Genomic DNA, 72,089 nt, shown 5'->3' with positions numbered 1-72,089 from the left:
CCATAAACACCACAGGATGCTCGGTCGTGCATGTGGCCCACACGTCATGGCCCTCAAGGAAATTAGGGCGGGTGCGGGGTGTCCACACAGGCCAGACGACGTGGAGCGTGCTAGGGAGCCACCCGTGGGAGGCCCACGCGAAGGGCGTTCTCGACTCGACTGCGTAGGAGCGTCTTTTATAGGAGTAATGACCATGGTTTTAGAGAAATTTATGACTAGATATGTAGCTATGGCGAAGTCGTCAAAGAGTGCCTTTAGTTTTTTTTGCGCCAACGGAAGTGGCTTTTATTATGATTAGTGTGTCACAGGTGTATTGTAGGATGGGGCAAGGCATGTCTTTTTTTATTAGGTGTGAGATAATTCCATCAATATGATAAATCGTTGAAGAATATCTGGAACAATGATGAAAACATAAGGTGAAAGAGGATCACCCTACTTGAGCCGGTTCTTACATTTGACCCATGCAACTGGGCTACCATCGAGTAGCACATCAGTGATGCTTCCTTTTTCAAAAAACGGTGGTGCGTGATTGTAAAAGATTCAGGAAGGGAAACTCCTAAACAAAAGATTTATTTATTTATCAAAGAAAGCCAACAAACCGAATCAAAGGCTTTTCAGAAGTCAAGTTAACAATAATAATTGGTGACTCGGTCCTAGCACATCGGTGTAAAATGTTACTGGTGCATAAGAAGTTTCACAAGCTGGTTTTGCCGGAAAGAAAGCTTGTTTGATCAACGTGCAATGGGGGGTGGCGGTTTTAACCTATTTGTGTACAACTTTGTGTTGTGAAACGTAGCATGAAATTTCAAAAAAAATCCTACGCTCATGCAAGATCAATCTAGGAGATGCATAGCAATGAGAGGGGGAGAGTGTGTCCACGTACCCTCGTAGACCGAAAGCGGAAGCGTTTGTTAACGTGGTTGATGTAGTCGAACTTCTTATCATTTCGACCGATCAAGCACCGAACGTACGGCACCTCTGAGTTCTGCACACGTTCATCTCGATGAAGTCCCTCGAACACTTGATCCAGCAAAGTGTCGAGGGAGAGTTCTGTTAGCACGACGTGTGGTGACAGTGATGGTGAAGTGATCCGTGCAGGGCTTCACCTAAGCACTACATGAATATGACCGGAGGCGTAAACTGTGGAGGGGGCACCGCACAAGGCTAACAATGTTTGATGTGTGTTCTAGGCGCCCCCTCCCCACGTATATAAAGGAGGGAGGGGGAGAGAGGCAGCACTAGGCGCGCCCAAGTAGGAGGAATCCTACTTGGGCTCCTAGTCCAATTCGGCCTCCCCCTTTCCTTTTACCGAAAGGGGAGAAGGGAAGAGAGGGGGGCGCCTCCTCCTCCTAATCCAATTCGGCCTCCTTCCTTGGGGGCGCGCCACCCCTATGTGGGCTGCTACGTCTTGAGCTTGCGTTGGTTTTCCTTGAAGAGGAAAGGGTGACGCAGCAGAGTAGCATAAGTATTTCCCTCAGTTTTTGAGAACCAAGGTATCAATCCAGTAGGAGACTCCTCAAAAGTCCCACGCACCTACACAAACAAACAAAGAACTCGCAACCAACGCAATAAAGGGGTTGTCAATCCCTTCACGGCCACTTGCGAAAGTGAGATCTGATAAAGATAATAAGATAACATAAATATATTTTTGGTATTTTATAATATAGATGCAAAAAGTAAAGATGCAAATAAAAGTAGATTGGAAGCAAATATGATAAAAGATAGACCCGGGGGCCATAGGTTTCACTAGTGGCTTCTCTCAAGATAGCATAAGTATTACGGTGGGTGAACAAATTACTGTTGAGCAATTGACAGAAAAGCGAATAATTATGAGATTATCTAGGGATGATCATGTATATAGGCATCACGTCCGCAACAAGTAGACCGACTCCTGCCTGCATCTACTACTATTACTCCACATATCGACCGACTCCTGCCTGCATCTAGAGTATTAAGTTCATAAGAACAGAGTAACGCATTAAGCAAGATGCCATGATGTAGAGGGATAAACTCAAGCAATATGCTATAAACCCCATCTTTTTATCCTCGATGGCAACAATGCAATACGTGCCTTGCAACCCTTTCTGTCACTCGGTAAGGCCACCGCAAGATTGAAGCCAAAGCTAAACACTTCTCTCATGGCAAGAAAGATCAATCTAGTAGGCCAAACCAAACTGATAATTCGAAGAGACTTGCAAAGATAACTCAATCATACATAAAAGAATTCAGACAAGATTCAAATATTATTCATAGATAAACTTGATCATAAACCCACAATTCATCGGATCTCGACAAACACACCACAAAAAGAGTTTACATCGAATAGATCTCCACAAGAGAGGGGGAGAACATTTTATTGAGATCCAAAAAGAGAGAAGAAGCCATCTAGCTAATAACTATGGACCCGTAGGTCTGTGGTAAACTACTCACAACTCATCGGAAGGGCAAGGGTGTTGATGTAGAAGCCCTCCATGGTCGATTCTTCCTCCGGCAGAACGCCGGTGAAGGCTCCAAGATGGGATCTCGTGGATACATAAGGTTACGGTAGTGGAAATTGTGTTTCGTCTGCTCCCTGGATGTTTTTGGGGTACGTAGGCTTATATAGGAGGAAGAAGTACGTCGGTGGACGCCCGAGGGGCCCACGAGACAGGGGGCGCGCCCTATAAGGGGGCGCGCCCTCCTATCTCGTGGAGTCCTCGGCTGCTTCTTGACTTGCACTCCAAGTCCTCTGGATCACGTTCGTTCCAAAAATCACGCTCCCGAAGGTTTCATTCCGTTTGGACTCCATTTGATATTCCTTTTCTTCGAAATACTGAAATAGGCAAAAAAACAACAATACAGGCTGGGCCTCCGGTTAGTAGGTTAGTCCCAAAAATGATATAAATGTGTAAGATAAAGCCCATAAACATCCAAAAGGGGTAATGTAATAGCATGGAACAATAAAAAATTATAGATACATTGGAGACGTATCAAGCATCCCCAAGCTTAATTCCTGCTCGTCCTCGAGTAGGTAAATGATAAAAAAGAATTTTTTTGATGTGGAATGCTACCTAGCATAATTCTCAATGTAATTTTCTTTATTGTGGCATGAATGTTCAGATCCAAATGATACAAAATAAATTTTCATATTAACATGAAAATGCTGATACTTCAAGCATACTAATCAAAGTAATCATGTCTTCTCAAAATAACAAGGCCAAAGAAAGTTATCCCTACAAAATCATATAGTCTGGCTGTTGCTCTATCTTCATCACACAAAGTATTTAATCATGCACAACCCTGATGACAAGCCAAGCAATTGTTTCATACTTTAATAATCTCAAACTCTTTCAACTTTCACGCAATACATGAGCGTGAGCCATGGACATAGCACTATATGTGGAATAGAATGGTGGTTGTGGAGAAGACAAAAAAAGGAGAAGATAGTCTCACATCAACTAGGCGTATCAACGGGCTATGGAGATGCCCATTAATAGATATCAATGTGAGTGAGTAGGGATTGCCATGCAACGGATGCACTAGAGCTATAAATATATGAAAGCTCAACAAAAGAAACTAAGTGGGTGTGCATCCAACTTGCTTGCTCACGAAGACCTAGGGCACTTTTGAGGAAGCCCGTCATTGGAATATACAAGCCAAGTTCTATAATGAAAAATTCCCACTTAGTATATGAAAGTGACAACATATGAGACTCTCTATCATGAAGATCATGGTGCTACTTTGAAGCACAAGTGTGGAAAAGAGATAATAGCATTGTCCCTTCTCTCTTTTTCTCTCATTTTATTTTTTTTCTTTTTCTTTTTCTTTTTTCCTTTATTTTCTTTGGCCTCTTTTTTTGCCTTTCTCTTTTTTTTCTCATTTTTTTTGTAAAGTCCGAAGTCTCATCCCGACTTGTGGGGGAATCATAGCCTTCATCATCCTTTACTCACTAGGACAATGCTCTAATAATGAAGATCATCACACTTATATGGATTTACTACTCAAGAATTACAACACAAAGCTAGAACAAGATATGACTCTATATGAATGCCTCCGGCGGTGTACCGGGATATGCAATGAATCAAGAGCGACATGTATGAAAAATTATGAAAGTGGCCTTGCCACAAATACGATGTCAACTACATGATCATGCAAAGAGCAATATGACAAAAGTAATGCGTGTCATATGAACGGAACGGTGGAAAGTAGCATGGCAATATATCTCGGAATGGCTATGGAAATGCCATAATAGGTAGGTATGGTGGCTGTTTTGAGGAAGGTATATGGTGGGTGTATGGTACCGGCGAAAGTTGCGCGACACAAGAGAGGCTAGCAATAATGGAAGGGTGAGGTGCGTATAATCCATGGACTCAACATTAGTCTAAAGAAATCATGTACTTGTTGCAAAAATATAGTAGTCATCAAAAACCAAAGCACTGCGTGCATGCTCCTAGGGGGATAGATTGGTAGGAAAAGACCATCGCTCGTCCCCGACCGCCACTCATAAGGAAGACAATCAATAAATAAAATTGTGCTCCAACTTCATCACAAAGCGGTTCACCATACGTGCATGCTACGAGAATCACAACCCTTAACACAAGTATTTTTAATAATCACCTCAACTAGAATGACTCTAATATCACTACCTCCATATATCAAAACAATTATCAAGCATCATATTGATCATAGCATCCAATTCTTTTTCTATGATAGTTTTTATTATACCCAACTTGGATGCTCATCATTCTAGGACCAACTTGTAATCGTAGCAAATACCATGCTGTTCTAAAAGACTATCAAAAATATATAAGTGAAGCATGAGAGACTAGCAATTTCTTCAAAATTAAGACACCACCGTGCTCTAAAAGATATAAGTGAAGCACTAGAGCAAAAACTATCAAGCTCAAAAGATATAAGTGAAGCACATAGAGTATTCTAGCAAATTCTAATCAAGTAGGCTTCTCCCAAAAGGTGTGTACAGCAAGGATGATTGTGGTAAACTAAAAAGCAAAGACTAATATAATACATGACGCTCCAAGCAAAACACATATCATGTGGCGAATAAAAATATAGCTCCAAGTAAAGTTACCAATGAACGAAGACGAAAGAGGGGATGCCTTCGTGGGGCATCCCCAAGCTTAGGCTTTTGGCTATCCTTTAATATCTTGGGGTGCCTTGGTCATCCCCAAGCTTAGGCTCTTGCCACTCCTAATTCCATAGTCCATAAAAGCTTTACCCAAAACTTGAAAACTTCACAACACAAAACTCAACAGGAAATCTTATAAGCTCCGTTAGTGAAAGAAAACAAAACCACCATATAATGTACTGTAATGAACTCATTATTTATTTATTTTGGTGTTAAACCTATTGTATTCCAACTTCTCTATGGTTTATAAACTATTTTACTAGCCAAGATGCATCAAAATAAGCAAACAACACACGAAAAAAAGAATCTGTCAAAAATAGAACAGTCTATAGCAATCTGTAACTAACGCAAACTTCTAGAACTCTAAAAATCCTACCAAAATAGGAAGTCCTGAAAAATTTGTTTATTGATCAGCAAAAAAAATAATCAACGCAAAATCACGTTTCTGTGATTTAACAAAACTAAATTGGTGCGTGCAAAGTTTCTGTTTTTCAGCAGAATCAAATCAACTATCATCTTAGGTTTAATCCTATAGGTTCTACTTGGCACAAACACTAATTAAAAGATAAAAACACATCTAAACAGAAGGTAGATGCAAAATTTATTACTAAACAGGAGCAAAAACAAAAAACATAAAGAAAATTGGGTTGCCTCCCAACTAGCGCTATCGTTTAACGCACCTAGCTAGGCATAAAAGCGAAGATAGATCTAAGTAGTGACATCTTTGGCACTCAATTCATAAGTAGCACGCACGATAGATTCATAAGGTAATTTTACTTTCTTTCTTGGAAAGTGCTCCATGTCTTTCTTTAATGGAAATTGGAATCTAATATTCCCTTCCTTCATATCAATTATCGCGCCAATCGTTCTAAGGAAAGGTCTACCAAGAATAATAGGGCAAGAAATTGCAATCTATATCAAGAACGATAAAATCTACGGGCGCCAAATTTCTATTTGCAACAATAAGAACATCATTGATTCTTCCCATTGGCTTTTTAATGGTGGAATCCGCAAGGTGCACATTTAAAGAGTAATCATCAAGATCATGGAAACCTAGAATATCACATAAAGTTTTCGGAATCGTGGAAACACTAGCACCCAAATCAAACAAAGCAAAACACTCATGATCTTTAATTCTAATCTTTATAGTAGGTTCCCACTCATCATTAAGTTTTCTAGGTATAGAAACTTCCAAATTAAGGTTTTCATTATAAGATTGCTACAAGGCATCAACGATATGTTTGGTAAAAGCTTTATTTTGACTATAAGCATGAGGAGAATTAACAACATATTGCAACAAGGAAATACAACCTTCTAAAGAACAATTATCATAATAAAATTCCTTGAAATCCGAAAAAGTGGGTTCAATACTATTTAAAGTTGTGACCTCTCCAATCCCACTTTTACCAAATTTAGCATCAAGATCTAAAAACTCCGAATTCTTGGGACGCCTTCTAGGCAAAGTTGACTCATCATCAGTCCCATAATTATCAAAATTCATATTGCAAAACATAGATCTAATAGGAGACGCATCAATAACTTTAAGATCCTCATCATTATTTTCATGGAAACTAGGAGAACGCGCTTTTATAAAGCTATCTTTTTTAGCACGCAATCTAGCGGTTCTTTCCTTACACTCATCAATGGAAATTCCCATTGCTTTGAGAGACTCATTGATATCATGCTTAGGAGAAGAAGATCTAATTTTAAGAGAATCAGCATCAAGCGAAAGTCTATCAATGTTCCTAGCCAAATCATCAACTTTGAGCAATTTTTCTTCAAGCAAAGCATTAAAATTCTTTTGAGAGATCATAAATTCTTTCACACTATTCTCAAAATCAGAGGGAATCTTATTAAAATTACCATAAGAATTATTGTAGGAATTTCCATAATTATTAGAGGAATTGCTAGGGAACGGTCTAGCATTAAAGTTTCCTCTATAAGCATTGTTTCCAAAACTATTCCTACCAACAAAATTCACATCCATAGATTCATTATTATTCTCAATAAAAGAAGACAAAGGCATATCATTGGGATCGAGAGGAGTATTTTTAGTAGCAAACAACTTCATAAGTTCATCCATCTTTCCACTCAAAACATTGATTTCTTCTATAGCATGCACTTTTTTACTAGAAGATCTTTCGGTGTGCCATTGAGAATAATTAGCCATAATATTATCAAGAAGTTTTGTGGCATCTCCTAATGTGATTTCCATAAACGTGCCTCCCGCGGCCGAATCTAAGAGATTTCTAGAAGCAAAGTTCAAACCGGCATATTTTTTTTGTATGATCATCCATAAATTCAAACCATGAGTAGGGCAATTGCGAAGCATCAATTTCATTCTTTCCCAAGATTGGGCAACATGCTCATGATCAAGTTGTTTAAAATTCATAATATCATTCCTGAGAGTGATAATCTTAGCAGGAGGAAAATATTAGAGATAAAAGCATCTTTGCACTTGTTCCAAGAAACAATACTATTTTTAGGCAAAGACGAAAACCAAACTTTAGCACGATCTCTAAGTGAAAATGGAAATAACTTCAATTTGACAATATTGTTATCCGTATCTTTATTCTTTTGCATATCACACAAATCAACAAAGTTGTTTAGATGAGTAGCGGCATCTTCACTAGGAAGGCCGGCAAATTGATCTTTCATAACAAGATTCACCAAAAAGCATTGATTTCACAAGACTCAACATCATTAAGAGGAGCAATCGGAGTACTAAGGAAATCATTATTATTGGTATTCGAGAAATCACACAATTTGGGTATTATCTTGCGCCATGGCAACAAGTAATCCAACACACAAGCAAACATAAAAAGGCAAGCGAAAGAGAGAGAGAAGATTGGGAAAGAGAGGGCAAATAAAACGGCAAGGGTGAAGTGGGGGAGAGGAAAATGAGAGGCAAATGGCAAATAATGTAAATGCGAGGGAGATGAGTTTGTGATGGGTACTTGGTATGTCTTGACTTGAGTGAAGACCTCCCCGGCAATGGCGCCAGAAATCCTTCTTGCTACGTCTTGAGCTTGCATTGGTTTTCCTTGAAGAGGAAAGGGTGATGCAGCAATAGTAGCGTAAGTATTTCCCTCAGTTTTTGAGAACCAAGGTATCAATCCAGTAGGAGGCTCCTCAAAAGTCCCACGCACCTACACAAACAAACAAAGAACTCGCAACCAACGCAATAAAGGGGTTGTCGATCCCTTCACGGCCACTTGCGAAAGTGGGATCTGATAAAGATACTAAGATAAGATAAATATATTTTTGGTATTTTATAATATAGATGCAAAAAGTAAAGATGCAAATAAAAGTAGATTGGAAGCAAATATGATAAAAGATAGACCCGGGGGCCATAGGTTTCACTAGTGGCTTCTCTCAAGATAGCATAAGTATTACGGTGGGTGAACAAGTTATTGTCGAGCAATTGATAGAAAAGCGAATAATTATGAGATTATCTAGGCATGATCATGTATATAGGCATCACGTCCGCAACAAGTAGACCGACTCCTGCCTGCATCTACTACTATTACTCCACACATCGACCGACTCCTGCTTGCATCTAGAGTATTAAGTTCATAAGAACAGAGTAACGCATTAAGCAAGATGACATGATGTAGAGGGATAAACTCAAGCAATATGATATAAACCCCATCTTGTTATCCTCGATGGTAACAATACAATACGTGCCTTGCAACCCTTTCTGTCACTGGGTAAGGACACCGCAAGATTGAACCTAAAGCTAAACACTTCTCTCATGGCAAGAAAGATCAATCTAGTAGGCCATACCAAACTGATAATTCGAAGAGACTTGCAAAGATAACTCAATCATACATAAAAGAATTCAGACAAGATTCAAATATTATTCATAGATAAACTTGATCATAAACCCACAATTCATCGGATCTCGACAAACACACCGCAAAAAGAGTTTACATCGAATAGATCTCCACAAGAGAGGGGGAGAACATTGTATTGAGATCCAAAAAGAGAGAAGAAGCCATCTAGCTAATAACTATGGACCCGTAGGTCTGTGGTAAACTACTCACAACTCATCGGAAGGGCAAGGGTGTTGATGTAGAAGCCCTCCATGGTCGATTCCTCCTCCGGCAGAACGCCGGCGAAGGCTCCAAGATGGGATCTCGCGGATACAGAAGGTTACGGTGGTGGAAATTGTGTTTCGTCTGCTCCCTGGATGTTTTCGGGGTATGTAGGCTTATATAGGAGGAAGAAGTACGTCGGTGGACGCCCGAGAGGCCCACAAGACAGGGAACGCGTGTTGGGGAACGTAGTAATTTAAAAAAAAATCCTACGTACACGCAAGATCATGGTGATGGCATAGCAACGAGAGGGGAGAGTGTCCATCCACGTACCCTCGTAGACCGTAAGCGGAAGCGTTATGACAACGCGGTTGATGTAGTCGTACGTCTTCATGATCCGACCGATCCAAGTACCGAACGTACGGCACCTCCGAGTTCAGCACACGTTCAGCTCGATGACGATCCCCGGACTCCGATCCAGCAAAGTGTCGGGGATGAGTTCCGTCAGCACGACGGCGTGGTGATGATGATGATGCTCTACCGGCGCAGGGCTTCGCCTAAACACCGCGACGATATGACCGAGGTGGAATATGGTGGAGGGGGGCACCGCACACGGCTAAGGAACGATCCGTAGATCAACTTGTGTGTTCTGGGGTGCCCCCCTGCCCCGTATATAAAGGAGCAAGGGGGAGGGGGCGGCCGGCCAAGGGAGGGCGCGCTAGGGAGGAGTCCTACTCCACCGGGAGTAGGACTCCCTCCTTTCCTAGTCCAACTAGGAGACCTTCCATGTAGTAGGAGTAGGAGAGAAGGAAAGGGAAGAGGGAAGGAAGGAGGGGGTGCGGCCCCTCCCCCTAGTCCAATTCGGACTAGGCCTTGGGGGGCGCGCGGCCTGCCCTAGGCAGCCCCTCTCTCTTTCCCGTATGGCCCAATAAGGCCCAATACTTCTCCCGGCGAATTCCCGTAACTCTCCGGTACTCCGAAAAATACCCGAATCACTCGGAACCTTTCCGAACTCCGAATATAGTCGTCCAATATATCGATCTTTACGTCTCGACCATTTCGAGACTCCTCGTCATGTCCCCGATCTCATCCGGGACTCCGAACTCCTTCGGTACATCAAAACTCATAAACTCATAATATAACTGTCATCGTAACGTTAAGCGTGCGGACCCTACGGGTTCGAGAACTATGTAGACATGACCTAGAACTATTCTCGGTCAATAACCAATAGCGGAACCTGGATGCCCATATTGGTTCCTACATATTCTACGAAGATCTTTATCGGTCAAACCGCATAACAAGATACTTTGTTCCCTTTGTCATCGGTATGTTACTTGCCCGAGATTTGATCGTCGGTATCCAATACCTAGTTCAATCTCGTTACCGGCAAGTCTCTTTACTCGTTACGTAATGCATCATTCCGTAACTAACTCATTGGTCACATTGCTTGCAAGGCTTATAGTGATGTGCATTACCGAGAGGGCCCAGAGATACCTCTCCGACAATCGGAGTGACAAAACCTAATCTCGAAATACGCCAACTCAACATGTACCTTCGGAGACACCTGTAGTACTCCTTTATAATCACCCAGTTACGTTGTGACGTTTGGTAGCACCCAAAGTGTTCCTCCGGTAAACGGGAGTTGCATAATTCTCATAGTTACAGGAACATGTATAAGTCATGAAGAAAGCAATAGCAACATACTAAACGATCAAGTGCTAGGCTAACGGAATGGGTCATGTCAATCACATCATTCTCCTAATGATGTGATCCCATTAATCAAATGACAACACATGTCTATGGTTAGGAAACATAACCATCTTTGATTAATGAGCTAGTCAAGTAGAGGCATACTAGTGACTATATGTTTGTCTATGTATTCACACATGTATCATGTTTCCGGTTAATACAATTCTAGCATGAATAATAAACATTTATCATGAAATAAGGAAATAAATAATAACTTTATTATTGCCTCTAGGGCATATTTCCTTCAGTCTCCCACTTGCACTAGAGTCAATAATCTAGTTCACATCGCTATGTGATTTAACACCAATATTCACATCTGCATGTGATTAATACCCATAGTTCACATCATCATGTGATCAACACCCAAAGGGTTTACTAGAGTCAATAATCTAGTTCACATCGCTATGTGATTAACACCCAAAAGAGTACTAAGGTATGATCATGTTTTGCTCGTGAGAGAAGCTTAGTCAACGGGTCTGTCATATTCAGAGCCGTATGTATTTCGCAAATATTCTATGTCCACAATGCTCTGCACGGAGCTACTCTAGCTAATTGCTCCCACTTTCAATATGTATCCAGATTGAGACTTAGAGTCATCTGGATTGGTGTAAAAGCTTGCATCGTTGTAACTTTTACGACGGGCTCTTTTATCACCTCCATAATCGAGAAACATCTCCTTAGTCCTCACTAAGGATATTCTTGACCCATGTCCAGTGATCTACTTATTAGATCAAAATTGTATTCCTTTGCCAAACACAGAGCAAGGTATACAATAGGTCTGGTTCACAGCATAGCATACTTTATAGAACCTATGACTGAGGCATAGGGAATGACTTTTCATTCTCTTTCTATTTTCTGCAATGGTCGGGTCTTGAGTCTTACTCAACTTCACACCTTGTAACACAGGCAAGAACTCCTTCTTTGACTGTTCCATTTTGAACTATTTCAAAATTTATCAAGGTATGTACTCATTGAAAAATCTTATCAAGCGTCTTGATCTATCTATATAGATCTTGATGCTCAATGTGTAAGCAGCTTCACCGAGGTCTTGCTTTGAAAAACTCTTATTCAAGTATCCTTTCATGCTATCCAGAATTTCCATATCATTTCCAATTAACAATATGTCATCCACATATAATATTAGAAATGCTACAGAGCTCCCACTCACTTTCTTGTAAATACAGGCTTCTTCAAAAGTCTGTATAAAACCATATGCTTTGATCAACTCATCAAAGCATATATTCCAACTCCGAGATGCTTGCACCAGTCCATAGATGGATCGCTGGAGCTTGCACAATTTGTTAGCACCTTTAGGATTGACAAAACCTTCTGGTTGCATCATATACAACTCTTCTTTAAGAAAACCATTAAGGAATGCAGTTTTGTTATCCATTTGCCAGATTTCATAAAATGCGGCAATTGCTAACATGATTCAGACAGACTTAAGCATAGATACGAGTGAAAAACTCTCATCGTAGTCAACATCTTGAACTTGTCGAAAACCTTTTGCGACAATTCTAGCTTTGTAGATAGTAACACTATCAGCATCCGTCTTCCTCTTGAAGATCCATTTATTTAACATGGCTTGCTGATCATCGAGCAAGTCAATCAAAGTCCATACTTTGTTCTCATACATGGATCATATCTCAGATTTTATGGCCTCAAGCCATTTTGTGGAATCTGGGCTCATCATCGCTTCCTCATAGTTTGTAGTTTCATCATGGTCTAGTAACATGACTTCCAGAACAGGATTACCGTATCACTCTGGTGCGGATCTTACTCTGGAAGACCTACGAGGTTCTGTAGTAACTTAATTTGAAGTTTCATGATCATCATCATTAACTTCCTCACTAATTGGTGTAGTAGTCACAGGAACAGATTTCTGTGATGAACTACTTTCCAATAAGGGAGCAGGTACAGTTACCTCATCAAGTTCTACTTTCCTCCCACTCACTTCTTTCGAGAGAAACTCCTTCTCTAGAAAGGATCCATTCTTAGCAACGAATGTTTTGCCTTTGGATTTGTGATAGAAGGAGTACCCAACAGTTTCCTTTGGGTATTCTATGAAGACGCACTTCTCCGATTTGGGTTCGAGCTTATCAGGTTGAAAACCTTTTTCATATAAGCATCGCAACTCCAAACTTTAAGAAATGACAGCTTAGGTTTACTGCTAAACCATAGTTCATACGGTGTCGTCTCAACGGATTTAGATGGTGCCCTTTTAAACGTGAATGCAGCTGTCTCTAATGCACAACCCCAAAACGATAGTGGTAAAACCGATAAGAGACATCATAGATCGCACCATATCCAATAAAGTGCGGTTACGACGTTCGGACACACCATAACGTTGTGGTGTTCCAGGTGGCGTGAGTTGTGAAACTATTCTACATTGTTTTAACTGAAGACTAAACTCGTAACTCAAATATTCGTCTCCGCGATCAGATCGTAGAAACTTTATTTTCTTGTTACGATGATTTTTCCACTTCACTCTGAAATTCTTTGAACCTTTCAATTATTTCAGACTTATGTTTCATCAAGTAGATATACCCATATCTGCTCAAATCATTTGTGAAGGTCAGAAAATAACGATACTTGCCACGAGCATCAACACTCATTGGATCGCATACATCGGTATGTATTATTTCCAATAAGTCAGTAGCTTGTTCCATTGTTCCGGAGAACGGAGTTTTAGTCATCTTGCCCAAAAGGCACGGTTCGCAAGCATCAAATGATTCATAACCAAGTGATTCCGAAAATCCATCTTTATGGAGTTTCTTCATGCGCTTTACACCGATATGACCCAAACGGCAGTGCCACAAATAAGTTGCACTATCATTATTAACTTTGCATCTTTTGGCATCAATATTATGAATATGTGTATCACTACGATCGAGATCCAACAAACTATTTTCATTGGGTGTATGACCATCGAAGGTCTTATTCATGTAAACAGAACAACAATTATTCTCTGACTTTAAATGAATAACCGTATTGCAATAAACATGATCAAATCATATTCATGCTCAACGCAAACACCAAATAACATTTATTTAGGTTCAACACTAATCCCGAAAGTATAGGGAGTGTGCGATGATGATCATATCAATCTTGGAACCACTTCCAACACACATCATCACATCACCCTCAACTAGTTTCTGTTTATTCTGTAACTCCTGTTTCGAGTTACTAATCTTAGCAACCGAACAAGTATCAAATACTCAGGGGTTACTATAAACACTAGTAAGGTACACATCAATAACATGTATATCAAATATACCCTTGTTCACTTTGCCATCCTTCTTATCCACCAAATATTCAAGGCATTTCCACTTCTAGTGACCATTTCCTTTGCAGTATAATCACTCAGTTTCAGGCTTTGGTCCAGCTTTGGGCTTCTTCGCGGGACTGACAACTTGCTTGTCATTCTACTTGAAGTTCCCTTTCTTTCCCTTTGCCCTTTTCTTGAAACTAGTGGTCTTGTCAATCATCAACACTTGATGCTCTTTCTTGATTTCTACCTTCGTTGATTTCAACATCACGAAGAGCTCGGGAATCGTTTTCGTCATCCCTTGCATACTATAGTTCATCACAAAGTTCTACTAACTTGGTGATGGTGACTAGAGAATTCTGTCAATCACTATCTTATCTGGAAGATTAACTCCCACTTGATTCAAGCGATTGAAGTACCCAGACAATCTGAGCACATGCTCACTAGTTGAGCGATTCTCCTCCATCTTTTAGCTATAGAACTTGTTGGAGACTTCATATCTCTCAACTCGGGTATTTGCTTGAAATATTAACTTCAATTCCTGGAACATCTCATATGGTCCATGACGTTCAAAACATCTTTGAAGTCCCGATTCTAAGCCGTTAAGCATGGTGCACTAAACTATCAAGTAGTCATCATATTGAGCTAGCCAAACGTTCATAACGTCTGCATCTGCTCCTGCAATAGGTTTGTCACCTAGCGGTGCATCAAGGACATAATTCTTCTGCGCAGCAACGAGGATAAACCTCAGATCACGGATCCAATCCGCATCATTGCTACTAACATTTTTCAACACAATTTTCTCTAGGAACATATCAAAATAAACATATGAAAGCAACAACGCAAGCTATTGATCTACAACATAATTTGCAAAATACTACCAGGACTAAGTTCATGATAAATTTAAGTTCAATTAATCATATTACTTAAGAACTCCCACTTAGATAGACATCCCTCTAATCCTCTAAGTGATTACGTGATCCATATCAACTAAACCATAACCGATCATCACGTGAGATGGAGTAGTTTTCAATGGTGAACATCACTATGTTGATCATATCTACTATATGATTCACGCTCGACCTTTCGGTCTCCGTGTTCCGAGGCCATATCTGCATATGCTAGGCTCGTCAAGTTTAACCTGAGTATTCTGCGTGTGCAAAACTGGCTTGCACCCGTTGTAGATGGACGTAGAGCTTATCACACCCGATCATCACGTGGTGTCTGGGCACGACGAACTTTGGCAACGGTGCATACTCAGGGAGAACACTTCTTGATAATTTAGTGAGAGATCATCTTAAAATGCTACCGTCAATCAAAGCAAGATAAGATGCATAAAGGATAAACATCACATGCAATCAATATAAGTGATATGATATGGCCATCATCATCTTGTGCTTGTGATCTCCATCTCCGAAGCACCGTCGTGATCACCATCGTCACCGGCGCGACACCTTGATCTCCATCGTAGCATCGTTGTCGTTACGCCATCTATTGCTTCTACGACTATCGCTACCGCTTAGTGATAAAGTAAAGCAATTACAGGGCGTTTGCATTTCATACAATAAAGCGACAACCATATGGCTCCTGCCAGTTGCCGATAACTTCGGTTACAAAACATGATCATCTCATACAATAAAATATAGCATCACGTCTTGACCATATCACATCACAACATGCCCTGCAAAAACAAGTTAGACGTCCTCTACTTTGTTGTTGCAAATTTTACGTGGCTGCTACGGGCTTAGCAAGAACCGTTCTTACCTACGCATCAAAACCACAACGATAGTTCGTCAAGTTAGTGTTGTTTTAACCTTCGCAAGGATCGGGCGTAGCCACACTCGATTCAGCTAAAGTGAGAGAGATAGACACCCGTCAGCCACCTTTAAGCACAAGTGCTCGCAACGGTGAAACCAGTCTCGCGTAAGCGTACGCGTAATGTCGGTCCGGGCCGCTTCATCTCACAATACCGCCGAACCAAAGTATGACATGCTGGTAAGCAGTATGACTTGTATCGCCCACAAATCACTTGTGTTCTACTCGTGCATATGACATCTACGCATAAAACCAGGCTCGGATGCCACTGTTGGGGAACGTAGTAATTTTAAAAAATTCCTACGTACACGCAAAATCATGGTGATGGCATAGCAACGAGAGGGGAGAGTGTCCATCCACGTACCCTCGTAGACCGTAAGCGGAAGCGTTATGACAACACGGTTGATGTAGTCGTACGTCTTCATGATCCGACCGATCCAAGTACTGAACGTACGGCACCTCCGAGTTCAGCACACGTTCAGCTCGATGACGATCCCCGGACTCCGATCCAGCAAAGTGTCGGGGATGAGTTCCGTCAGCACGACGGCGTGGTGACGATGATGATGCTCTACCGGTGCAGGGCTTCGCCTAAACACCGCGACGATATGACCGAGGTGGAATATGGTGGAGGGGGGCACCGCACACGGCTAAGGAACGATCCGTAGATCAACTTGTGTGTTCTGGGGTGCCCCCCTGCCCCCGTATATAAAGGAGAAAGGGGGAGGGGGCGGCCGGCCAAGGGAGAGCGCGCTAGGGAGGAGTCCTACTCCACCGGGAGTAGGACTCCCTCCTTTCCTAGTCCAACTAGGAGACCTTCCATGTAGTAGGAGTAGGAGAGAAGGAAAGGGAAGAGGGAAGGAAGGAGGGGGTGCGGCCCCTCCCCCTAGTCCAATTCGGACTAGGCCTTGGGGGCGCGCGGCCTGCCCTAGGCAGCCCCTCTCTCTTTCCCGTATGGCCCAATAAGGCCCAATACTTCTCCCGGCGAATTCCCGTAACTCTCCGGTACTTCGAAAAATACCCGAATCACTCGGAACCTTTTCGAACTCCGAATATAGTCGTCCAATATATCGATCTTTACGTCTCGACCATTTCGAGACTCCTCGTCATGTCCCCGATCTCATTCGGGACTCCGAACTCCTTCGGTACATCAAAACTCATAAACTCATAATATAACTGTCATCGTAACGTTAAGCGTGCGGACCCTACGGGTTCGAGAACTATGTAGACATGACCTAGAACTATTATCGGTCAATAACCAATAGCGGAACCTGAATGCCCATATTGGTTCCTACATATTCTAGAAGATCTTTATCGGTCAAACCGCATAACAACATACGTTGTTCCCTTTGTCATCGGTATGTTACTTGCCCGAGATTTGATCGTCGGTATCCAATACCTAGTTCAATCTCGTTACCGGCAAGTCTCTTTACTCATTCCGTAATGCATCATTCCGTAACCAACTCATTTGGTCACATTGCTTGCAAGGCTTATAAAGATGTGCATTACCGAGAGGGCCCAGAGATACCTCTCCGACAATCGGAGTGACAAAACCTAATCTCGAAATACGCCAACTCAACATGTACCTTCGGAGACACCTGTAGTACTCCTTTATAATCACCCAGTTACATTGTGACGTTTGGTAGTACCCAAAGTGTTCCTCCGGTAAACGGGAGTTGCATAATTCTCATAGTTACAGGAACATGTATAAGTCGTGAAGAAAGCAATAGCAACATACCAAACGATCAAGTGCTAGGCTAACGGAATGGGTCATGTCAATCACATCATTCTTCTAATGATGTGATCCCATTAATCAAATGACAACACATGTCTATGGTTAGGAAACATAACCATCTTTGATTAATGAGCTAGTCAAGTAGAGGCATACTAGTGACTATATGTTTGTCTATGTATTCACACATGTATCATGTTTCCGGTTAATACAATTCTAGCATGAATAATAAACATTTATCATGAAATAAGGAAAAAAATAATAACTTTATTGTTGCCTCTAGGGCATATTTCCTTCAACGCGCCCTATAGGGGGGGCACCCTTCTATCTCGTGGTGTCCTCGGCTGCTTCTTGACTTGCACTCCAAGTCCTCTGGATCACGTTCATTCCAAAAATCATGCTCCCGAAGGTTTCATTCCGTTTGGACTTCGTTTGATATTCCTTTTCTTCGAAATACTGAAAGTCAAAAAACAGCAATACGGGTTGGGCCTCCGGTTAGTAGGTTAGTCCCAAAAATGATATAAATGTGTAAAATAAAGCCCATAAACATCCAAAAGGGGACATATAATAGCATGGAACAATCAAAAATTATAGATACATTGGAGACGTATCATGGGCTGGTGTGCTCCCTCCTAAGGCCCATATGGCCCATATCTTTCCCCGGGGGTTTCCGATAACCCCCCCCCCCCCCCGATACTCCGATATGTACCCGATACATTCCGGAACACTTCTGATGTCCGAATACTATCATCAAATATATCAATCTTTACCTCTCGACAATTTTGAGACTCCTCATCATGTCCGTGATCTTATTCGGGACTCCGAACAACATTCGGGCACCAAATCACATAACTCATATAATACAAATCGTCATCGAACGTTAAGCAAGCGGACCCTACAGGTTCGAGAACTGTGTAGACATGACCGAGACTCCTCTCCGGTCAATAACCAATAGAGGGACCTGGATGCTCATATTGGTTCCCACATATTCTACGAAGATCTTTATTGGTCGAACCGTTATGACAACATACATTATTCTCTTTGTCATCGGTATATTACTTGCCCGAGATTTGATCGTCGGTATCTTCATACCTAGTTCAATCTTGTTACCATCAAGTCTCTTTACTCATTTTGTAATGCATCATCCCGCAATTAACTCATTAGTTACATTGCTTGCAAGGCTTATTATGATGTGCATTATCGAGAGGGGCCAGAGATACCTCTCCGATACTCGGAGTGACAAATCCTAATCTCGATCTATGCCAACCCAACAAACACATTCAGAGATGCCTGTAGAGCATCTTTATAATCACCCAGTTACATTGTAACGTTTGATAGCACACAAGGTATTCCTCCGGTATCCGGGAGTTGCATAATCTCATAGTCAAAGGAATATGTATAAGTCGTGAAGAAAGCAATAGCAATAAAACTTAACGATCATCATGCTAAGCTAACGGATGGGTCTTGTCCATCACATCATTCTCCTAATGATTAACACATGTCTATGGTTAGGAAACTTAACCATCTTTGATAACACATCATTCTCCTAATCATTTCGTTCATCAAATGACAACACATGTCTATGGTTAGGAAACTTAACCATCTTTGATTAATGAGCTAGTCTAGTAGAGGCTTACTAGGGACACTGTGTTTTGTCTATGTATTCACACATGTATCAAGTTTCCGGCTAATGCAATTCTAGCATGAATAATAAACATTTATCATGATATAAGGAAATATAAATAACAACTTCATTATTGCCTCTAGGGCATATTTCCTTCACTTCGACACCCCGTTAAGAGGGCAATTCTAAAGTGAGATGACTCGGGAAGTGTCCGGAGTGTGTGCCTCAACATTTTTGTATTTCATAGAAGTCTGGACCAAACCATCGAGGCCATGTCTTGCATCTTTGTCCATGGCACCGAAGGCATAAAAAAGTTCTTGATTAATGAAAGGCTCGTCGCAAATTCTTTGTCCTGGGACTATTGAGGGGTATATATCTAGTAGTGGAAAATTCTTGATGGTGTGAAGTCCCCAAAGTGAGGAGTAATAATTAGTGAGTATTTTGATTTTTTTAATGAGAGAAGTACTCTTGCCCAATATGCACTAGAACTGAGATATTATTTACGCGTGATCCGGAGGACGTAGAGGCATGAAAGTAGCGCTTATTCTCGTCACCATCTAAGGTAGCCCTAAACCTCCCACGTTGAACCTAGAGATTTTTTTTCATGTATTGTTAGTTGGAGCACTTTGATAACAGCTTGCTTGAGAGCCAGTTCAATGTGCAAGAGGAAACAACTCTCTTCAATGGTGCCAAGAATTGTAGCCAACATTTTTTTAGTTGTTTTCTCTCGTGTTAATAGGAACAACGAGTTTTTGCCAATGCTTTAGCACGGCAAGGGGAGAGAGAGTGAGAGAGAGAGAATTGAGGGGTACAATATAGTAGTGAAAAAAAATCTAGGATGCCGTGAAGTCCTAAAAGTGAGGAGTAGTAATTAGTGAGTAGTTTGATTTTTTTAGGACTACTTTGATTTTTGATCCATGAGAGAAGTATTACTGCCCATTATGCACTAGATCCGAGATTTTATTTTTTCATAACCCGGAGGAAGTAGAGACATGAAAGTAGTGTGTGTTCTCGTCGCCATCTAAGGCATCTCTAGTCTTCCCATGTTAAACCTAGTGATTTTTTCATGTAATGTCTGTTAGAGCACTTTTGATAATAACTCGCCGGAGAGCCAATTCCACATGCAAGAGGAAACAACTCTCTCCAATGTTGTCAAAAATGGTAATCAACATTTCTGCAGTTGTTTTCTCCGGTGTAATGGCAAGAGAGAGTTTTCGCCAACGCTTTAGCACGGCAACACGCGCGCGAGAGAGGTTTGAATGTAAATGGGCCGATTCCGAGGCTTGTTGGACCGCCATCCCACCATCTAGCATGTAGGTCCTCATATTTTTAAATCTGGAAAGCGTGGGAGAAGGGATGGATGCGTTTACCGATATCAAAAGCAGGACGTGACCAAAGACAAAGTGAGTTAATGGTAGACTGAGAGTTAGGAAATAAAAGATCCGATGCTAGGTTAACATCACTCGGTAAACCTTTCTAAAGTTGGTATGTCTTTTGTTGGATCACGCAATTTTCATCGACCAACGACAGATAAATCAGAGCTAAATTGTTTACGCATGTGTATTGAAAATGTTTGCTTATGATTGCCTAAAGAATGTATCATTGTTTTGCAAATGTTCTTTCGTTAGTTTGAAGGCTCCCATTAAGATCCAATCTGTTTTTTCTTAGGAGGAGAGGAGAACGGGGAATCAAGCTCACGAGGAAGTTCGTTTTTAAAGCGTGATTCATGGGCGCGTAAATGACGATGATGGTTATGGAATGGTGTGAGGCTAAATATGTGAGAGTCTCGGTTTAGGAATATCATTACATACAAACATATTTTTATATTGTATTTATTTGATATTATTAATGTTGATATTTGTTCCAATAAACTGAGCCAAACTTATCATGTGTCACTTGTGGTAAGCAATCCAAACTATTTCATAGAAAAAAAACTTAGCCAATTTTTTTAACGAGATTTCATTTATAAAATAAATAAATTATACACACTATATCACGGACAGGAGTGAATATATATTGGTACAAATACATACGGGTATACTCTACCTCGGTACGGTTACGTAGACGTACGGTGAGACCATCGTGCTCGAGCCCAACCCCCTTCCCTTCCCCCGCGACGCCCCCCTCTTCTTCTTCCTCCCCTTCCCTCCCTTTCACCTCCTTTCAAACCCTAGAAACCAATTCCCCAACCAAAACCCTAACCCTAGGTCCTTCCACCGTCTCCGCCTCCGCCTCCCGGTCCCCACCGCCCCTCGCGGCTCACGCGGCCTCGCCCTCCCGCGCCCAGTCCCGCCACCACCACTCGGCCCTCGCGGACCTAGGGTTTGCGCGCCCTCGAGCCGGAGCCCGAATCCCGAGCCCTCGCGAGGGCGTGCGTGGTGTGTGCGGCTACGAGGTGGGAGGCGGAGATGAGATGAATCTGCCCGGTGGTGGTGGCGGCCATGAGTAGGCTCTCGTTCCGGCCGCGGCCGCTCGACATCCACAAGAAGCTCCCAATCCTCAAGTCGGCGCGGGACTTCGAGGACGATGACCCCACGGTGGCAGCGTTCGCCGCGGCAAGGGTAGGGGTTCTGCTGCGGCACTCCGGCTCGGAGCTCACTGCCGCTGCTGCTGCGACTGACGGCGAGGTAATTTAATCAACTGGCAACGTTTCAGTTGAGCGTGCAATCCTATGAACTGTCAATGTTTGGTAGCTCCCAGAGTTCTCTTTGTAGGTTAGTTGTTGGGTGTTGTTGATTTCAGTCCAATTAGCATGTTGATGAATTCAGCTTTATTCCATGCCGAAGGACCATGTCGTGTCTGCTTCGGTATGTATCCAAAGGAAAACCATTATTTGGAGTTCTTAATAAGTTGTTTCTTTAGACATTGTCATACGATTTCTGACATCATACTGCTGCTCCCTCGTCAAATTCTTTGTCTTTTGAAGTTTTGACTGTTGAGACTACTTGTCCCAGTTTGAACTTTGTAGCATATATGGTTGTTGTTAAGGTGTCTACTTTACATTGATATATCATCTATCCTACCATATTATTCATTGCTTCAAAAGCAGCTAAAAAGCCAGTGAATGCAGGTTATGTTACGTGATCCGTAATGATATCTTATTTTATTATTTTATCAGTTTATATGTTCTCAGTTATCCTATACCATTTGTATACTGCTAGTGGCATCGAGGTGTGCGTGCTCACACCACACCACACCATACTTCTGCTTTCTGTATATCAGCTACCGTGCAACACTGCACATATCACATGGTGCATAATTGCTTATATTTTGTGATCTGAAAATCTAATTTGTGTCTCCACAAAAGATAAATCTGAGAACATTTATACATACATGACTTTGCAGGGAAATTCAACTCCCAGTAAGAAGAATGCTCAAGAGATACCAACACCACAGTTTGATGATGTGGAGACCTATGATAGGGATTACACTCGCACCTTTGCACAACCATCATGTTATATACGAGGAAGAGGAGGTTTATTTCTTACTGCTATTATGGAATTGTAGTTCTTTTATGTTGACAATATTTTATTTATGGACTCTATTTCTAAGAATGATTACCCTATGCAGCCAGAGCTGAGATCGGTGAATTTGTTGAGTATGACTTGGATAACGAAGATGAAGACTGGCTTGACGACTACAACAATGAGCGGAAAAATCTTAACCCTGAAAAGTAAGAAAATGCTACAGATCTAATAAACCGCTCTACTGGTTATGGTTTGCATTTTGGTTACAGTTAAACATGCACCTTTTGGAATCTAGAATGAAAGATCAAGAGTCCAGAATCCTGTTCACAGTCATATTTTTAGTAACAGACCTTTGATGAAATTTTGGTTGTCTCAGTAATTTTAACAAGCTTTAGATGACACATTTACCATTTTATTATTTTTGCCTTATGGAGTGAGTATGTTATGCTGCATTTTAAGTGAAATCTCGTATTACAGGTTGGAGGTCCTCTTATTCAAGTTGGAAATTTTGGACCACAAAGCTCGAGAAAGAGCAGGAGCCATAACACCAACTTTCATAGGACCTGTTCCAGTTCTCTTGCAGCTCGATGTTGCTATGGAGGTAAAGCAGCATGCCTAGACCTTGCACAATGGCTTTAGGATGTTATGCTAAAATGGGAGCAAGGGAATTGTAAAATTGATGCACTGACATATATGCGAAGCATTTTGCAATGGAGATTGTACTTGTTATTATAACATAATGCTAAGTTTTAACTGTATAGCTTTGTCAACCTACTAAAAACCTTCCCTATCTGTTACCGTCGTTATTAACTCTGAGACATTGCCAGTTTATTTTTACCGTACTTTATATGGCACAAATCCCAACTTACCATGTCAGTTGAATCAAGGAATTTTACCTAAGGACCCCTCATGCTAGCTTTAGCACATGTTACACACTTCTTTTTAATATCAAATATGAATTGTATTAACCACTTTGCTGCTATACATGTCAGACACACCTTCATAGCTCGTAAATTTCATATGCTCTGTATGTAGCAGACCCCTGTAAGACATCTTGCTGGTGGCAGTAGGGTACTTGGTGGGAGTAATCCGCGCGAGCCTTGTTTTTCTTTCTTTGCCATGTTCCATTAAAAAAATGACATTTGTAATTACTCCTTTTTTTATATCTGTTGGTTGTCATAAAAAAAAATGAACTTGACAATTCCAGTATCCTTATGTGTCCATCTCCGTTGTCTTATGTTGGTACTGAGGGTAAATGTTGTACTGCGTCTCTCTAGTTGGCATGAACATATATGTGCATGCGCAGAATAGCTAAGGTGTAAGCAATGTCTGCTTGCGTCGTTTATTAGTATCAATTACTTCTTGTACGGGTTAAATTAACACATTACTATCTTTTAAGGGCGAGCATAATTTACTAGTGCAATTAACTTAAGACTCACAGCCCATAGTCCACGGGTCCTGTTGACAAGATAGGCAAAAGGATATATTGCTATGCTATTATGCTCATACATTACATTGCAGGCTCTATGCCTTACTCCATCTCAGTTAATATATTGATCAGAATTTGCTCATGATTGCTGAAACCTGCTTGTGTGGAGATCACATATGATACTAATCTAGATGGATTTCAAGACATTGCAATTAAATGTCAACAAAGTTATTAACGGAAACTTATTGCATTTTTTGTTTGGTTTAGGCTTTTGTCTTATCATAGGTACCTGGAAGGGGACCCGTTTTCCCTTTCATTAGTTTTGCAGTCTTGTTGTACAGTTGTTTCCTACACAGTGTCTTCTTACCAATTGTTTCTCTGTGCAGGCTTTGCAGTATTTATCTGTTCGGTATGCTGTTTTCCAAGCTGTATATAACTATTGGAGAGCTAAGGTAGTCTCCACTGTCAAAATACAGCATATGGTCTTCTTAATACAAGACTACGAGCGATCAACTTATACCTTTTATTTAAATGCTTATAACATGGCTTGCTGTCAATATCTGTCAAACCTTGTTTTCTCACAGTTTATATTTATTTATTTTGCATATCTGAGATTTTCTTGTACTACTTTATTTAGATTTCTCAATCTCATAGAAAATGATACCATGACTTAATTATGTTTGCTGCATTTGTTATGCTTACTGCTTCTTTCTTTTATTAGAGGGAACGGTGGCAAAAGCCTATTCTGCGGCGTTTGCAGGTTAGCTTACTTTATTTGAAGTGATTGACCGTGATGTTTCTGTATTGTTTTAATGCTCCAGGTGTTGGTAGATTTTCTTTTGTATGTGGACACTGTTTCTACCGACTGATATAGTACTCCCTCCGTCCGGAAATACTTGTCGAAGAAATGGATATATCTAGACGTATTTTAGTTCTAGATACAACCATTTTTATGCATTTCTCCGACAAGTATTTCTGGACAGAGGGAGTATATCCTAGATTCAGATGTGAAATGTTCTTTTCTTCTGTGTGTATAATCTATCACAGTATATGCTATATCTTGAATCATCTCACCAGACTTGTAATCATGTTAAAGCTATTTCAATCGATGTATCTATAGGTGATTGCTAGGAGAGTTTACACAAGTTAAATTAGATTCATTAGTGAAAACCAGCTGCAAATCATAAGAATATTAGTTCTTCTTGGTGCAGTAGCATGTACCAGGTACATGTTCAAAGTAAGATAAGTTTGCTATGATGTCCCGACGGCCTTACGTTTCTATCTGAGGAGCTATTTCTACTACATGCAGTCATGCATGCTCTCAGAATGAAGCTCCCCGTCAAATATATGGAATGTTATGGTATGGTTGCTATTTTGCTGCACAGCTGCTGGCTGACTGTAAGGCCCAAAGCGATGGCCATGACACATACGCATTTTGATCAGACAGGGTCTTTTTGATTTCATCCCTCTGACCAGTTTTAGGGATGGTATGACTAGGGTAGCCAACTTTTACTCTTCACTGTTTCATCCTGTTCATCCAATCAAGAAACCAAGCTGGATGGCCCCAATCTATCCACCTTTGTTCCTCCAACCAAACGAAGTCACAACATCTATGCAAGATTTGGCTATTCTTTCACATCTGGAATTTATTTGCCCATAAGCAGATGCTTCAGTTTGCTGTATTTTTGACTTATAGTTATGTAATGGAACCAGGTGAATTTGCCAGTTAATCATTGGGTTCCTTGCACAACAAAGCTAACGCCACTGCTGTTCCTTAGTGTAATTTGTTCTAGGGGTTTAACTGGATTCACCCAAAGCAGTTTTAAGGGCTTATCTATGAAGATTTATAGTTGGACTTGTAAGCTACCAGCCCAACAAGTGTGCTCAATAGAAAAGTTTTTGCCAAGCTAGTTTTGTTGGGGAAAATGTCAGTCTATCATACTATGGTTCTGTTACATTGCTATTGACTAATTTACTTTTGGTTTTCTGAAGCCTCCTCCGCCGGTGAATGATACAAACCCATATAATGTATTCAGACCAAGAGAAAAGGCCCATCGTCTTCATACAAGAAGGGTGAGTGGCTTTAGGCCAGAGTTAGTTTGAACACCTACCTTCGGGGAACAGCAATTACTGGAGAAACTTTTTTTTTTCAATAGCACCTCCCTGCAATCATATTTCTCTTGCGTATACATAATATTTGCTTCCTTCTCCAGATGCAAAGACGAGAAAATAATATCCAGTCGTTTGAAAAACTCCGCCTGGTAAGCTGCATTTAGTTTGTTGTGGTCAGTTTTTCGATTGTGTCTCTCTGTTCCTGTACATCTTTATCTTTAGTTGATAAATGTGTGAAATTTTGGTTATATAACCACGGGGGAAGCTTATAATTACACTGTCCGACTATGATGATTTTATTAAATGACATCATGTGATTCCCTCCATGATCAAATTACTAATGATTTCTTTGTCAGCATTTCTCATGTCAAAGTAGTTCTGCTCTAAGATTTTTCTTTGCTGCTATGTGAATAATCTGCCTTTAATGGTTATGAGAATCTTGCGCGCAACTGTTTAAAGGGGACCAAAAAAGGAAATCCATGATTTTCGTAAATAGTTTTATGTTAATGCAAACAGTACTGTACTTTTGACGCCTGGTTTTGCGAGAAATTGAAATGATGGGATAATTGGTTAACCGTTCTCTTCTGCTTGTATTGTCAGTTTCTTGGGATTTGGATAGCTGCTGCCATCTCATGCTATGTTCTTAAACAATTCTCCCTCCGTCCATTTTTCAAAGTTGTATTTTAATCAAGCAGGGGGGGGGGTTAAGGAAGGCATGGTAGTTCTAAACAAAATAACACTAGAGAAATGACCTGGTACCGATTGGTTAATATGCATGCTTACCCTTAAATTTCTGCATGCATGCTTTATACTTTGAACGAGATTGCAAAAACTATATACCTTATACTCCCTCCGTCCGAAAATACTTGTCATCAAAATGGATAAAAAGAAATGTATCTAGAACTAAAATACGTCTAGATACATCCCCTTTTATCCATTTTGATGACAAGTATTTCTGGACGGAGGGAGTATTTGAAATGGAGGGAGTAGATAGTTCCGAAGTCTACCAACACATAGCATTGTGCAAAACTTTATCTGAAAATTTTGAATTGCATTTCTTGTCACCTTCGTTCGGTGAAATATAATATGCTAGCTGCAGCTTTTTAGCTATTAGATTACAAACTTTTTGCTGTATGTTTTTTCTTTGTGTGTTTTGCTGCTTACAACTCTACCTTAAAATTTATATTAGGTACGGCGCAATTTGGACCAAGCAAAGGCATTAATGGGGGCTCTAATTAAGGTTAGTTCATGCATAAACTGATCTTATAGCGGCAGCGTTACTGAATTTAACCTCTAACTGATAATATACACTCTTCAGAGGGAAGAGACAAAGCGGGAGGTCATGGAATGTGAGGTCAACCTTCAGCGCGTTCAGATGCAATATAAGGTATGGGCCATCATACATTTCGGTTCAGAATTCGCTTTTACATATACTCCCTCCGTTCCTAAATATAAGGCTTTTTAGAGACTCCAATACAGACTACATACGAAGCAAAAATGAGTTAATGTACACTCTAAAATGTGTCTATATACATCCGTATGTAGTCCGTATTGAAATCTCTAAAAGGTCTTATATTTAGAAACGGAGGGAGTAGCTTGTATACTTGTCTTCTATAGGAAACATAACACTCAAATGAAAATAAGAGGCCACCATTTGCATCACATGGTAGTGGTGAATGGGTTTAAATAGTTAAAATGCCACTGTGATGGAACCAAATACTACCCGCACTATATACTTGTGATTTAATTCTGCCCATTATGTAGCAGATAATATTGGGTAAATTAAATATATATTTCTACCTGATATTATGGTGCACTCTCATCCAGTAAAGGATTTATCATTAACTGATGTTACGACACAGTTTGTTTTGATGCTCTGGTCTGTTACCTTCCTTGCTCCAGTTTCATTTGATTCTTGTCACCCTCCTAATTTCTATCGTTCCCCTTTTCTCTCCTTCAGCATGAGGCCCAGCTTGTTGACGATGGGACTACACTGTCAGGGTTCCAGCAAGCTTCTAGCAGGTTTGGGTCAAGTGATGATGATTATGCGGATTCAGATGACACCGCAACTGAAGAGCCATATTTTCGGCAACCTGTTCTCCATCATCGGTATCCTGATAACAAGCAGTTGGCAATCCCTACATTGCGTATAAAGCGTGAGCCGGGGCTACCGGTGCTAAAAAGGAGGCCTCAGCAGAATGGCTGGGTATTTAAAAGGGTATTCCATCTTCCTATCACTGCCTCTTTTTTGTTATCAGCCACGTGAGTTGAGCAAACTGGTACCAAGCAATGGGATAGTTTTAAACCTATGATTTTTAGTTAAGTTTTATTTGAATGGTACTCCCTCCATTCCAAGATATGTGGCGTGAAACCACGACGTTTATTTTGGAACGGAGGGAGTATTTAGGAGGTAGGAGGACAAAATAAATAATGTTCAGTGAGTAACAAGTGTGAAACCCTTTTTTTGGGTACTTTATGATACTTCCAGCTTCAACAAATTTGTTGGATGATGAACTTTAGTGTTCTATTCTTTTTAGTCTCGTTCCTGATTCTATGTTGAATTATTTATAAACTTCAGCCACTTGCATGTATGAATCTGTAGAGTCACTAATTGTTCTGATAATTTATTTGTCAAGTCTGCTTACCAGTTCCACTGCAATAAAAAGGTTGTTTACCAGTTTTCCCGATTACACAGGATCCTGAGGAGCCAGTATTGTTATTCACAAGGCCGCTAGATCCTGACAAGTTGGTGGCAGCGGGTATCAAGTTGCCACCAGACCCCCCTATTGAGATTGATGCCACCGTGCCACCATTTCGGTGCCGAGGGAGAATTGGCCGAGGTGGACGCATCATCTTTGATCGATGGAATCCTCTTCTCCGAACACCAACATCAATTGGCCAGGAAACCGCCCATTTCACACCATATGGCCGTAGGCCGCCCTCACCGGAAGGTTGAAGCAAATATTCGTCTGCACTCACCACTTATTTGACAGATGCAGCTAGTGCGAAGCGCTCAAGCAATTGTTTCTGCCTTGGTGCCAAATTGGCCCTAGGACTACATTCTCATGGCTGAGTTATGAGCTCTGTGGATCTGATGAGCAGGTCAGAAAGCTCGTGGAAAAGCTGCAGGCTCAGTCAAAATCGAGAGGTTTGAAGCTCTGTTGCGGCTTACATTTTATTTTCAGATCTGGCTCGGTCATCATCTGTCACAGCTGTTGTAAAATTACTACAGTGTAGGTGAAGGGGTAGAGAGCATTTTTGTCTAATCTTGGGCATGTAGGGTCGGTATCTAGTTTGGTGCTCTCATTGATTATTCATTTGGAGAAGTGGCGATCCTTCTCATTGCTAAATTAACGTTCTGTATAATCTTTTGACACTCTGGTGCATTGTATTAACCGATGTGCACGCGTGTATATACTGAGAATCTATGCCCATGGGCAATGGCACTAGGTTAGGTAGAAGTAGAAGATGGAAATGGAATAGGTGTAGAACAATGTTGCTTGATCTGTCATTAAAGTGATTGTATCTGCTTTTGTTCCAAAATTTCATACGCATAAAAAGGTTACAAGCCTGAAGCTGTTCTTCATGAAAAGGTTTCCCCCCCTTCTATTTCACCTGGATTGTGTCCGTGGATGTTTAAGATAATAATATTCTTCAGCATAGACACTGATCTGAGAAAACAGAGGAGTCACGTTACATGCGTTCATATGACTGAACTCTGTTTCAAGTTGCAAGGGCAAATTTGCTCTATAAGTTGATGTTTTGTTAAGACTATGAAGTACTGAAGGTGGGTGGAAGTACATGCCTGGTGGGTAGTCTTTGTGCTGACGAACTGTGCAACTCTTGGCCAGTCCTCACCAAACCTGTACGATGTAATTGCCACCAAAAACCCATGGACGTTGTGTTAGCTCTGTTTGGGCACTCGAAGCACAGAAAATGTATCAAGTTACAAAAGGTTCACTGCACAATCTTGTTCCTCCACAAAAGTGAAGGTGCAATCTGCATCTCTATGAACGAGCATTTGAGTATCTGTATCGTATTCGGTATACCTTCCTAGGGCAATCTTGAAGTTCACGCTTTCCCTGATGCTCCAGCGTTCTTGCGGAGGCCTTGCGGTGATACGCAGCAGCTCCATAAGATGCTTCCTCTGAACTTTCTTCCTCATCGATGGCGATGAGCGTTGTTTCCCCATTGTCGCACCTTGATTGTTGCGAGCACAGCGATCTTCGTCTCAAGGGCACATACCCCTACTACTGCATATATAGCGGCTGCAGCTGAGGGCAGAAAAGAACGAGTTAGTGTCACACAAAAGGTTAGGTTACCAGGCAAAAAATCGAAGCAGCATAAGCTGACTGAAAGGTAGACAGCTGAATTCTGCATGCTGGTGTCACATGTAGTTTGTGATCAGTTGATTTCATGCCAAAACGATTGTTGTTCTGCTTTAGCTGGATAGGAAAAACACACCGGCTTCATACAAATACAGTGACCAAACTCGGCAATCCAATCGATTATTATCTTTCCTTTAGATATGAATATCAATGAAATGCAAGTGTTCCGGCCAGAAGTTGAATCTTGAAGCACGAAGATCAATACGAGCGTCTAAATTGTAAGACTATTAAGTAGCTTAACCTAGAGGTTTTTTAGAGATGATCTTCCGAAAAAAATACACCTTATTGATATGAGTAGTCTATATCAATAAAAACTAATCAACCCTATTTAACTAGAAACCCCCTTCAAAGGATCTGACACCCTCGGCGGCCCAAAAGAAGCGTTCTCTCTTAGCACACGTCCATGTATCCAGTGCCGACACATGTGCCATGCGGTGCGCCTCGATGGGCCACACGTGCCATGCGCCACATGTACATACCCTACCTGCACATGTCCATGTAACTGTGAGGGTTGGCTTTGATACCATTTTATGACACACCGGCCTCTCACCCAGGCTAGCGGTCATTACTCATGGCTATCACTTGTGATCTAGACCCGCCTGATTTCTATCACACATTTTTATTCTTGTAGACTTTGTTTGTCTTTCAAGCACATAAGATTGTAGGACATCAACATTTTCCCTCGTACCAATCCGTCGGTTGAAAATATTCTCTCTCAAACAACCTTGCAATCAAGATACATACTTTCTTGTCAACACACCTAATGCAATTATTATATGTATAGCCGTATAGGTGACGCTATCCTACCTTATCGATTTAGGCTTCGAACCAAATGTTGTGATCATGCTGCAAGTTTTTGTGTGGTGCTACAAGCATCGCCTTCCATGTTGCATACATTTGATGATTTTGTTAAGACAAATGACAAAATGTTACATGCTAGAATTTTTTCTCCAAGGATTGACATACTCGGGATTACGATATTAAATCGGATCAGATCACCAGGGAGCAACTGATTTCTGCGCTACAATCAACACACCGCTGATGATTCGGGGCGGATTTGTTTCATGATTTTTTGGTATCTGATTACAACGGTACCTGATCCCGCTACTCGTGTTTGGTTGAGATGTGACAAAATTAAGTACCAAGAATCAAATAATAGGGCTTTACAAAACCAGTTACACCCACCCATGGCCGTTAAATGATTCCGTCCCGAGCTTCTTCTCGCTTTCGTCCCCCCTCATCTCCTTCGTAGCTATGTTGACCGGACACAACATTCATCCGTCGAGCATCAACAGATGCTGACGGCGGGCCATCACCAGATTTCGTGTTGCAACATCTTCCTCGTGGCATCCGACAACGACTGGCTATCAACAGTTCTACTTGCTCCACACGTTGCTCCCGTCAATGACCCCTTCAATCGTTAGACCTTCTCTCGGCTCTTTGGTATCCATGATCGACGAATTCGTATCAGGAGAATCATGCAACGCCACCCCTAGTTGTAGTATGTTTTCTAATATCTTTGGATTGGTTGCCTTGTTTACGTTACCATTACCGGAGATAACCAAACAAAACGGGCAATAGTCTCACTACAGTTGCAATGTTGTGTATTCTCATACCGTTATCATCTACGTTAACGGTGCAATGCGGTGCATTCTCATATTGTTACCATCTACGTTAATGATGCACGAGCCACGAACTAAGTATAACTCAGATAGTTAGGTTCCATGTGGTGGAACCAACGCACCGAGGTTCAAGTCCTAAATTTGAAATTGGCGGTCGCATTATTTTTGAATTTATTTCAGGCCTTTTGATGATGCACATTTAGTGAGAGGAGATGTTCTCGTCGATTATGTCGCCGTCCGTGGCGACATCGTCAATGTCAAGATGATGTGCCAGCTCAGTCTATCAAATGTGTTTATAGAGGTGTGCGCACATTCATATGGATGAATATATATGCGTATGTACGGGTGTTGCGTGTTAAAAAAGGTGGGCGAACCAAACACTTCCTCCCATGCAAACAAAAGAACCAAACACTTCCTCAAAGTAAAGTGCTAATAAACGAAAAGAAAAATAGCTGATATAAATAAAATCAAGAAAAATAGTCAATATAGATTGAAAAGATACGACGTCAGCTGGAACCCTTCTGTTTGTTCTCAAGAATGTCAGCGGCTCAGATAACCCAACCGCTCAAACCCTTAAACCCTTCTTGGACGACAAGTTGATCCCACGAACGTCTCCTCAAAAGACACAAATACCCCTGCCACCCCACCCCTGTCTCGGGATGTATTCACAGGGTATAGCGGTCATTCGCTTCGATCCCTAGGCGCTCTTCCCTTCCCCGCTGGCCGCAATTCCCTTCCAGACGTTTCGATCCCTCTCTGGCTCTCTCCTCCCCCCTGCCCCCTCCTCGGCGCCCGCCTCGCGAATCCGTCGGAAACCCCTCGCCGCTCCCGGTTCTAGCGCAGCGCAGAGATGGTAGCCGCGCGCCTCCTCGCGCGGGCCACGAGGCAATGCGCCGCCGCGGTGGTGGCGTCCGCTACTAGGCGGCCGCTCGGCGGCGTGGCGGCGGTGGCCGCTCGCCCGCTCGCCTCTTCCTTCGGCCCCGCCAGGGTGAGATTTTCTCGGCCGTTTCTACGGCCGGTTTGAGCTTCGATGTTCTTCTAGTGTGTTGGGTCGCATCTCGTAGGGGATTTCTGGAATTTTTAGGATGCGGAGGATAGGCATCCAGGCTCGGTGTTTCCGGCTGCAGATTATTCTTCGTCCGTGGTTTCTGGTCGGGGGGAATTCAGGGATTTATTCCTAGTGATGGTTGGCGGAGGTGTGGGTTTTGCTCCAAAGCGAGGTTGGGTTTTGGATTCGTCATAAGATCATGCTAAGTCTAGGTTTTGGCGGAGTGTTGGGATTTTGGATATGATAGTCTATGAGTTATGTTTCCGAGTGTTGGACCATAAAACCCTTGGATGTTGTCAGAATTGTTATTTGAATATAGAGTTGGGGATTTTCCTGCAAGGGACCTAACTTCTACTATTAGAATGCGCATTTTTTTTGGGAAATATATAGATTCCAGAATCCCAGTTATCATGTACTTGTACTTATGTCTGCAGTAGTATGATGTGCTTCCTTGTCAGAACATGATCTGAATATTGTGTCAATTAACTCTGGTTTGTGCATTGTTAGAAATTAATATGGCCTACAACTAATTTGAGTCCATAATTCACCAAAGGTAATAAACGGATTATCATGTCTAACAGGATGAAATAATGATTGCACGCCAGTAAATTTTGCACATGCTAGATAGTCTGAAACAAAGCCAAAGAATGAATCCATCATATCTTGGGTTATTGGGTTGTATATGTTTATGCTATCGACTACTTGTTGCAAGATGGGAATAAGAAACTAGGCTGATGTAAACATGCAGCAGCCACCACAAACAAATTTAACCTGCTCTGCTCTCAAGCATCTGCCAGAGATCTCTCAGCATGTCGCTATGTATACTGCGGTCTTATATCTTGGTAGAGCATCTTTCAGGCTGCTCACTCTGTGACCTTCACTGCAGCCTGGTTTCTCCTCCCCATCTCATTATGAATGATCAAAATCCTTTTTTCTTACAGCTAGTCGAAATCCTAATCTTTATACTACATATGCTGTGATGGTTTTGTTCTCAGAATTCATGTTGGACTATGTACATATGTACTCCCTCCGTTTCTAAATATAAGTCTTTGGAGAGATTCCACTATGAACCACATACGGATGTATGTAGATGCATTCTAGAGTGTAGATTCACTCATTTTGCTCCGTAGGTAGTCCATAGTGAAATCTCTACAAAGACTTATATTTAGGGACGGAGGGAGTATAATTTATTAATCCACTTTCACTTTCTGATGTCTTATTCCACATAGTACTAACATCTATCATATTGACTCCTAAACTGTCTGTAGGCACATGATCTCTTTGTTACTTTCACTTAATGGGAGACTATTAATTTGGTTTAGATAACGCCTGAATTATCAATAGTAATCTTCTGTCTTTGGGCTGTTTCTGTTTCTACTACTTTTTTTACTTATATGAGCTGTATGCTCTCTGACAAGCAGGTTCCATATATGTTGAATCAGCCCTTGAGATACTCAAGCAACATCTTTCAAAGGTTTGGCTTTTCATCTTCTACTCCTCAACAAAATGATAAGGAGGTACACGAACCCAAAGACCAGGAAAGTACTGCACATGAATCGAATGGTGAAGCTTCAAAGGAAGACAGTGGTTCGCCTGGAAGTAGGTTTGAAAGACTTAAGTCCCCAGTCTATCAGGAGGTGATGAACTAAATGACCTGCATTTTCTGATTCAGGTACAGAAGATCTTGATCTGTCAAAGGAGGATCTAGTGAAGCTAGTTTTTGAGAAGGATGAATTATTAACCTCGAAAGATGAAGAGATCAAAGATATGAAGGACAAGGTTTTGCGCAGCTATGCAGAAATGGAAAATGTCATTGCCCGGACAAAGCGTGAATCTGAAAATTCAAAAAAATATGCAGTACAGGTGTGATGTTGTTACATCTGATTTCTGGTTTGAAATTTTGATGGCATAGTGATATTTATAAGCATTTTGATTAGCTATTTTGAATTTGCTATTTCTTATAGCGTCTAAATCGTGTATGCAGAACTTCTCTAAGAGCTTGTTAGATGTTGCTGACAATTTGGCTAGAGCTTCATCTGTTGTAAAGGAAAGCTTCTCAAAATTAGATACATCCGAAGATTCTAGTGGAGCTGTACCGTTACTAAAAACCCTACTGGAGGGTGTTGACATGACTGATAAGCAACTTGGAGAGGTACTTTTTCTATGTAGTGCATGTTATTCATCAGAATATGATTCTGTTCCTGCGTATTGTAGCTTTTCTGTACCTGAATTTTGTCCTACTTTTCATTTGTGTTCTTTTAACTATTTCTTCTCCTTTTGCACATTGCTTTCTGGGTGATAATATGCCTTTGGGATTTCCCTCAATTTTGAACAGGTTTTTAAGAAGTTCGGAGTCGAAAGGTTTGATCCCTTGAATGAGAAATTCGATCCTGATAAGCATTTTGCACTTTTCCAAATTCCTGATCCTTCAAAACCATCCGGAACTGTTGCTTCTGTTGTGAAGGTATGTATCATCATCAAGATTCTGATATGTATGTTTTTCCCTGTTCCATTAAATCTAAAAATGTTGGTTCTTAGAGTTCTTGAGTTTGATCAATTGCTGTATTCATCTATAATTTGTTGATTGACAGTTTTGTATTCTTTAGGCTTGTTTTACGGACATATGGTCTTATAATTTTGTGTTTATACAGCCACACCGGACCTACTGTCTAGAAGTATGTTCTTTTGTAGTCATTGTAGATGGTCATGCTTATAGGTAACTTTGATGGAAGATGTATATAGAGTAAACAATAATTAGCAAATCAGAGTATTTCGATTGCATAGAATAAGCGTAAAGAATAGTCGATGCTTGGAAACACCTGGCCCAGTTACTGGCTACTGGCTTTGTTTTGTAAAATTTTAAAATCCAGATTTATTATATGTGGCTGTGACACATGTACCGTCCACATATTTTGGCTGTTTTGACATTATATCTCCATGGAAGAGCATACAAGGAGAATCACTTCTGAAGTAATGTCTGATTGCACAAAATTTTAAAACAACCTACATGTGTAGTTAATGTCAAACCTTTCTATTGCCGTATTCCCTGCTTGACCTATATCACTATCTTAGAAACAATGTTGTATGGATATCCTTCCCACTTCCCAGTCTCTCCTTGACTCATATGAGAGTAATGCTCATATGATATACGGATTTGCACTGTGGTAGTTTCATTAGTGAATAGAAGAAAATGTGTCTCAAGTTGCAGCATAAATCGATTAGTTGTATCTTGTATGAATGGAATTGACAATAATTTAGACATGAGAAGTGAACTTTAACTTGGCATTGTTGGGCTAAATCTTTGATTCAACCATCTATTGTGGATAGGGTAGCGATATCATGCCCCTCCTTCCGTGTAGGTTGTCTGCTCAATAAATATTCACAGCCGTTCCCTTTTAGACTTCGAAAACCAGTCCGTTTTGAACTTTGAAGTAGAGAAATCTCTTTTGAACTCTGTGTGCACCTATGGTTTTCTGCACAACACTAGAAATCCATTAAATTGTGCTCAAGCTCAACCCTTTGGCCATTAAGCTCAGATAGTTACGCATGGTGCAGTTTTGCTAAGAAACGAGGCATGAACTTAGCTGTACTCCAGTAGTCACAATAATGGGCTATTTTCATGTGTCATGATTTTTTTTCTCCCCAGAGGCTATATCAGGACAAATGGAGCGTTTTGAATTTGCATATTTATGTGGGCAGCTTGCAGCCTGAAATTATGCAGCGGTCTTAAACTTAAATCTCTTGATGAGTTTTGGATAGCGACTATGATTGAAATGCCCATCACATATTGGTACAATCAATTGTGCATGCCCCAAATGGTTTGAGATTGGCTGGCTGACGACATCTGAAACCTCTATTAGAACGGCAAAATTCTGTTTTCCCCATGACGTATGCATGATTTCCTGCACATTTTTGTGATTTCAGGTGGGGTACATGTTACATGATCGCGTGCTCCGTCCTGCGGAAGTTGGTGTTACAGAGGGAGGTCCGTCCGAAGAGCCTGAGGAGAAATCAGGTGGAGACTAGATTAAAATTGGAATCTAGAAGACGTAGCTGTTCCTGCTTGACGACAACCGGTACCTCATCAGCGAAGGAGCTTGGCGATGGCAGTGTTTCGGATTGTTTTTTAATGGTAAAACACAAGGTTGGCTTGTTGAAATCCCATTTGTATGGGTGCACGTCACACCATTCCTTAGCAGTACAACGTTTCGGAGAATTTTGCGAGGGCTTTGAGACCTTAATAAGAGTATTTCTTTTCACATGATACGATCTCTTGAAAAAAAGTGAATTAGGGCATCTCCAAGGTAAGTAACCAAACAGACTCCCCAAATGACCGTGGACATCTGGCCGGGCCGGGCGTAATGAAAATATTATAAATAGCATAAATGCATCAAGAATTCAAAGGTAGATATTCCTTGAATACAAATAGCAATCCAAACATAATAAAGTTTTGAAATAAAATAGTTCAAAATTTTCACACATGTTCTAATTGTCCATATGAACTGTCCAAGTGCTTCGTTAGATTATGTTGGGTATGAGTTGCTCGATTGTGAATGATGTACTTAAATTGTTCAAACGCTGCTCTAGAAGCTGGATATGACAATCCATATGTTTAAAATGAACAGGATATAAGACAACCGCACTAGAAGCTGGATATGATAATCCATATGTTCAAAATGAACAACTTGGCAAACATAATCCTCATATTTCATAATTATGTCGTGCATGCTAATACAACTACAAAACGGAGTTGAAGCACTTGAAATGCCCTCACTGCATTCCCTGTAGTTCTTTTTATCTAGCAGCAAAGTGGTTTTTTTGACCTATTCGATCGGAGATCAAAGGTTGTTCACGGAGCATTGATACCATCAAGTATCTTATGTTGTACTCAAAGTCCATCGATCTATAGTTGCACGCAGGAGTTTCGGCTGGACATAACCTTGCAAACAATAGAGACTGTTGCATCACGATTGATGTCATTTTGAGACCCTGCATGCCAATGAAAAGAGTACCAAATTCAGAGGTCTTGTGATGCAATCACTTAACGAAAAAGAATGATGGTGGGCTTTTATGACGACGCTCGTATTGCCCTTGTTGATCCAATCTAGATATCCGAGCATACCTGAAAACCCTATTGATTCTCCAAGTGCCATGAGCTTTGCTGCGTCTTTGGCATTTGGTTATCTCAAGTACTCCGGTCCTTTGGGCCCCCTATCGGCCTCCGCGGGTGACTCATCGGCCTTCCCTGTGCTTGCCGGTCTTCTTTGATTTCGGTGATGTGACAACGAGCAGCTTGACGGTGGAAAATTCGTTGCTGTAGAAAATTCCTAGGGGCTTGTTTGTATTGCATAGGATGTTTTCTATAAGGGACCGTGGTCCCATGTTTCCGGTTCTTTTTGATGTAATATGGTGTTTTCCTTACTAATATAATCCAGATATGGTTATAAAAGAAAGTACTCCGGTCCAAACAGCTTGACCAGCAACAACAAATATGACCATGGCTTCGAGGCATGTGCTCTCAGACATTCGAATATACTCACCCCATTGGTATGCAGTGGTGCCATACATAAGCTTCATAGCAGTTGTGCACTTCTAGAGACAAGTGACCCCAATACGACCAGCAACATCCCTCTTCCGCTTGAACAATGGTATGCCTTGACATCTGCCATGATGCGTAAGAACAATGGTATTTACGTCGAAATAGCGGTCGAATTGAGCATCGGCGACAAGGTAGTCCTTGTGGAGATCAACACGCCCTCGTACCCGACGCCAATTCAATTAGTTGAACCATTGAAGTCGAGAATCAATCCATTAACTCGGCATAAAAGTACTCCTTGTCCAAATCCATTGTGTTTGCTTCAAAGTAAACAATGAGAACATCAAAAGTTGCGTTATGACATTTGTCCAAACATTTGTCGGGTGCGGTATCCGCCCGACGTCTGTAGGGCGAAGGATACCCGGGCGACGACTGAATTCGGGGCGCACGACGACGACATCCAACAAGGCATGCATGGCTTCTAGGGGGTCCGACAAGGCCTGCACGACATTGCAGGGTGTACGGCGGCGGCGGTCTCCGGAGCACAAATAGTGAGCCGAGGAGGATAGAAGCATTGTGAAAAAAATGTGGGCCCCAGTACGGTTTTGGATGGGACATGGGTGTGAGAGACCGGCAGGGAGGATGTCCAGATTCCCCTAGAGCTCCCCTCGATTTGGGGTCGGCCTGGTGGAATTCGAACGCTCGTACTGTTCCAACTTGTTTTGGTTAGCCCCGTTGGAGTGCTCAAAGTGTTTGGACCGTTCAGTCGAGACATTTGGGCCGATTTGGTGAGCCACTTTGGATAGGTCCTAACTCATCTCATGTGCTTGTTTAGACTTTCTTTGTTGTGCGTGTTTGGTGGGGCGGGGCTTAGGGGCATCTCCAGGGTGTGGGTCAAACCCGTCCTTCGCCTACCTGTCCAAAATTTTGGTGCGCCTTCACTTGTCTGCAGGCATGCTACTTGTCTAAAATTCTAATGGATCAGCGGTCAATTTGCATCCAAATTGTTGGTGCAATTGAGTGATCCAAGAGTTTTGGAGATTGTTGGATAGAAATAGTGAGGGACTAATGTGTTTGCTGGTGCACACAGAGAGATTAGGTCCCTGGAGTTTAGAGGAGTTTGCTATAAAGTCAAGATTATTATTTATGCACCATATAAGAATGCTAAGGAATTTGAGAAGATTGCTACCGAAGATATTGCATGACGGTAGTCCCTCCAAATATTGCTGACGCAAAGCAATTGCTATGGAGGCATCCAAGATTGTTGACTGTAGCGGAGAGGAGAAGATGAAGATAAGACATAATAGTATTTTTTTTCTGTAGTTCTTTTTCTCTTATTTGAGTCACAGGACCACCTATTACTAAGAGGTGTCAAAGTGTTTTGAAACCTATGTTTCTCTCATGCTTAACTGAAACATATCCTAAGTGAGATGTGAGAGAAATCTCTTTGTGTTTCGAAGCATTTACCTGTCAGCCAGAGACGATAATCTTTTGGGTTGCAAGAGAAATGCTCGAACCGAGGAGTTAGCTTTACTTGTTCCTCAAGTAAATTTGTTGGGTGCGTTTGAAATCTGACCGTTAGATACGTGTCAGTTGGCCATTGGCTGGACGTTGTGTCCTGAATGGTCATCCCCCCTCGGGATTTCTCTGTCTATAAATAGCCACCCCGCGCCTTCCGAGTTGGTTGACTGCTCTATGTGATTTTGACAAGTTTGTCAAAGCACCATCTCGTTGAAAGATAATACCTAATCCACCGAGAGAAAACTCCAGATCCAAAAAACTAGACAATGGTTTAGCATCACAGAGATCTAAGTCTCGGCCTATTACTCTTGAGAGCTGTCAACTCTCTAGACAGTTAGTCTTCAAAGTCTTCAGCAACCAAGAGTAATTGTGGTTTTCGAAGATAGTCTGTGAAGGTTATGAAGATCGCCCGAAGAATCTAACTCTAGTAATAGATACAAGTTGACAACATTGTTGCCGAGGAGAAAAGGACGGAGAGTTTTGCTCTTGGGTTCAATCATAAGTCCCTCCAACCAGACGTTGCTATTTTGTAGAAGAGTGAACTGGTAGAAAAAATACCTGGTCGTGATCGAGGACCACTGATTTCATATTTTCCCTTGTAATATTTTCAGTCGTTTATCTTCGGTAGTATTTTTATCGGATGATTTATCTTCTGTGCTCGTAGTTGATTTGTTTTGTTATTCTGTTTATCTGTTCTGAGATGTTTTCTTTCATAGATTTGCATTTGTTTAGTTTATTTTCCGCTGTTGTGTACTAAGAGATTTCAAAGTTCTGAAAGAAAATTTAAATCTTCCATTCACCCCCTCTGGTTGATATACTCTCGATCCTACACAAATTCAAGCAAACAAGCATCTTAGACAGGACACGTTGATGCACTAGTTGTGTACATTAGAATCCTTGGAGGTCACAGAGCGGTGGATTGCCTTGCAGACCACCCACTTCTTGCCTAGCATTGAACCCAAGATCAAAGCCGCAATGTGGGAGTTTGAATTGTGGCACAAAAGGCGGGGACAAAGCGTTAAACCTCGATCCGCGATGCAGAGTTAGGTACGAAGTGTGTGAGCTCGATCGATCAGGAACACCTCATCGTCAGCAACCGATGCATCACCTCAAAGACAACCTTGTCCTCCTCGTCATCCTCAAGGGAATGTGCGTAATTGATGTCCACTTTCATGATGCACCAGGACGACACCGCGCCAGCGATGGGCGTCAGGAGGGCAAGCAATGACAGTCCTTGACGACGGGGGTACGCCAAAGACTGGATCCATAGCAGGAAGGGCTTGTAGCAGCGTTGGCATATTTCCCAACCACTGACTATGTTTGACATCACACGGGGGGGGGGGGGATGCTCATACTTGAACTCACCAAGGAGCCACACCCTACAAGTTTCAACGGTCCTCCAACATCATGTTACAAACTATCACAACGATGGGTGGGCGTGTTCGGGAGCGTCCGACTTGGTTTGGGGCGGTGGGGTGATACGTCTCCAACGTATCTATAATTTTTGATTGTTCCATGCTATTATATTACCTGTTTTGGATGTTTATGGGCTTTACTATACACTTCTATATCATTTTTGGGACTAACCTATTAACCGGAGGCCCAGCCCAAATTGCTGTTTTTTTGCCTATTTCAGTGTTTCGAAGAAAAGGAATATCAAACGGAGTCCAAAGGGATGAAACCTTCGGGAGAGTTATTTTTGGAACGGAAGCAATCCAGGAGACTTGGAGTAGACGTCAGGGAAGCTTCGAGGAAGCCACGAGGCAAGGAGGCACACCCTACCCCCTGGGCGCCCCCCACCCTCGTGGCTCCCCTGACCGACTTCTTTGGCCTATATATATCCATATACCCCGAAAACATCTAGGAGCACAATAGATCAGGAGTTCCGCCGCCGCAAGCCTCTGTAGCCACCAAAAACCTCTCGGGAGCCCGTTCTGGCACCCTGCCGGAGGGGGAATCCATCACCGGTGGCCATCTTCATCATCCTGGCGCTCTCCATGACGAGGAGGGAGTAGTTCACCCTCGGGGATGAGGGTGTGTACCAGTAGCTATGTGTTTGATCTCTCTCTCTCTCTCTCTCTCTCTCTCTCGTGTTCTTGATATGGCACGATCTTGATGTATCGCGAGCTTTGCTATTATAGTTGGATCTTATGATGTTTCTCCCCCTCTACTCTCTTGTAATGGATTGAGTTTTCTCTTTGAAGTTATCTTATCGGATTGAGTCTTTAAGGATTTGAGAACACTTGATATATGTCTTGCATGTGCTTATCTGTGGTGACAATGGGATATTCACGTGATCTACTTGATGTATGTTTTGGTGATCAACTTGCGGGTTCAGTGACCTTGTGAACTTATGCATAGGGGTTGGTACACGTTTTCGTCTTGACTCTCCGGTAGAAACTTTGGGGCACTCTTTGAAGTTCTTTGTGTTGGTTGAATAGATGAATCTGAGATTGTGTGATGCATATCGCATAATCATACCCACGGATACTTGATGTGACATTGGAGTATATAGGTGACATTAGGGTTTTGGTTGATTTGTGTCTTAAGGTGTTATTCTAGTACGAACTCTAGGATAGATCGAACGGAAAGAATAGCTTCATGTTATTTTACTACGGACTCTTGAATAGATCTATCAGAAAGAATAACTTTGAGGCGGTTCCGTACCCTACCATAATCTCTTCGTTTGTTCTCCGCTATTAGTGACTTCGGAGTGACTCTTTGTTGCATGTTGAGGGATAGTTATATGATCCAGTTATGTTATTATTGTTGAGAGAACTCGCACTAGTGAAAGTATGAACCTTAGGCCTTGTTTCCTAGCATTGCAATATCGTTTGTGCTCACTTTTATCATTAGTTACCTTGCTGTTTTTATATTTTCAGATTACAAATACTCATATCTACCATCCATTTTGCACTTGTATCACCATCTCTTCGCTGAACTAGTGTACCTATACAATTTACCATTGTATTGGGTGTGTTGGGGACACAAGAGACTCTTTATTATTTGGTTGAAGGGTTGTTTGAGAGAGACCATCTTCATCCTATGCCTCCCACGGATTGATAAACCTTTGGTCATCCACTTGAGGAAAATTTGCTACTGTCCTGCAAACCTGTGCACTTGGAGGCCCAACAACGTCTACAAGAAGAAGGTTGCATAGTAGACATCATGGGGTGACACATGTTGGGATGCAAGTGCTTCAGGGGCACGCGTTGCACGGTGAGGTGGCTAGGGTGTTGGGAAACATAGTAGAAAACGAAAATTTCATCCTACGATCATGGTCTAGGAACACTAAGAAGATGCATAAGAGGTAGATCATTACCAACTTCAAGTTGCATCGTAAGAAGAGTTGGTGTAGATTTTCGATGAAGCCCCTCGAGCTATTCATGAACGATCCTTCAAATCAAAGATCGAAAGAACGGCCTCACTACAGATTGCAAGCGTACATGCTTCATGATCCGGTAGCACTTCACCATCCAGAGCTAGTCGGCGCTGATGAATTAGAGGAGGGAGAAGAGAACCTCATAGGGCTTCTCTATTATGAGGATTAGATAGAACTAGAACTACTTCAAATCTAGATCAAGTCCGGATTAAAAAGTAGAACTAGAGAGAGGGGGCGCCCGAGATCAAAGGAGAACTTGTGTCTCTCAAAGGGGGCGTCCCCTCACATATATAGAGGTGGAGGGAGGGGCTAGGCTGACTTGGAGGGGGGGGGGGGATCCTCTCTTGGGTCATGGCCAAGATGGAGGAGTCCTCCTCCAACTCCCCTGCGCCCATCTAAAAGGGGCGCCATCCGTACATGGGCCTTCAAGGCCCATTAGTTCTCCACTAATAGGCCAATTGATATTTCCTTTAGCCCATTGATTCTAAATAAATTCCAGGGACTCATAGATCATTATCTATGTCCTCTGTTATTTATATTAGGTCCCTAGAAACAATTTCTGCCTATATATCATTTTCCAGTATTCCCTGAAACTCTTCTGATAACCCCGAAACTCTTCCGGTTTCTCTCGAAACTATTTCTTTTATTCCTGAAACTATTTCAAGATTATTTTCTCATAACTCTCACTCCACTAACACTCAATAGATCATGATTCCCTTAAGATTGTGACCTTGTAGGTTATGTAAAACATAGACATGAACAAAACTCCCATTTGTTCAATGACCAACAACAGAACCATAAACATCCATATTGATCCCTATGAATACATGAATGATATTCAAGTGAACCTTTGGTTATCATGTGCTATTCCCTTTGCTTTGCGATACTTCACAAAACACGAGGCGAGATGTATCGGTATCCTCTTGAGTCATTCTCATGCTCACTATACCGGTCTCCTCGTTACCGATTTTGTTCTTCTTTCTCATTGACATGTTCTGGTATCCTGGTGACCTAGTCACCTGTGTCTGGCCAGACGATGATGGATGTCATCACACTGAGAGGGCCCTTAGAATATCTCTCCATTGTCGGAGGAGCAAATCCCACTCTTGAGCGCTCTAGCCCCTTGTCAAACTTTTCGACAAACCTGTAAGTTGTCTTACGATCACCATGTTACATATGAAGTTTGAGCAACCTCAAAGCCCATTGTCTGGTAAGAAATGGCTATGATATTCTCATGGTACAAGGAACTAAAGCATACGTTGACTCTCCATGTTATATCAATTGACTTGTGATGATTATATCTCCTAGTATAACACACAAGTTGGGTCAATTGAATATGATTGTTCTTCTAATGTCATACTCTCAATGTTGTTTTGGGACTATCATTACAGTTAATGATATACCAAGATCCAGAAAACATGATCAACATACAACACTTGAGCTAGTCCTAGAGGCGAGACTAGGAATCAGATTTTTACCATTTATCATTCTACACGTGCTTATGAGTTTTCCATTGAATCACATATTTTAGGATCATAACAGTTATATCATAGAATATAAACTCTTAATTATAAATGTGGAAATAAATAATAAAATATTATTGCCTCTAGGGAATATTTCCAACAGACTCCCACTGGCACTAGAGTCAATAATCTTGTTAGCACATTTTACTTTTACACCAATGGCAATCCGATGTTTAGTCCATGCTATAGCCTTCGTCCTTTCAAATATGACAAGTTCAGATCCGAGTGTATCTTTTGTATTATTATGCATCTGTCTTGCTTTCACAAGAATTCAACATTTGTGTGAAACTGATTTTGTATATATTGAATCACTGGCAGGACCTTTGATTCCTTAGTCTGAGCTATGGAACCACTATTCAGAACAATGTTCCTTTGATACAAACTATCTAGAAACAATACTAAGTTCACAAATGAACTTTTGATTCACCACCCACCATTGTCGCTTCTAAAGTGACAACATACTCAACCTTTGTTATAGATTTTGCCACACTAATTTTCATGGACCAATTCCAACTTATCGTATCACCAATTGACACAAATCCTTTTATTCAAAATCAAGAATAGCTTGGAGCACCGATGAAGACTTTATCGATGTAACTACTTACAATGAGCCTGTATTGATGTAACTCCTTACAACAATCTCTTCATTTTCTCCGTTTGCGAGAAACATGTCATCTTTCTTATTTTAATACTTAACAAGATTTGCACTATTGTCCTATGATAAAGATCAACAATTTGATCACTCTAGTAACTTTAGTCACAACTTACTTGGAGTACTAGACATATCTGGTTGTTTACATACCATGGTATATGATTAACACAAGTGTGATTAAAATCTCAATTATGTATTTCGCTCATCAGTATTTCAGTAAATATTGATTCTTGCTTAAAACTCCTTCCATGTGACTTCGATAAGAAATACTTCTTGACGTTTTTCATACTAAACAACTTTAGTATCTTGTCAATATGTATTTGGCTAACCTTGATTAGGCACTACTATCTCCATAGATTAGTATGCCTAATACCAAGGTTATACTACCTAAGTACTTTACTGAAAAACTAGTTTCAATAAAGTCATAATTCATGTCAAGAAATTTATATAATTTCCAAGCAACAATGTGTCATGCGCACACAGTGTTTAGAAATATTATCATGCTCCCACTTACTTTCTTGTAAATACAAGCATCTTTGCTTTCCTCGATGAAATCATATTATTTGACTATTTCATCAGAACGAAGATTCCAACTCCACTATACTTGCTTTAGTCCATTATAGGATCTCTTGAAGTTTGCACACTTACTAGCATCCTCTGGATTGACAAAATAACCTTGGGCCGTATCTTATATACAACCATTGTTCTATTTCCATCTCATGGGAATCCTTTTGGCATCCATCTATTATATCTCATAATTGAAATATGTAGTAATTGCTAGTTTAACCCGTACGGACTTTAAGTATTGTTACGACGAGACAATCTTGCCATAATCAATTCTTGATCCTGTCATAAACTATTTGTATCAAGTCAAGCTTTATATTTTTTTTATCTTTGTCAGTTTATAGATCCATTACTATATGTTAGACTCTAAATCTTCGGGAGGGTTCATAAAGTTCTAAACTGTATTCAAGTATATGGATACCATCTCGGATTATTTTGGCATATAGCCATTTCCGGAGTCAGGGTCAATCAATGCTTCTTTCTGTATTATAGGTTCATTGTTTGTTCAACAATATCTCATCTCCACACCGTGAAGGTTTGCACGAATTTTCCCGACCTATATAGTTCAGCTGCAAGTTCGACCGAAGTCTCTATATCTCATTTAGAGGCTTCCGTATCAGCCGCGACAGAAATTCCTAGATCCACTTCTAGTGTTTCTTTTCTCTAACCTGATTACAAAGATTCTGTAATCTCATCGAGCTGCACTGTGCTCCCACTCACTCTTTTCCATAGACCATTTTCTTCAAAAAATTCCACACTCTATGGTAAAACACTTTACCTTGGCGTACTGATAGAGGAATACCCAACCACCTGGGATAACCTACAAAGTAGCACTTATCTGACTTGGGGCATAAACTCGTAAATAGTTTTACTTATGACTTGTACTCCCAAATGTTAAGAAAAGACCAAATGTTTTTGGTATACCATTCCATATATTATATGGTGTCATTTCAACAGATTTGATGTCACTCTTTTCAGTGTAAAAGCCACAGTCTCTAAAGCATCACATTGAAAGTACAATGGCAAATTGATTAATGTCATCTTTGATCTCACCATGTAATACATAGTTTGATTACATCTACTCAAAACATTCTACTCTTAGAAATGTTCCGGGAGGTGCAAGCTATACAGTTCTTACAATTCTTTTCAGAGCTGATCAGACATTCACTACACTTGTAACTCAAATATTCCTTTATGCAATCCAATTGTACAAACATAATTTTCTTGTTACAATAATTTCTACTTCATTCTGAAAACCTTTTGAAATATTTCAAAGAATCCAAATTTATGTTTCATTAAGTAAATATAAATATCTACTTGAGTCATCCTTGAAGATAGATAAATCCATTGCTTGTAACAACACTTATTGGAATAGACACATCAATATGCATATTCCCAATTATTTTGTTACTCATTCTTTATGGCATGTGAATGATATTTTAGTTTACTTGACTATTTAGACAAAATTTGCAAGTGTCAGATGATTCATAACCGGATGACTTCAAAATCCATCACTATGGAATTTCTCCATGCGGGTTTATCCAATCTGACTAAATGCAGTGCCACACATATGTGGTATTCTTTTAGTCTTACGACATTTAGTGTCAGTGTTATGGATGTTCAATTATATCATCAATATTCATAACATATACCCTATTCACAATAGTAGTATGGTCTTTTGTTCATAACATCAAACAACAATTGTTCTCCCATAAACAACCTCCTTGCAACTTCTGTGCAATGGGATAGAGTGTACAGAAACTCTAAAAGGAAACATGACAATTAATACAGAGGTAATATGCTGAAAAAGTATAACAACTTTTATAGAGTTTCCAACACACATTTTAACCTCATTGTCTGCTAGTCCTTTTAGGCCGTAGTAGTTCTTGTATCGAGTTGCAATAGAATGCAATTGAGTCGGTATCCTTGTGATCAATTTTTAATCACAATCCCAAAGAATTAGTGATCAATAATTTAATCACAATCCCCAAGAATTATACTTACTTGAACAACTTTCTCTACATCTATAACTCGTATGACATTCATACTTGAGCTGGACATTCCAATCTTCTTTCTTTATGCCCTTTACTTCTCATAGTTTTACTTCCAACATTTCTCCTACTCACAAAATAAGCATCCAACTTTAAGAGTGGCGTGAGCCCCGAACTTCCCTAGGCATGTAAGTCTCATTACATCCTTTAGATTTGTTCTTTCTCTTTAAGTTCTCATGATCAACTCATGACTGGCGTTCTTTCAGATCCTATGCATTTCAGTCTTAAACATAGTTGAATGCTTCAATAGAACTTGCAAGCAAACATTTCTTTAAATATCACATATCTTTTAGCCTTTGTTTGTCCTTGAAACAATTTTCAGTCCTAAGAATATCACATGACTATCCCAAACATTTTGAAGTTCGGGTTTCTTGGAAGCAAGCAGACTGCGATAGTATACTAGCTTTTGCATCGAAGGACGCGAGTCTCTTCATCCACGACATATGTGGGAGAGTTTTGTAAGCATGCAATAGGAAAAAAAATCCTTCTCGACACTCTAGAGGATGATCCTCTCAATACGTTTACCAACCATAAGATTCAACTAGATAATAAATCCAACTAATCAATTTCAACAGGAAAGGTGGAACCATGAGCCATTATATAACTATAATGCAAACGACATAGACAATGTTCATAATTAATTGCACTAGTGATTAAACTTAATTAACACATAATTGTTCTCCCACTTAAACCAATATCTCTCATAATTGATTTTGAGTGATTCAAGACCCATATCTAATTCTCATCCCTGATGATGTGAACTCAGTAGGCCAACTTGCTGACCACATCTACATGTGACTCTTGTTCACCTTTTCGATGCTTTGTGGTCTGAGCTGAGGACTATCATGCTAGAACTTCAAGACAACCGAGTGTTCCTGTCGTGAGATCTGACCTTCACCCGCCTTACACCTCACAATTCATTCATACTCCATGGACATGAGGTACCCCGAAAATCTATGTGTTACAGATGGTTGCTACACTAGGAAGAGCACTAACAACCTGATATTTTAAGTGGGAGGTCACCTTAATAAAAACGGCTACCGCGCAATCGAAAGGGTGCAATCAAAAAGGGGTAAGTATCTCAAACAATTCATAATAGCATGATATGGTATATCCCTGGGCGCGGAAGAAGTCCTCTTCATCTTAGCAAAATTTCAGCCAAAAGCATTACCGTGGCAGCATAAAAATGGTGTCGTGGCAACAATTTTAACAAAAACGGATTTCAGTAAAAACTGCTTGCCATGGCAACCTGAAAACGCCACCATGGCAGAAATTTCGAGAATCACTGCTGTGGTAGTAGTTTTAACAAAAACAGATTGATGTGAAAAGCGCTTGCCGTGGCAACTTGAAAATGGTGATGTGACATCAATTTCAAAAATCACTGTCGTGGCAACACATTCTTCAACTTTTCTTCTCCGTCATCTTGTACAACCTCCTTGCGCTAGGGTCCTCCTTTGCAAGCTTGTCACCCCTATCTGTAATCACACCGCTATCTCTATAGCTACTTTATTACATCAAAGTTGACACGCAAGTTATTAAAGTGACAATCCTGTGGCTCTAGCCATCATGGCGTACTGTGATGTGCCTGTCACTTAAACATTACAACATATAACCATCTCATATATAAACTCATTATCGTGATGAAGGCTAGACCACATCACATGCAACCTGCAAAGCCAAGTTACACTCCACCATCAAATATTACTTTACGTGGCTTCTATGGTTTCGAAGAACACTAGCAACCTACGTCCACCATAAAGTATGATTATTCTTGTTGTTAGATTAACTTTGCTGGATGTGTGAGGGAAGAGACTTAATTAAAAATCTCTATCCCCACACTAAACTTCATCAATACGCGTGACCCCCGTGAAGATCAAACATATTTATGCCCTCTCATGTTTGCGACAGTTCACTACTCTTGACTATGATGTAGCCCAAAGAACTATTAGCAAATCGTGAACAACCAGAGTCAATCAATTGATAGAACTTTGTAGAAAGCTATGTCATGTCACTAATGAACTGACCAAGAAATACTCGTGGGAAGCAAACAAGAACATCAAGTAAAAGATCTTATCTTCTACTTGCACGATTTTATTAAGCTCTAGAACTCATCTAGTTCTTAATTCTCTTTAGCAATAGATCAAATTCATTACTAAAAACTTTGTCCAATACCTTCACAATCACATGTGATCTAGATCGAAACTTGCATCTACTCATAGAACCGCTCATGATGCCATTGTTGGGAAACGTAGCAGAAAACAAAAAATTTCGTCCTACGATCACGATCCAGGAATACTATGAAGATGCATAAGTGGTTTAGATCAGATCATTACCAACTTCGAGTTGTAGTAGAAGAAGAGTTGGTGTATATCATCAATGAAGTCCCTCGAACCATTCACGAATGATCTCTCAAACTGAAGACCAAAAGCACGACCTCTCTACAGATTGCAAGCATACATGCTTCACGATCCGGTAGCGCTTCATCGTCCAGAGTTAATCGCTGCCAGAGAATTAGAGGAGGGAGAAGAGAAACTCACAAGACTTCTCTATTATGAGGATTAGAGAGAACTAGAACTAGTTCAAGTCTAGATAAAAAACTAGAACTAGAGTGGGGGCGTCCGAGATCAAGGGAGAACCTGTGTCTCTCAAAGGGAGCGCCCCCTCACATATATGTAGGTGGAGGAGGGGCTAGGCTGACTTGGAGGAGGTAAATCCCTCCCTTGGGTCGTGGCCAAGGTGGAGGAGTCCTCCACCAACACCCTTCCGCCCCATTAGCTTGTCCAGTAAGCTAAAAGGGGGCAACATCCCTACATGGGCCTTCAAGGCCCATTAGCTCTCCATTAATAGGCCAATAAATATTCCCTTTAGCCCATTGACTCTAAATAAATTCTAGAAACTCCTAGATCATTATCTAAGTCATGTATTATTTATATTAGGTCCCTGAAAACAATTTTTGCCTATGTGTCATTTCTCGATATTCCTCAAAATTCTCCGGGTAATCCCAAAACACTTTCAGAAACTATTTTTATTCCCGAAACTATTATGAGAATATTTTCTCATAACTCTCACTCCATTAAGACTCAAACGATTGTTATTCCCTTAAGCTTGTGATCCTGTAGGTTCGGTAAAACATAGACATGAAAGAAACTCCCTTTCGTTCAGTGACCAATAGCGAAACCATGGACATCCATATTGATCCCTATGAATACACGAATGATTTCGAGTGAACCTTTGGTTATCACATGCTATTTACTTTGCTTTGTGATACTTTACAAAACTCGAGGCGAGATGTATCGGTATCCTCTCGAGTCATTCTCGTGCTCACTATACTGGTCTCCTCGTTATCGGTTTTGTTTTGCTTTATCATTGACATGTTCCGACATCCCTGTGACCTATTCACCTGTGTATGGCCAGCCTATGATGGATGCCATCACACCAAGAGGTCCCTAATAATATCTTTGCATTGTCGAAGGAGCAAATCCCACTCTTGAGCTATCTAGCCCCTTATCAAACTTTCCGACGAACCTGTAAGTTGTTTTTATGATCACCGTGTTATAGATGACGTTTGAGTAACACCAAAGTCCATCGTTCGACATGAAGTGGCTATGATACTCTCATGGTCTAAGGAACTAAATCATACGTTAAATCTCTGTGTTATATCGATTGACCTGTAATGATTGTATCTCAAAGTATAACAAAAAAGTTGGGTCAATTCAATATGATTGTTCTTATAACATCATACTGTCAATGTTGTTTTGGGACTATCATTACACTTAACGATATCCCAAGATCCGAAAACATGATCAACATACAACAGTTGAGCTAGTCCTAGAGGCGAGACTAGGAATTCTATTTTTACCGTTTATCATCCCACACGTGCTTATGAGTTTTCCACTGAATCACATATTCTTGGATCATAGTAGTTATAACATATAATATAAACTCTTAATTATAAACATCAAAATAGATAATACAATATTATTGCCTCTAGGGCATATTTTCAACATAGAGTTAAGGACAAAGATAAAGGATGGAGTGGAGTGGATATAAAGAGGGGGTATGAGGGCCCATGTGTCCAGGTTACGTGGCAGACTGTACGGAAAAATGAGCAAGAGTAATGGGACCCGCCAAAGGACTTTTTTTGTCTAGACGGCTTGATATGGAGAAATATGGCTGAAATAGAGGACGATGTTGGAATTCTTCATAGTGAATCTGCAACCTAAAGCCACAAATTGGCCCCAAATGTTTGGAATTAATAGTCTTGAAACTTTTAGCCCTCCAATGTGGATCACCAAATTTGGCCCAACCAATCCGGATGTCTGAATTCCCCCTAGCTTGGCCCCAAATTGGGGGGGGGGCAGGGGGAACTTTTTAGGAGTCATGACGTCCACCACGTCGGAGTCCAACAATCCAAACCCACCCAAAACCTCGCCTGGAGCCAACGCAATTTGACAAACCCCACTATTTTCACACCAAGCCCACCCTCTATGTCTTGAACCCATCACCCCCGCCCATTCTGTCGTCTACAACCACTGTGATGGATCGCTAGAGCCCATCACGAGGTCCTTTGCCCCTCCAAACCCGGATCCCATCTGCCACGTGTTCGCACAGGTGATTCCAAAGATTAACAAACAGTAAGAGTAATATGTGAAGGAGAGGGCGAATAAGAGGTGCAAGCGACCGCTCAGGCGAGAGCTCCTCCTATGCAGCAGACCGCCATGCTGATGCCATCCAAGAAATGGACGCCCTGGCCCCCGCACAGTACAAGCCGCCATACTACTATGCCACCCATCAGTATGATCAACCCAACATGCAACAATCACCGCATCACTTTGCACCTCCCTTCACCTCCGGACACCATCCACTGTACACTGTCGACTTCAACTCTTACTTCATGTTAACCAAGTTGCCAACGCTCCTCCAGTCGCAGTTTCCATCTGAAAAGTCGTCGTCTCGTGGTGCCCGATCACTATTTGATGGAATGTCTCCCCAAGAATGACAACAACAGGCAACAAGGCGATGATGAACAAGATCCACCATGGCAGCGACCGTTGAGATAGATAAGTTGATGACCATGACTCACCATAGCCGGAGCAAGAGATTTTGACCGCTGGAGTATTTCTGGCAGATCCCTTTATAGGGCACTCTTTCCATATGAGTAGACCAGATGGGGAACATAGGAGAGTTACCCACATTCATGCCCTCATGGAAGAGGTAAAACCCTACTGCTTTCGTATATTGCTTGTGTATAGGTCTTACAATGATCGAGGGATTGAGCAATAACTCCGAGGTTCTGTATCTGAACAATAGCATAATCCCAGCTTATATGGGTATCGAGGTCTACCGTTACATGATCCTTGTTGGTTAGAGGAGTCCTCCTCGGCACTAGCCATCTTGTCTTGTACCCCAAATCCTTCGGGTTTGTCTTGCTATAGGGCGATGGGACAGATAAATCGACCGAAGGCATTAACCGGACTAGGGGCCCCTGGCTGGCCTACTTGGGCTAGCTTGCCATAAGATGAGGCACCCTTGGGCCACAACATCATCATCGGCTGACACCCGTCAGTTCGTCATGCCCGATGCAAACACAAACAAGAAGAGGGGTTTGTCGTACTCGAACAAGGAAAATGAATTGCTGTGGTTGCGGTGGTTGGGCGCAATTTGTTGTACTTGTATGCATGACTGATTTCATGATCAAATGCACTATGGACCATACTGTTGGGGAACGTAGTAATTTCAAAAAAAATCCTACGCACACGCAAGATCATGGTGATGCATAGCAACGAGAGGGGAGAGTGTGTCCACGTACCCTCGTAGACCGAAAGCGGAAGCGTTAGCACAACACGGTTAATGTAGTCGTACGTCTTCACGATCCGACCAATCAAGTACCGAACGCATGTCACCTCCGAGTTCAGCACACGTTTAGCTCGATGACGTCCCTTGAACTCCGATCCAGCCGAGCTTTGAGGGAGAGTTCCGTCAGAACGACGGCGTGATGACGATGATGATGTTCTACCGACGCAGGGCTTCGCCTAAGCACCGCTACGATATTATCGAGGTGGATTATGGTGAGGGGGCACCGCACATGGCTAAGAGATCCAAGGGATCAATTGTTGTGTCTATGGGGTGCCCCCTCCTCCGTATATAAAGGGGGAGGGAGAAGCTGGCCCTAGAGGAGGGCGCGCCAAGTGTGGGGAGTCCTTCTTGATGCTCTTTCTTGATTTCTACCTTCGCCGATTACATTATCATGAAGAGCTTGGGAATCGTTTTCGTCATCCTTTGCATACTATAGTTCATCACGAAGTTCCACTAACTTGGTGATGGTGACTAGAGAACTCTGTCAATCACTATCTTATCTAGAAGATTAACTCCCACTTGATTCAAGTGATTGTAGTACCCAGACAATCTGAGCACATGCTCACTAGTTGAGCAATTCTCCTCCATCTTTTAGCTATAGAACTTGTTGGAGACTTCATATCTATCAACTCGGGTATTTGCTTGAAATATTAACTTTAACTCCTGGAATATCTCATATGGCCCATGACGTTCAAAACATCTTTGAAGTCCCGATTCTAAGCCGTTAAACATGGTGCACCAAACTATCAAGTAGTCATCATATTGAGCTAGCCAAACGTTCATAATGTCTGCATCTGCTCTTGCAATAGGTCCATCACCTAGCGGTGCATTAAGGACATAATTCTTCTGTGCAGCAATGAGGACAATCCTCAGATTACGGATCCAATCAGCATCATTGCTACTAACATCTTTGAACACAGTTTTCTCTAGGAACATATCAAAATAAACATATGAAAGCAACAACGCGAGCTATTGATCTACAACATAATTTGCAAAATACTACCAGGACTAAGTTCATGATAAATTTAAGTTCAATTAATCATATTACTTAAGAACTCCCACTTAGATAGACATCCCTCTAATCATCTAAGTGATCACGTGATCCAAATCAACTAAACCATAACCGATCATCACGTGAAATGGAGTAGTTTTCAATGGTGAACATCACTATGTTGATCATATCTACTATATGATTCACGCTCGACCTTTCGGTCTCAGTGTTCCGAGGCCATATCTGCATATGCTAGGCTCGTCAAGTTTAACCCGAGTATTCTGCGTGTGCAAAACTGGCTTGCACCCGTTGTAGATGGATGTAGAGCTTATCACACCTGATCATCACGTGGTGTCTGGGCACGACAAACTTTGGCAATGGTACATACTCAGGGAGAACACTTTTATCTTGAAATTTAGTGAGAGATCATCTTATAATGCTACCGTCAACCAAAGCAAGATAAGATGCATAAAAGATAAACATTAGATGCAATCAATATAAGTGATATGATATGGCCATCATCATCTTGTGCTTGTGATCTCCATCTCCGGAGCACCGTCATGATCACCATCGTCACCGGTGCGACACCTTGATCTCCATCATAGCATCATTGTCGTCTCGACACCTATTGCTTCTACGACTATTGCTACTGCTTAGTGATAAAGTAAAGCAATTACAGGGCGATTGCATTGCATACAATAAAGCGACAACCATATGGCTCCTGCGAGTTGCCGATAACTCGGTTACAAAACATGATCATCTCATACAATAAAATATATCATCACGCCTTGCCCATATCACATCACAACATGCCCTGCAAAAACAAGTTAGACGTCCTCTACTTTGTTGTTGCAAGTTTTACGTGGCTGCTACGGGCTGAGCAAGAACCGTTCTTACCTACGCATCAAAACCACAACGATAGTTCATCAAGTTAGTGTTGTTTGAACCTTCTCAAGGACCGGGCGTAGCCACACTCGGTTCAACTAAAGAGACAATCACCAAACATAGGATCATTGGATTCATCTTACTCAAGGCAATAGACTTATGGAGAATTTCATCTAGATTTTTCAAGGAATAATTTGGAAAACGTTCCTCAAGAAATTTCCATATGGTGTAGGCACACTTAAGAGTAGGCAAACATCCAATCAAGTTTCTAGGCAAGCCTCTAGTGATAAGTTCAACAGTTCTAAGATTGTGAATCATGTCAATTGACTCATCAAGGGTAGGATGCATAGGATCAACATGAGGTGCACAAGGGCTAGCAATGTACTTGTTCAAATGATATTCATTGAAAATCACAAGCATCTCATTTTTCCACTCATGAAAGTACTCTCCGTCAAGTATAGGTACTCTATGTCTAAGACTCCCAATAGTAGACTCATCCATCTTCCTCCAATGGTGTTTAACCAAAGCAATGGAGAGCAAAGCTCTGATACCAATTGAAAGGATCGAGAAGAGGTGTCTAGAGGGGGGGGGGGTGTTTAGACACTAAGTACCAAAAGTTACAGTTTTTAACTTCTTTAAGTTTAAGTGGAGTTTTGGCACAAGTTTAACAATCACAACACATATCAAGCAAGCATGCAAAGAGTATATGGGCAGCGGAAAGTAAAGCATGCAACTTGCAAGAATGTAAATGGATGGGATTGGAGTGTGCAAACGCAATTGGAGACACAAATATTTTTGAGACGTGGTTCCGATAGGTGGTGCTATCGTACATCCACGTTGATGGAGACTTCAACCCACGAAGGGTAACGGTTGCGCGAGTCCACGAAGAAGCAACCTTGTCTATCCCAGCATGACCATCGCCCACGAAGGACTTGCCTCACTAGTGGTAGATCTTCATGAAGTAGGCGATCTCCTTGCCCTTACAAACTCCTTGGTTCAACTCCACAATCTTATTGGAGGCTCCCAAGTGACACCTAGCCAATCTAGGAGACACCACTCTCCAAGAAGTAACAAATGGTGTGTTGATGATGAACTCCTTGCTCTTGTGCTTCAAATGATAGTCTCCCCAACACTCAACTCTCTCTCTCACGGGATTTGGATTTGGTGGAAAGAAGATTTGAGTGGAAAGCAACTTGGGGAAGTCTAGAGATCAAGATTCATATGGTTGGAATGGAATATCTTGGCCTCAACACAAGTGTAGGTGGTTCTCTCTCAGAAAATGTATGCTGGAAGTGTAGGCACGTTCTGATGGCTCTCTCTACGAATGAAGAGTGGGTGGAGGGGTATATATAGCCTCCACACAAAATCTAACAGTTACACACAACTTGCCGATCTTGGTGGGACCGAATTGATAAACTCGGTCGGACCGATTCAACAAATCTAGTGACCGTTAGGATTTTTGGTGGGACCGTCATGCAACTCGGTAGGACCGATATGGTTAGGGTTAGGGCATAATGTAATCTCGGTGAGACTGATTACACAAACTCGGTGAGACCGATTTTGGTAATAAGCTAACCAGAGAGTTGGTCAGGCAAACTCGGTGAGACCGATTCGCTCATCTCGGTTGGACCGAAATGTTACGAAGAGGAATAGAGAGTTTGCATTGTAATCTCGGTAGTACCGATTACTCAAACTCGGTGAGACCGATCTGGGTAATGGACATACACAGAGAGATTACAACCCCATCTTGGTGAGACCGAGATCCCTATCAATGAGACCGATTTGCCTAGGGTTTGTAGCAGTGGCTATGCCATCTGAACTCGGTGGCGCCAGATAGAAAGAATCGGTGGGGCCGAGTTTGACTTTTGGTTTAGGTCATATGTGGATGTGAGAAAGTAGTTGAGGGCTTTGGAGCATATCACTAAGCATTTTGAGCAAGAGCCTCATTAAGCAACACCTCATCCCTCCTTGATAGTATTGGCTTTTCCTATAGACTCAATGTGATCTTGGATCACTAAAATAGAAAATGTAGAGTCTTGAGCTTTAAGCTTGAGCCAATCCTTTTGTCCTTAGCATCTTGAAGGGGTTCCACATCCTCTAGTCGATGCCACTTCATTATTGAACTCATCTGAAACATACTAGGTAAAAGTGTTAGTCCAACAAGAGATATGTTGACATTAATTACCAAAACCACCCAGGGAGCACTTGTGCTTTCACAAGTACAGAGGATGAACAACCTCGCGAGGGCTCGAGGTGAGAATGAGTCGACCTCTTCTATGGTGTTGGCTAACCTATCCTTATAGTGGCCTCGGTCCTTTTCCCCCAAAACGTAGGCATGAAGGGATCCCACAATGGCCAATTTGAAGAGGGACAAGTAGTACATCTTATCCCGACGAAAGGTGTTCTTTGCCTACAAAGCTCCTAGTCGTGACGCAACGGTGGGCTCGGCGATGACATCGGTCCTGCGGGGCTGGCGGTCTTGGCCTTATTGTACTGGAATGGAAACCTTCGCCAGATTCCTCAGGAACCCACACCTGTCCTTGCCTCCTTAGCACCAAAGAGGAAATTTCCTTCTCTACGCCCGCTGGCGCCTGCCTGCCATGGTCGTCATGGCTTGCATCATGGCAGCCTCCTGAGGCTGGGTACCTGCATAGAAATCTCTGCTCCTCGGGAGTCCGTCTGGGGAGGCCGCTCCCTCGAGGGGTCTTGGTGTCGTCCGCCTCGCGAGGCTTGGCCCCTTGCAAGGGTCTTGTCTTGTTGGTCTTGGAGGTGGGCCATACCAGGCCGTTGGTGGGGCCATGCCGTGGGATGCAGGCATACAAGTCTGGGTACCCTGGTTTCCAGAACGCCGACAGTAGCCCCCAGGCCCAAGGCGTGCTCGGGCTTGGCTTTGAGGCGAAACCAAAGGGCAAGGGCGAAGCGCCGCGGGCCCCAATCGCCTGTGGGCCATGCTGATGTGTGGCACTTGATGGGATGTGGGCATCTTCGCTTCCCCATCTTGCCTCTACAACTGCTCGACTTGACAAAGGACTGGCGCCTGCTACCACACCATCATTGCCCTGCTACGTGCTTGCCCTCTACTTCTTCTTCTCCCTGCAATTTGCGTCCTCTTTGCCAGACTCTGCGACAGCTCCAATCCACCTTGTCGCCATGGCTCCCATGAAGAAGAGGGGCAAGACTCCTATGGTGGCGGAACCCTCACCGGGGCCAGAACTAGCACTGGGCCGGTCCACGGTGATCAACCTCGAGGGGTTGGGTAAGGTCCGGCAAGCGATCACCGCCGATTCCAACGAGTGGAAGGCGACGAAGGTCTGGCCTGCCTCCCGGACTTTAGCTGACATGAAGGCCACCAACACCCCCCTCCATCTTCATGCCATCTTCTTCGGCCTGCTACCGCCATTCTCAGATTTCTTCAACACCGTGCTCACACACTACCAGATCCATGTGCCGCACCTTGACCCCGGGTCCGTTGTCCTTCTTTCTGGTTTCACGTTCTTGTGCGAAGCCTTCGTGGGTGTCACCCCGTCCGCGGCTCTACCCCGAAACTTCTTCTCCCTTCAGAAGGTCAACAACGGGCAACACTCTGGGTGCGTGTCGCTCCACGCGGCGAGGGCTCCTGCGGGCTCCTGCATCATGACCACGCTCCACCCAGACGTGGAGGGGTTCCGAAAGCAATGGGTGTACGTCGATGCCACCATGTACATCACCCTACTCCTTATCCCGTCGGCACCGGCGGAATCGACCTCTGGCTGGGAGCATGCGGAGCTTGCTGACCCGCGGCTCGCCCGCATCTTATCCAGGCTGGCCAAGCTAATGGAGGTGGGGGTGATGATGGCGATGATGTGAGGGAATTCAGCCGGCGGTGCATCGCTCCACTCCAGTGCCACTATCGCCGAATGTGGGCCTTCACTGCCCCTGATGACCCCATGATGCTTTAGGTTCCTTCGCTCCCCTCCAACACGCAGCACAGGGTGCTCCACCTCCTGACCGGCGAGGCGCCCGCCGTGCTTCCTCCTGATGGGAATCCCATGTACAACTACCCAAACAGGAGGGCCTTCGCCGAGAAGATGCCATGTTTCGACAAGTCGTGGCTGCTTCCCAAGGGCCACATAGGGCCTCGCGACAACCCCCTTCTTGTGGTTCTAGTGCCCTCTGGTCTCGAGGTGCGCGGCCCCGAGGCGGTAGTGGAGGGGCCTCCGCAGCCATGCGCCCCCAAGAAAGCGTCTCCATCCCTTCGAGCGGCGGAGGGAATGCTCGTCCCGGGGCCGCTGCCGCCGACACTGCAGTGGGAGGCCACGCGCCGGGCTCCAACATGCTACTGCCTGGACCCTGCCCGTCCTGGAGGAGGAAGGGGCCTGACAGCTGTCGTAGCCCTACCCCGAGGGCCGTGAAGAGGAGGAAGTGGGTTGTTGTGGATGAGTAAGCGCCTTGCCTCCTTCTTGATCCTTGTACCCCCCATCACCTCCGGACTCTTGTTCCTCAGGATCCCTTCTGTCGAGAGGGCAAATGCGCCCCGAGCACCGCTTCCAGAGGGCCCTGGTCCCGCCGCGACTTGGTGCCTCAGGAGCCGCATGGTTGTACGCAAGGTGGTGCTCGTACCTGAATCGAGGCCAACCCTGGGGAGCCTCGATCTTGCGTTCCCGGCATCCTTCCTTCAGGGAGGCTTCCCGATCACGGGGGCCATGCCAAGGGCTCCACCACTGATGCTCGTTGGTAGCCGACCTGCTTGCGGGACAACGCCATTCTCGAGCAGCGGGGCGATCCCGTGTCGGGTCCCGCCCTGGGCCGATGGAGCGGGCGGAGGAGCTCCAGCCCCCATGCCCCTACTGGAGATGGGCAAGTATTTAGGTGCCTCCGCTGCCACTAGGGCATGGGGAAAGCCCCGGCCGGGCGCTGGAGCTTGCACGTGGGCCCAACACCGTCTGACATGGCCTTCTCTAGGAGGCGGTGAGCGTGCTTGGGTGCCTCGGAGTGGAGCTCGGCGATGTCGACGCGCGCCTTGAGGCGGAACTCTTGTGCCTCGGGCGCGAGTGGCGCCAGCTCAGGGTCATCGTCAACTTCGATCGCCTGCAGCGTGAGCATGCTCACGCGGAGGTGGAGGAGTCCCTTGCTACGGCGAAGGTGTCGGATATCGGGTTCCGGCAAAACCCTTAAGGTTCGAACACTGGGGTGCGCACGAAGATTTCTCCCTACCGAAACACGCCCCCAGCCTCGCCGCGATCTCTAAGCTAGCTCGATGAACTCACAACACAAGAGACACAAGATTTATACAGGTTCGGGCCACTGTTGTGGTGTAATACCCTACTCCTGTGTGTGGTGGTGGATTGCCTCTTGGGCTGATGATGAACAGTACAAAGGAAGAACAGCCTTGCGAGGAGAGGTGTTCTTGAGCTGGTGTGGTGTGTAGATGAACTTAACTTCACTACAAAAAAATACACTTCCATGATGATACGTGTTTGTCACATTAGGTCGCGTTTTTTGTCATGCATTTACATCCATGACGATTTATGACAGAATCAAGATAGTCATACCTGCGCTGTCATAGAAGTGTTCCATGACATTACCAAAATTATCATCACAGAAGTCTCCACTTCCATTAAGGGAGTCCTGGATTAGGGGGTATCCGGACAGCCGGACTATATACTTTGGCCGGACTGTTGGGACGTGAAGATACAAGACTCAAGACTCCGTCCCGTGTCCGCATGGGACTCTCCTTTGCGTGGAAGACAGGCTTGGCAATCCGGATGTTATATTTCATTCCTTGTAACCGACTCCATGTAAACCCTAGTCCTCTCCGGTGTCTATATAAACCGGAGAGGTTGGTCCTTAGAAGGCCGATCACGATCACAATCATAACCATCATGGGCTAGCTTCTAGGGTTTAGCCTCTACGATCTCATGGTAGATCTACTCTTGTACTACTCATATCATCAATATCAATCAAGCAGAAAGTAGGGTTTTACCTCCATCGAGAGGGCCCAAACCTGGGTAAACATTGTGTCCCTTGCTTCCTATTACCATCGGCCTAAGACGCACAGATCGGGACCCCCTACCCGAGATCCGCCGGTTTTGACACCGACATTGGTGCTTTCATTGAGAGTTCCTCTCTGTCGTTGCCGCAAGGCTCGACTCGTCTTGTTGTCAGGGACAACATTACCTCTGGGGGAGCGCTGGCTATAGGCCAAACTCTCCGACTTGGCGGCTTCATCATGGCTGCCCCATCGGCTGTCGCACCGACGATGACCTCTCGGGTCATCACGCATAACCTTCGCATCAATTCGGAACTCGCCGAAAAGATGGATCCGATAGAGCTCTCCTCCCTTAATGAGCTCTTGGACTGCATTGCCGCTTTGGGAGTCGCTACAGACTATGACCGGATCAAGCTTAAACCTGACCAAAGGGACATTAAATCCCCGCTGGCCACCCATGAGATAGCGGTAGTGGAGGGACCACACACGGATTACCCCTCTATTTTGAGGATGAATTATGTCCGGATCACCGAGCTCCATGAGCCTAACACCCTCTCAAGGGAAGACATGACCCAGGTCCCGGACTTAGAATCGGGTATTGGGCCGGAAAAATTGGGCAGCACCCCGGATCCCGAGCTGTCAAACTCGGAAGCTCCCATGCCCCTGGGCGCTAGATCGGATCAGAATCCGGATTCAGCTAAGCCCACCCACCCGGACTTAAACCGTCTCTCCCATATCAGACAAGAGCCCCAGGAGACAGTACATCGCTACTGGGCCAGATTCCTCCTTGTGCTAAATAAGGTCAAGGACTGTCGTGAGGAGGACGTAGTCTCACTTTTCTGCAAAAACTGCATGAACAAAGGAATCCTTAATGCTATAAGTCGCCGTGACATAGTACACTTTGCTGACTTGGCAACCATAGTACAGAAGTACTGTGTGATGGAAAGTGCCTGGAAAACCCAAACAGAATTCTGGGATAGTCTGGCTCTCACCAAAACCTTTGTCCGAACTAAATGGGCGAACTCTCGTAAGTCGGCCGATCCAATCCCCAAGAAACCAAAGCCCACTCCAGGGCGTGGAACCGTATTGGAAGAATGGCTCAATGGGCCATGTAAACTCCACAATACACCGGACACAACACCAACTCATAGCCTTAGGGCGTGTTGGATACTACGGCAGGTTGCAAAAAGTGGCGAGGATCTTCTTGTAAGCCATAAAGCAGAACAACATCCCGCCAACGAACACAATACAGTACTAACAGTCTTCGAGACTTTCGCCTCAAACAATAGGCGCAAGAGAGCTCATCGAAGCTCCGCTAAAATCTGCCATGTGGCAAAAATAAACCCGTGGAACGACACTGCTATAACTTTCAATGCCAGTGATGAACCTCGATTCCAGACTGTCCGTGCACCAGCCGCTCTGGTCCTTAGCCCAATCGTGGACGGCTTTCGGCTCACTAAAGTACTCATGGACGGCGGAAGCAGATTAAATTTGATCTACGAAGAAACACTCAACAAGATGGAAATTGATAAAAACCGCATTGAACAAAGCGACACAACCTTTAGGGGAATTATCCCTAGTCGGGAAGCGCAGTGTGCGGGAAAAATCACACTCGATGTGGTATTCGGCACCCCGGAGAATTACAGGTCCGAAGAAATTACATTCCAAGTGGCTCCTTTCAGCAGCGGATAACACGCCCTTTTAGGGCGGGACGCGTTTACAAGCTTTCAAGCTATACCCCATTACGGGTACATGAAGCTTAAAATGCCCGGACCCAATGGAATCATCACTCTAGCTAGTGATCCGGACATCGCACTTCGCGCCGAAAACAAAACCGCAACACTAGCCATGGAAGCATTATCCGAAGCCTTAGCAGCCGAAGAACTAACAACGCTGTGTGCCACCGTGGACAGGGACGACGTGATACTCGACAAGTGACCCAAGTCCACCTCATTCAAACCCGCAGACGAGATAGTCAAATTTCAGGTCCATCCAACGGACCCCATGAAGACAGCTTCCATCGGGACACAGTTGAGCCCCGCAATGGACGCCACACTATGAGACTTCTTACGCGAGAATTGGGACATTTTTGCCTGGCACCCATCGGACATGCCGGGCATCCCATGCAGACTAGCCGAACACAGCCTCAATATACTAAAAGGATACAAACCTGTCAAGCAGACTCTAAGGCGATTTTCAGAGCCCAAACGGCAAGCCATGGGGGAAGAGCTAGGCAAACTATCGAGGCTAGATTCATCAGAGATATCAAGCATCCGGATTGGCTGGCAAATCTGGTAATGGTACCAAAGAAGGACAAATCCTGGTGCCTATGTGTCGACTTCAAAGACCTCAATAAGGCCTGCCCCAAGGATCCCTTCCCCTCCCTCGCATCGACCAAATCATCGATGCCACAGCAGGACACGACTCGCTGTGTTTCCTCGACGCATACTCTGGATACCATCAAATAAATATGGCAGAGTCCGACCAAGCTGCAACAGCTTTCATAACGCCATATGGTCCTTTCTGGTTCAACACTATGCCTTTCGGGCTTAAAAATGCCGGCGCGACCTATCAATGCATGATCCAAACATGCCTGGAAAAGCAAATCGGCAAAACAGTGGAGGCATACATGGACGACGTGGTCATAAAAACAAGACACGTCGAAACCCTAATAGACGACTTAAGGCTTACGTTCGATAACCTCCGAACATACGACATCAAGCCGAACCCGGAAAAATGCGTCTTCGGCGTCCCCTCCGAGAAACTGCTGGGCTTCATTGTTTCCAGTAGAAGAATTGAAGCGTATCCAGCAAAAATCCGAGCTCTATCGCAGTTGGCTATACCAATAGACCTCAAGCACATCCAGAAACTAGCTGGATGCATGGCTGCTTTAAGCCACTTTATCTCCAGTTTAGGATAAAAGGCATTACCTCTTTACCGCCTTCTTCAGCGCACAGAACACTTCGTGTTGACGGATGCAACCGCGGCCGGACCGGACGACATAAAGACCTTATTGGCCAGTAATCCAGTCCTAACAACGCCAAATATTGGCGAACCTATGCTGCTGTACATAGCTGCAACACATCAAGTTGTAAGCGCAGTGCTCGTCGTTGAACGAGAGGTTGACAAATACAGATTCCCGCTCCAGAAGCCGGTTTATTACGTATCCACGGTCTTCACCCCATGCAAATCCCGATACCCACACTATCAAAAAATAGCATACGCGGTCTTCATGGCATCCCGGAAGCTATGAAACTACTTCCAAGAGTGTTCGATTACGGTGGCCTCCGAAGTACCACTCAACGACATAATAAATAACCGCGACGCTACGGGCCGGATCGCTAAATGGGCCATCGAGCTCCTTCCATTCGACATAACATACAAACCACGACAGGCCATCAAGTCGCAAGTACTGGCTGACTTTGTCACCGAATGGACAGAAGCCGAACTCCCTAAACAGTACGACGCGTACTCTAACTGGATCATGCACTTCGACAGCTCTAAAATGCTGGCCGGATTGGGAGCAGGTGTAGTCCTGACGTCTCCCACCGGAGACACGGTTTAGTACGTCCTCCAAATATTATACACAGACTCCAACAATGCAGCCGAATACGAGGCTCTGTTGCACGGTCTTCGGATGGCAGTCTCTATGGGCATTCAACACCTAGAAGTGCGCGAGGATTCAAACCTCGCGATATCATAAATAAACGGAGACTTCGATGCCAAGGATCCGAAAATGGCGGCCTACCATAATGCCGTCCTCAAAATGTCAGCTCGGTTTGAGGGGCTCGAATTCCACCATGCGGCTCGAGAAAACAATCAAGCAGCAGATATCCTCGCCCGCATCGGCGCTAAACGTGACCCTGTCCCACCTAACATATTCCTAGAAAGGCTGTTCAGGCCACCCGTGGTATGGGAAGGGGAGTCCGGCAACACTAGCACGGATCCGAATACACCCCCAGATTCCGAACTCTCAGTCATAATCGGAGGCTCCACCACCGAAATAACATCTTCGGCCCATGAAATCATGGCTGTAATCGCCCCATGGACTGAGCCTTTCTTGGCCTACCTCAATAGGCAGGAGCTCCCCAAAGACCAAAATGAAGCACGTTGCATCGTTCGGTATTCTAAAGCTTACAAAGTCCATGAAAGGGAACTCTATAAGAAAAGTGCGACCGAAGTGCTCCAAACGTGCATCTCCGAAGAGGAAGGGCGGCAGCTCTTGGCTGAAATTCATGCCGGACTGGGCGGGCACCACGCCACGGCTCGAGCACTAGTCAGCAAGGCCTTCCGTACAAGCTTCTATTGGCCGACGGCCCGAGCAGACGCACAGGACCTTGTCCAACACTGCGTCGATTGCCAGCTCTTTGCCAATCGGAGTCATATGCCCCTACCGCTCTCCAAACAATCCCCATAACTTGGCCCTTTGCGGTCTGGGGGCTGGATATGGTCGGACCTCTTAAAGGGGGAAGCCATAAGAAAAAATACTTATTGGTCATGGTGGACAAGTTCACCAAATGGATAGAAGCCAAACCAGTCAAAACGGCCGAATCCGGACCGATAATAGACTTCATATCCAGGGTCGTACACCGATACGGCGTCCCCCACAGCATCATCACTGATAATGGCTCAAACTTCACAGCCGATGAAGTGAAAACTTGGTGCGACAAAATGGGCATTAAGCTCGACTACGCTTCCGTCTACCATCCCCAAACAAACAGCCAGGTCGAATGGGCAAACGGTCTCATCATGAGCGGCATCAAACCCAGACTAGTGCGATCCTTGACAGAGTCGGACACGCACTGGGTCGAAGAGCTCGACTCCGTACTCTGGGGGCTGCGGACCACGCCGAATCGCACCATCGGATATACACCGTTTTTTATGGTGTACAACGTGGAAGCAGTACTACCCTACGACATAATACATGATTCGCCTCGCGTACGCATGTACGAAGAGAAGGAAGCCGAGTTAGATCGGCAAGATAGCTTGGATGCCTTGGAGGAGGAGCGCAACGTCGCAAAAGCCCGCTCCGCATTCTATCAGCAACAGGCTTGACGGTACCAAAGCAGAGAAGTGCGGGCCAAAACTTATAATATTGGCAAACTCGTTCTATGCCTACCGGAGAAGAAGAAGGACAAGCTCAAACCCAAGTGGGAAGGCCCCTTCCTCATTGATAAAGTTCTCACCGGAGGAGCGTACCGCTTACGTAATGCATCCGATAACAGACTCAAGCCAAACCCATGGAACGCAGCCAGACTCCGGAGATTCTACGCCTAGCGCCGAACTCAGTGTTCGTCTCCTTACCCCCTCCTCTTTTAATTATGCTCCCTCCCTTTTCCTTTCTCGACCTTTTTTCCTCTTCACACAAAGTACTTAATACAGTACGGACGCTCGGATCACTCCGGCCGCACTATGTGTGCAAGCAATACCTGGGGGCTTCCTATACGGAAGCTAAACATAATTACTTTAATGGCTTTTTGCCCATCACATATGCGTTCTTTTTCCATATGTGCCTTTTCTTCACCATTATATGCATTGATATGACCTAAGATGTGGCCAAGCTGGGTTGCCTGGCTCTTGTGTTTATGCCTTATGTTCCCATTAATTCGGCTAGGGCATAAGGGGAGCACCTCTGCGATTGTTACTGCCGGTTCAGACGGATGTGTACCTCAGACTGGGTGAAGCCGAAAGCTAGCATCCTTAAGGGAATATTTGGTCGGTGAACAAAAGATGTATTCATTTATTACAACGAAAATCCCCAGAAGTTTTGTATCCTGCGTCCTTGTTCGCTGTCCGGACATGTGCATCGTCGCATGCGTACCCAGGGAAAGGAACCCCTAACGGAACTATTCTCCCTGGTAGATGTTTCTTACTATCCATGTAATATAACATAACTAGTTGGGTAGTTGTCTGTTCAAGCACTTATGACCCCTACGCCTGGTTTCCATGCATACCCCGGTTCTGCATAACTAAGCGGGTATTCGGATACACCCCAGACTATCGGATTCGGGGGCTGAAGCAAAAAGGTCCGCCAAGACAAATGATTTTAATCCGGCTAGGGACTACTTCTGTCCATTGAATTACACAGTCACTTGCACTGACTATATTCCTCCTCTATACCATCCAACATGCTATCTAGCTTACAATCTTGTTGGGAATACTTTGCGGCTAGCGCTACCTGGTCATACACCAGACTGACGGGAATTTCTTGCCCATCTGGCCCTGCCGGTCTGACTTCGGCCATATGGTTCGGGTCCAGCTTGGTGTAGCGCGTCTTCACCATAGCCCAGGCTTCTCTTGCACCTTGCCAGCAGACTGACATCTTCCACAATCGGAAGCGCCTTCGTGCTCCTTGAAGCATATCCACAAGCTCCCCCATGCCCTTCGGCAGGAAGCTTAATGGCCACAAAGCCTGAGCAACGCCCTGCATCACCTGCCGAGCTTGCTCGTGCAGTTGTGAGAGGTCTTGCAGTAAATGACCTGTAGACGCGGGCATCTCCTCCTCAGGGCAGCCCGTTAACATACCTAAGTAAAAATTCTTTCAATGCGCTTCCTCGCTGAGCTGTACTACAGTTCGTCTGGGCACTTACAATAAATGCCGCGACGAAGCCTTTTGTTCTCCTTCACGAAGTCCGCCAGCTGAGCGCGGACGTCTTTTAATTCCACGTCCAACCGGACATTGGCATCTTGAAGATTGTTCTTCTCCTGCCTAACCTGCGTAAGAATGCGCTCGCCAGCCTTTAGCTGCCTTTTGAGATGCGACTCGTCATCTCTTACGCCCTCCGGATTCACCCTGGGATTGTCTGCAGAATTTTCTATTAGACTTGTCATACCAGCCACTTACTAACTGGTGCATCTTCGTACAATTGAGACAAATGTTACCAGATGAGGCCTTTTGGGATTCCTCTAACTTGGCAACCATGGCCCTCAGCTGGACCTTGCACTCCTCCAGCTCCCGAGACAATTGCTCATTCTTATCTACAAGGACCTGTGCATAAATTGATCCTTAAAATAGTTGTTCCAACCGTTTCAAGTCTCAGGGGCTACTGCTATACATGCTTATCAAATTTTATTACCCGTATATCTTTGGTATATTGGTCCGTCGCTTGGACAAGCCCGCCTTGAGCAGCTCAGATGTATGTGTCTCCAGAATTGAAAGCATTAAATGCTTCTTCGGAAAAGATGTTGTTGTGAAGTACGGCTCATCGGCGCCGGTGATTCATGGCGCTCTCTACTTCAGAATTCGTGGCAGAGAGCATATCCGTGTCCTCTGTCAGAGAACTATGCGGCATCGGCCCCATGTCCGCCTCCTCTCTCAAAGCCGGTTCTGGAATCCGGCTGGGGGAGGCGTGATTGGCAGGATCCCTGGATATAGTCCGGCTACTCCTCTTCCTGCCAGGACACGAAGGGCGCTGTTACACTTCAAATACAATAATCATAGAACAGGTTTTTACCTTATCTCTATAGTGGCGTTTCGACCCTAACCGCCTTCCTCTTAAGCCTGCCCAATCCGGACGCCCGTTGCCGACGGATCCCTAGGGGCTCGGCCCCGCGCTCAGATCGTCGTCTCTGCAAAAGCACGACACTTCAGGGGTAAGGCATGACATCAGAAAGGAGTCCTCTTTGGAGGATAGAGTTTTCGGCTTGGCTTACACGCAACATAGGTAGCAGTCCGGGATAGTCGGCAATAATAGCCGCTGAGGCACCATCACAGCTCGCCTAATAAAATATCTCGTTGACAAGCTCCATAGTAATATCCGGATCTTCTTCGAGTCCGGGATCGATGGCCCTTCCGGGGTCCTCTGGCTGCGGGGAAGGGCTGGAGATCCCTTCTACGGCCCTCCTCAGTTCCTACTCGAAAATATCAAGGCAGATAATCTTAGCGAAGAACGCCACAATAAGTGAAGCGGGAACAAGAATGACGACTTCCCCATCTTGGGGGGTTGTACATAGAAAACCCATCCCGCGGTTTAATGTGAAGGAAATATTCTTCTTCTCCTTTATACAGGTCGGATAATATCCTCACCAGAGCAGTGGCGGAGTCCGGACCCTTACGGCCACAGCGGGTGGCATCATCTTCCCCGTTGTAGTGCCACATGGGCTTCGCCCGATATTGAAGCGGTTGCACTCCCCGCATTATGCATATTGCCATAACCTCGACTATCGTTAGTCCGGATTTGGCCAGTAACTTTATCCTGCTCATCAGGAAGTGTATTTCCCTAGTATCCTCGTCTTGGGGGCCCCGAGGGCGCCAGCTTCGACGTGCCCTCGGCGGGGCGTTACTGAACTTGGGGAGACCTGTCCGGACTGGATCCAGAAGGGGAACGTCATCAATATAAATCCATTCCGAAGGCCAGTTCTCTGGTGCCTTCTTGGGAGTGCCGGATAGGTATCCGGTCTCGGCAATGCGCCATACTTCGGCTCCGCCCACTTGACATAGGGATTCTCCCTGGTTGTGAGGGACGAGGCAGAACAACTTCTTCCATAACCCGAAGTGAGCCTCGCAGCCTAGAAATAGCTCACAAAGGGCGACGTATCCTGCTATGTGTAGCACGGAGGCAGGGGTGAAGTTATGCAACTGGAGGCCGTAGAACTCCAGGAGCCTGCGGAGAAACGGGTGGATAGGAAACCCGACGCCCCTTAGCAGAAAGGGATGAGGCATATTCGCTCCTCTGGAGATGGATTAGGATATCCCTCCGCTTGCTCCCCGCCATTATAGGTGGCTATTCTAGCCCGGACGGGGACCATGAACGCCGGTGGGAGAAACCCTTGAGTCTGTAACTCTATCAAACGGTTGTGAGGAACTGAACACTCTTCCCAGTCCCTCGGCTTGGAGCGAGGGGAGCGAGAAGAAGAGCTGCGACGACCAGCCATGTTGGAATGGTTTTTCCAGAGTGCTTTGTTGGATGCTTGCTCGAGGGGAGAGAGTGAGGTTTGGATCTGAGAATCCCCGTCTCTTCAAATAGATGGTTGACCTGCAGGATCGGGGGTGGCAAATGCCAAACCTCGGGTCCTCGCATTCTCTCGACACGTGGAGATGGTGATTATTGAGGCACAGAAGCCGAGGAGTACAACATTGATGGGAAGCTGGACACTATTCGTCGTAACAGGTACTATGGAGTATTCGGAGATGGAATCCGCCTTGCAATGCCGAAGACAAAACTGCGCGCCGGACTCATCGTCATTGAAGCCTGGTTCAGGGGCTACTGAGGGAGTCCTGGATTAGGGGGTATCCGGACAACCGGACTATATACTTTGGCCGGACTGTTGGGACGTGAAGATACAAGACTCAAGACTCCGTCCCCTGTCCGGATGGGACTCTCCCTTGCGTGGAAGACAAGCTTGGCAATCCGGATGTTATATTTCCTTCCTTGTAACCGACTCCATGTAAACCCTAGCCCTCTTAGGTGTCTATATAAACCGGAGAGGTTGGTCCTTAGAAGGCCGATCACGATCACAATCATAACCATCATAGGCTAGCTTCTAGGGTTTAACCTCTACGATCTCGTGGTAGATCTACTCTTGTACTACTCATATCATCAATATCAATCAAGCAGGAAGTAGGGTTTTACCTCCATCGAGAGGGCCCGAACCTGGGTAAACATTGTGTCCCTTGCTTCCTGTTACCATCGGCCTAAGACGCACAGATCAGGACCGCCTACCCGAGATCCGCTGGTTTTGACACCGACATCCATGACGATAAATCGCGCGTCACAGAAGTGCTTTCGTCAAGGGTAACCGACACCT

The 72,089-nt window shown here is 43.5% G+C and overlaps 2 protein-coding genes across 3 annotated transcripts; both read left to right on the top strand.

Moving 5' to 3' along the window:
- The first annotated feature begins 21,474 nt into the window (after nt 1-21,474).
- LOC123111629 (uncharacterized) lies at nt 21,475-29,941 on the top strand. The gene is made up of 12 exons (XM_044532456.1): nt 21,475-21,974; nt 22,693-22,822; nt 22,918-23,020; nt 23,292-23,415; nt 24,630-24,695; nt 24,965-25,003; nt 26,236-26,316; nt 26,457-26,504; nt 27,545-27,595; nt 27,674-27,742; nt 28,316-28,573; nt 29,051-29,941. The coding sequence occupies exons 1-12, from the start codon at nt 21,789-21,791 to the stop codon at nt 29,309-29,311; spliced, it is 1,416 nt and encodes a 471-aa protein (XP_044388391.1). The 5' UTR covers nt 21,475-21,788; the 3' UTR covers nt 29,312-29,941.
- Nucleotides 29,942-33,056: 3,115 nt separating this feature from the next.
- On the top strand, nt 33,057-37,674 carry LOC123111628 (grpE protein homolog 2, mitochondrial). Of its 2 annotated transcripts, none has more exons than XM_044532455.1 (6): nt 33,057-33,353; nt 34,835-35,000; nt 35,086-35,276; nt 35,398-35,565; nt 35,749-35,877; nt 37,338-37,674. In XM_044532455.1, the coding sequence occupies exons 1-6, from the start codon at nt 33,216-33,218 to the stop codon at nt 37,437-37,439; spliced, it is 894 nt and encodes a 297-aa protein (XP_044388390.1). In that variant the 5' UTR covers nt 33,057-33,215; the 3' UTR covers nt 37,440-37,674. The 2 variants fall into 2 exon arrangements, with proteins under 2 accessions (XP_044388390.1, XP_044388389.1); XM_044532454.1 differs by having other exon boundaries at nt 34,835-35,012.
- The last annotated feature ends 34,415 nt before the right edge of the window (nt 37,675-72,089 follow it).

The sequence above is a fragment of the Triticum aestivum genome, chromosome 5B (genome assembly GCF_018294505.1).
Source record: "Triticum aestivum cultivar Chinese Spring chromosome 5B, IWGSC CS RefSeq v2.1, whole genome shotgun sequence".
In the NCBI taxonomy this organism is placed as follows: Eukaryota; Viridiplantae; Streptophyta; class Magnoliopsida; order Poales; family Poaceae; genus Triticum; species Triticum aestivum.
This window is presented reverse-complemented; position numbering and strand designations above follow the sequence as displayed.

Coding starts and splice junctions, on each gene's coding strand:
- LOC123111629 (XM_044532456.1), top strand. CDS start 21,789: ATGAGTAGGCTCTCGTTCCGGCCGCGGCCGCTCGACATCCACAAGAAG. Junction 23,021..23,291: donor AAAAATCTTAACCCTGAAAA/GTAAGAAAATGC, acceptor CTCGTATTACAG/GTTGGAGGTCCTCTTATTCA. Junction 27,596..27,673: donor TAATGGGGGCTCTAATTAAG/GTTAGTTCATGC, acceptor TACACTCTTCAG/AGGGAAGAGACAAAGCGGGA.
- LOC123111628 (XM_044532454.1), top strand. CDS start 33,216: ATGGTAGCCGCGCGCCTCCTCGCGCGGGCCACGAGGCAATGCGCCGCC. Junction 35,566..35,748: donor CTGATAAGCAACTTGGAGAG/GTACTTTTTCTA, acceptor AATTTTGAACAG/GTTTTTAAGAAGTTCGGAGT. Junction 35,878..37,337: donor CTGTTGCTTCTGTTGTGAAG/GTATGTATCATC, acceptor TTGTGATTTCAG/GTGGGGTACATGTTACATGA.